Genomic DNA, 61,892 nt, shown 5'->3' with positions numbered 1-61,892 from the left:
GGCAGCCCGGCCCTCAGGAGGCTGGGGTTTGGGTGTGGGGCATACAGCAGGCATTAGGGGCTATAGCACATTTCTGCTAAGATTTGGGTGGACACAGGGGCTTGGACCCTGACCCCAGAGCCTGCAGAGCCTGCACACACTCACCCCCTATGAGGACACCTCCCTACAACCACACCCCACCCCCGGGGCAGAAAGTCGTCCAAATCCCTGCCCTGCATCTGCTGAGCCTCCCTGGCCCTAACCTGGGGTAGCTCATGGCTCCAATGCCCCAGGGCTCAAGTCTCAGCCCTGCCCCTTATCTACGCAGAGGTAAGAGAGCCAGCAGCAGAGGAGGAAGGGCCTCGCCCCACACCCAGGCCTGTGCTGTGTGCTCCTCACTGCTGTCCCTGTCCCTAACCCTAACACACACTTGGACCCAGGGCAGAGGTGCTGGCACCAGGGGCCTGAAGGCAAGGAACCGAGGGCAAGAGTAGGGGATGACCCCACATGGCTGGGGTGAAGGGCGGTTGGCAGCCCATGGGTCTCCAAGTCACTGCCAGAGCAGCCTCCCAGCCCCCCGGAGCCACCAGGAGCCAGTTGTGGACAGGCATGTCTGCTGATAGACTCAGGCACCGGCTGGGAAGAGTCCAGGGAGGGTGGGCAGGCGGGTGCAGGAGTGCGCAGTGGCCCGGGCAGGTGGTGAGAGTGGGCAAGCCAGGGCCTGGGCTGGGAGACTGTGGGCCTGGAGTCTGGCTGCCCCTTACTTGGTGCTGTTCTGGGGCATCCGAGGCCATGGCATCACTAGAACCTTGAGGCCTCACACCACCTGGGCTTGGAGGAGGGCCTGGGTTGGCTTCTCAGCCACGTGGCCCGAGTGGAGCGAGCTGGCTACCCTGGGAGCACTTGTGGGGAACTGGGAGAGCATGGGCGAGTCCCATCTGTGTGCTGGGAAGACCCCAGTGCTGCAAGGACAGGGGTGGGCAGCCCTAACCCTAGCCTGGCTGGGAGGAAGAACTGCAGGTCAGCAAACAGGCCCCACACCCACCCCGAGCTCTCCCCACCGCACACACCAGGACCCTCCCAGTCCCTCCTCCATGAGCAAGTGCTCAGAAAAGCAGGCCACGAAGCACTGCCGGCTACTTAGACTCTTCTGGACTGGGACCCCTACTCGGTTCCCACAGGGCGACACCCAGTCAAGGCTCGCAGGGCCTTGTTGATCCTTTCGGAAGAGGAGGGGAGACCAGTCAGCCAGGTCAGTCTCCAACATAGCCTGACAAGGCTGGACTCGCTCAACAGAGAACTTGGTGTCAGGCAGGGCCCTGGTTTGGCACCTGACGGGAGGCAGCAATGACAGTTGGGGTGGCCGAGCAGGCAGCGTCCCCCGACCCTCCACACCTATGGAAACGGCTGGCCTGAGGGAGAGCCCAGCCTGGCCTTGGTCTCCACCTCCCAGGACCCTCTCAACTCCCTGTGCTACCGGGCTGCGGAGCCAAGGCCAGTCCTCGAGGCTCCCACTGTCCTGAGGGTAACACAGGACACCAGAGAGCACATGGAGAGTTCAGAACATTTCATTCAAAACCAGCCCAGCGGGATCCTTCTGTAGCAGGGCTGTGGGCCACAGGGTGCCTGAGGGCTTGGTGGAGGGCCCCCCATGCCAGCAGCTGGACTGGAGCCACCCCAGGGCTCAGAGTATTGCTTCCAGGCCTGCCTGGCCTCAGGGCTTGGCCCCTCATCTGCTTGGGGAGACTAGTAATGCCCAGGCTTTCTGGGCTATGCCTCAGGATCCCCTGTGGACGGGCTGGGCCGGGGCTGAGGTAGGTCAGCCGCCACAGGCTCACATTACAGCCTCCATATGCAGCATCCTCAGGGCCTCGGAGATCTGCGCGCTGGGGTCCATCTGGCCATACATGCCCACCAGGAAGGCCCGGTGCAGCAGTACAGCCGCGTGCTCTGTGGGGGAGATGGGGCCCCGCACGTCACACTGGCCGTAGTGACCAGACCTTGGGACTTCCAAGAACCAGCTCTCAGGAGACTCTGCGGACTCCCCGAGGGCTGCCAGGGCCCTGGGTGGGGGACTAGTCCTTACCTTGGCACAGGAGGGTGTACTCAGGCAGGTTCCTGAGGGCTGTCTGCACCACCTCAAAATCCTGGCTGCCCAAGCAGTACATGAACGTGGGCAGGAAATCAGCTGCGATGCTGAAAGAGCCAGGCACTTCAGTGGGCACCTCCACCCTGTGCCCACGTCAGGTCCCCACCCAACAGGAAGCCGCCTGGAAGCCTGGCCTGGCCATAGGCGAGTCAACCTGTCACCTGGGTTAGCAGGGCCTGGAGGGTGCTGGGACAGAGGCCGGCGGTGGCGGCAGGGCTGGCCTCACCTGGGGCTGTTCTGGATGGAGCGAAGGGCCAGGCTGAAGGCCAGGTTGCGGCAAGACTCCTCGGCCGAGCTCATCAGCCGCTGCAGGTTGGTCTGACAGGGGGAAAGGTGGGAAGTATGTGACTGGGGGGCCCAGCCCTCATCGAGGCCTCTTCATCACTTGGTCTCTTGGTCTCAGGATGGTTGACAGCAATGGCAGGGGACTCTAAGCTCCCAACCAGAGGGCAGGACACATGCACCACTGAGCAGTCCCAGCCTGGGGCCCCACCCGAAGCCCAGCCTTAGAGGACTCGCTGGGGCTTAGAGCAGGCACCGTGTGGGGGTGGCGGCCCTGCTGGGGTTCTCCAAGGGAGCGGCTCCTCCCAGCTCTCCCTCAGCCCCACCCAGCTTACTGAGAAGAAGCCCAGGATCTCAGGTCTCCGCCGGGACATCTCATCTATGTCACTCAGAACCTCCAGCAGATCTAACACAGAGAGAGGGCCAGGTCAGAGCTGCAGGGCCCAGGCGGACGTCTGCCCACCCCACCCCAGCCACTCAGAGGGGGCAAGGCCCCAAGCACCACAGGATGGAAAGCACTGGCAAACATGAGGCCAGTGACGCCCTCAGTGGTCACCCTCGCCCAAGCTCTGCAGATGCCCGTCACTGCTCCCACCAAGTGGCCTCTAAGGAGAGCGGCTGACCCCTCATGGTGACCCTCACATCCAGGGTGCTCTGAGTACCAAGTGTCCCTGCCACCCAACCCTATCCAGGCTGCCCAGCCCTGGCTCTTCTCTGAAGGTGGCCACTGGTCCTGCCCACCTGCCTGGCCTCTTCCCGTTGTGCCCCCACCACCTCAGGGGGCTCCTCTGCTTTTTACTGTGGAGCAGAGCAGCCCCCTCCAGCTCCCCTGGGCCCTTGAGTGTCTAAGGCCCTCTCTGGGGGTGCCCCCCACTGTGAGGAATGGCCCACCCACCCATAGCCCAGTGTGGGCCATGCTTACACCAAAATCAGCGCCTAGACAGCTGCCGCCTACAGCCCCAGGGGACCCAAGGTGCCGATCAGGCACTGATCTCGAGTGGGCGAAGCAGGGCCCCAACTCACCCTCCACTGTCTGGCCCCGGGAAAGCCGCTTCATGTAGGGGGCCATTTCGGCCGTGGTCAGAGGGGTGAACAGGGAGACGCTGACCAGGGGCAAGGAGCCGGCAGAGCTCTCCTCTGGAAGACAGTGTCAGTGCTTCGGGAGGGCGGGAGCGGCAGGACGGGCCACACTGAAGCACCAGGGCCTGCCCTCCCCAGAGCACAGTGGCCACCACCCAGGCTCCCAGGATGCGTGTACACAGCAGTGCTCCATAACCGGGATGGAGCCATGGGCTGGAAGCTGCCTTTGGATTGGGCGCAGGCACCTTTGGGAGTCTCCCTGCTGGGCTTCTCGAAATGCAGGCCACAACCCCCTGGGCACAAGGCAGGATGGTCCCTTGGGCCCTGGACCTGGCGTTCTTCCAGCAGCATGGGAGAGACCTGCTGTGGCACTGTATCATCTTCAGGTGGGAGACAGAGACCTAATGCGGCATCCTGTCTCCCTCAGGAGGGGAAAGAGATCAGCTGTGATCTCGTGTCATCGTCAGGCAGGGAAGGACAGGTGTGAAGAGCCAAGGACAAGCCCAGCTCAGCAAAACCAGGGGAGGCTTCCTGGGGAGGGACACCTGGGATAAGCGCTGGTGGGCAGGGGATGTGCCGTGGAGGTGGGGTGATGTGCCTGGGAGGCAAGGTAATGTGCCGGGGAGGCGGGGTGATGTGCTGTGGTGGAGGGTATGGGAGGGTGAGGGATATGCCAGGGCCTGCGGGGTATATGCTGTGGGGAGGGTGGGCGAGGGATCTTCCAGGGGCAGGGCTGGTGTGGCAGGAAAGGGCAATGTGCTGGGATGGGTGTGCTGATGCTCAGTCAGCGCTTAGCCCATGTGAGGTGGGCCAGGGGCCAGCTAGCAAGGTCCCAGGCTCACAAAGCCCCCATTGGGAGCCTCGGATGGCCAGGTCTGACTTTGCAGTCAGGAAAACCAGGCCCTGCAGGACTGTTCCACAGCTGCTTCCGGCAGCCCCCACCAGCCCCCACCAGCTCCACTCACCCTCGCCCTCCTCATCCAGGCCTTGGTCGGCCCTCCCGTCTCTGCTGGGCAGGCTGAGCCCTGCGAGGAGGGACTTCAGCATGACCAAGTCACTGTTGTCAAAAGATAGGTCACTGCGGGGAGAAGATACTTTCACTTGGGAGGAAGACTCTAGCAGGCCGAACTAGGGTGGCATGGAAGGGCATGGACCCAGGTGCACAGCAGAGGCTGGGATGCTCACAGGGAGGGCCAGACAGGGAGGGCCTGTGTGTATGGAATGGGCAGAGAGCTGTAGGGATCGGTTGGGACAGCTCTGGCACAGGAGGGGCAGCCTCTGCACCCTGGGATGAACACCACACTCAGCAGCCCTCCCTGGCCTCAGGAGCTGCAGATCTGACCCAACACAGCCTTGCCGGGAGTGCCCCCCAGAGCCTGGCTGAACCCTTGCTCGAGGCCCGAGGCTTTCCTGGAGCCTGTGGGCACTCACTGGAGTGGGTCGGCATGCTTCTGCAGGAAGGAGACAGCTGCGGGGGCGTTGCAGGTGATGTACTTGTGGATGAACTGCACAAACTTGTTGATGAAAGCAGCCAGGTGGCGGGAGGACTTCCTGTAATTCTGCAAAGGAAAAGCTGTGCCCTGGAGCTGCTCTGCCCTGAGGGGCCAAAACAGAGCCTATGCTCCCATCCTGCTCCCAGAGCCTCAGGCCACAGACCCCACAGCCAACGAGCCCCCTCTGCCAACCACCATGGATGGTGGTCATGGACCTGAGGGTGGCCCAGCGTGGCCTGTCAGGGTGTGGACACGGCTGTCTGGGGCACATGCCCAGATAAATGAGGGGCTTGAGGTGGCACAAGGGACATGCAGAAAGCAGCATGGAGGGTCTGGGCTAGGTTTCTCCAGCATGTGGGCCCTCCAGGCACATGACAGGCAGTGGGCAGGGGCTTCCCAGTGTGGGAGCTGGTCCCCAGGGCAGGGGGCCTGGCCTGGGCCCTGGCCGCAGGGGTCTTCCCACTCCCGGGTAGATGATGAGGGCCCAGGCCAGGGCCAAGGGAGTAAAAGGGAGCGTGAGGGCAGACGGCGGGAGCACGCACCAGCAGCAGGCGGATGAAGGACAGCAGGCAGTCCCACAGCGCCCCCTGGTGCTCGCTGCGGAACACGTGCGGCTGCAGCAGCTCCAGCAGGCCCAGCACGTGCAGGAAGCAGCTCAGGTGATTCTGCTGCCGGAACTCCTGGAAGTTGAGGTGGGTGCGGCCATGCAGGAGCGCTGCGATCATGGGCAGGTGCCTGCGGGCGGGTGAGGGCCCAGTCAGCCCTGGCCAGCCGGCTCACATGGCACACATCCCCAGGAGGGCCCCACTGCCTGTGCCCTGGGGGCCAGACTGTGTGCTGCCCCCCTCCACCTGCTCTAGGAAGTGGGGATGAATCACTCCTCTCTGGGGCCCACCCAGGTCCTCCTGCCTGACGCCCAGCCCAGGGCTCTGACCCCTCAGTCAACCTCAACTGCAAACCCTTTGCTATGTGTGTGTTTTTGTTTTTTAATTATTTTTCTTTTTTGTTTCTTCATGGATGGAATGTTTTTGTAATTTTGAAAGGGAGTTTTGCTCTAGTTGCCCAGGTTAGAGAGCCTCAGGCCCCTGGTTAAACCAAAGTCTGGCAAGGGCAGGTTTTCTGGGGCAGTACCTGAGCAGCAGCAGCGGGTGAGCCACTGCCAGCTTCCGGCAGGCCATGCTGGCGTCCGCCCCTCGGTTCTCTGACGCCCGGGTGTCACTGGTGTCCGCAAAGAGCGTGATGAAGCGGTGAATGAGGCCATCCAGCTGCAGGGAAGGGCGCTGTGAGGCCAGGGCCTGCAGGCTCCCCTTGCCTGCCTGCCCACACTCAGCCTGGCTGCCAGCTACGGCCAAGATCCACCTCATGCCATGCCATGAGCAGAGGAACTGGTTCCTCCATGGCTTCCATGGGCACCTTGGGAGGGCAGGCTGGCTATCCCACAAAGTATAAAAGCAAAGCTCAGCACCAAATGAGGCACTGAACGGGAAACAAGCCAAAACTGCACATCAGCCAAGCACGATGGCTCACACCTGTGATCCCAGCACTTTAAGAGGCCGAGACAGGAAGATCACCAGAGCCCAGGAGTTCAAGACCAGCTTGGGCAACATGGTGAGACCCCCATATCTATTTTAAAAATACAAAAAGATTAACTGGGTGTGGTAGTGCATGCCTGTGGTCCCAGCTACTCAGGAGGCTAAGGTGGGAGGATCACTTGAGCACGGGAGGTTGAAACTGCAGTGAGCTACGATGGTGCCATTACACTCCAGCCTAGGCAACAGACACCCCACCTCAAAACCACCTCCACAAACCTGCTCGTAGAGGGTGATTTCAATGAGTAAAACAACATATAAGTGAAAAATCACAAGCAGAAATGACTAGAAAGTCAGCTGCTCTCTGTGGTACCAGCAGAAGACAGGCTGTAGGTTCCAGCCAGCAAAGGGGGAGCTGGGATGGAAAGCCCAGCCTTCCCCCCAGGGTCACTGTAGAGGAGCAGACCCAGCTGTCCACCAAGACCTGTGCACAAGGCCCCAGCAGCTGTGACTGCTCCAAACTGGACATGACCCCACGTCTACCAGCAGGTGAACGAATAAATTAATGGTGAATCCACACGATGGCAGGCTGCTCGGTGCTCGTGATACCACGAGTCTCCAGGCTGTGCTGGACGGCACCCAGCGAACAGACCACCCGAAGGCTCCCTCGGTAGCAAACTCAATGCAAATAAACCCACAGGGCTGCAGGGCAGCACAGACCGGGAAGGGGCAGGAGGGTTTGTGGCCTCTGCCCTCCCTCCCTGCCCAGCCAGGGCTCCTGGGAGTGCAGCGGGGAGCAGTGGAGTGGTGCCCTCACCTTGCAGATGCTGCTGCCAGTGGCCCCTTCACTGTGCAGCAGGACCTCGGGCACAGGCACCCGAAGCTCTGGCCGCTGCAGGTAGAGCTGCAGGAGGAGGTCTCGGCAGCACCTGCCCAGCACACTGGAAGACAGAGGGGATTCGCTGAGCGGATGGGGCCAGGTGTGACAGCACCCCACCCGGGACTGGGCCTCGACTCTCCTGAGGGCTCACTCCCAGGCAGCATCCAGGGCTGGGGGGCCTGAGCACCTGTCTCCCCGCTGCTGGATGCAGCCTGTCAGGTGGTCCGTCACCTTCCTGACGCTCTCGTCGTCCCCGTGGCAGCAGCTGAGCAGCAAGGGCAGCCGGGACTGGATGAGGCTGCAGGCGGCTGCATCCCCGTCCTGGCTCCGCGTCTCAGCCTCAGCCAGGATCAGCTCCACCAGGCTGATGAGTTCTGGGCCCTGGACTCGCAGCACCAGCTCCTCCCGACGCTTCTGCAATGGGCACCTGCATCAGCCCTGGAGCACCACCCCCTCTCAGGGACGGGCCACCCTTCCAAGACCTGCCTGCGGGGTACGCTGGTCCCGCCCCTGCCAGATGCGAGGAACGTGGATGCAGGCCCAGAGGAAGTCCAGAGAGGCGGAAGGGTCGAACCTGAGGGGAGGCATGGGTTCCACTGAGCATTCAGTGTCTCATCTCTGCATGGGAGACACCCGTCAGAGCTGGCGCTGGGAGAGTTCTGGTGAAGGCCAGTGCACACACAGCCCAGTCGGGGACGAGGAGGTGCCCACCTTTGCTCCCGGCTCTTGCCCAGCAGGACACGGATGCACTGGTGTAGTGTGGGCCAGCTGGACTGGTGTGTGAAGAGGGCCAGGAGGTAGGGGCGGAAAGAGAGTACCTGGGCCTGACCTTTGCCCTGTGGAGGAAGGAAGAAGGCCGGATGGCCTCACCTGGGCCTGTTGAACAGTCACTGTTGAACAGTGTTGACAGACTCAGCTTCCCTGTGGAGCCACTCAGAGCAGAGGCTCGGGGCACTGCTGGTGACACCAGGCCCCATCGTGTGGTGCCGGAGGGTCTCTCCTGGTGCCTGCATAGTGCTTCCCCACCTCTTCCACAGGAGCCATGCCACAGGGCAGAGATGCCCGGGGCTCTGTGCAGCCCTTCTGGTGAAGCTATCCCTCCCCTTTGGGGGATCTGGGGAAACTTGTACCTACCCTCCCTTCTGCCAGCCATAGCCCCATTCCCTTCGGGAAGATGGAGGCCGGAATGATCTACAGGGTTTGGTGGGGCTGACCCACCTGTCCACCCACCCCATCCCATATCTGGCTGGTCACAGTGCTGGTCCACAGGTGACCATGACCCTGGCCTGGGTTCTGCTGGAGCCAATGGGGGACCCTGCTTTTCCTCTGGGCTGCTACAGGGACACATGGGCTCAGAGCAGGGGGAGCTGCTGGAGCCCTGCAAGGCTCGCCCAGGCCAAGGCTGCGGCACTCTGGGTTCGGAAGAGCCCTTTGCCCTGGGTGGGTCCTGTGCTGAAGCTGGTGCTGCCCACCTTCCTCTGGGAGAAGAGCAGTCTGTGCTGAAGGTCAGGGCAGCTGCTGACCACCTCAGGGTCCAGCATCTCCAGCCAGTCCACCAGGAGGCCCGATGAGGGCCCCAGCCGCACGGCCTCCAGGCTACAGAAGAAAGGAGGCTCAGGGAGGGGCCCATGCTACCCGACCACCTGCCCCAGCCATGTGCAGTGCCCCAGCTCACCTGCCACTGTCGGCGCCTGGCTTCCCTGTAGCCAGGGGCTCCTCCTCCTGCAGCAGCAGGGAACTCACCACCACCACGGGCTTGGAGGCCGGAAACGGGGCAGCAGCATCCGGGGTGGCAGAAAAGAGTGCTCTCAGCAGCTCCTCCAGATGCGGGGACTGCACCTCGATCAGCCCCCGGAGGACTGCACGAGGGACAGAGGGACAGGCAGGTCACTCCCAGGTTGGGGAGGTGCCACCAAGTGGGCGTGGGCCGGTCGGGGGGAGATGTGGGGTGAGTGTGTGTGGGACCCAACAGTGGGGCCCAGCTGGGGCTAGAGAGTGTAGCCAGGACCAGGGCTCACTTTGCTGGGTGCACCAGTGATCGGCGGCACCCCAAGGAGAAAGCTCCAACTCATTCTCAAGAGGCCCCACCCTGGGGCATCTGGGAGGGGACCTCTGTGGGCACTTTCTGGGAACAGTGTTGAACAGTCACTGTCTGTCCCCACTGGGCAGCAAGAAGGAGCCTCAGGCTTGGGTCTTCCTAGGGCCCCTGTGGCCCAAGGGGACTGGGCCAGGAAGGTACCTTTGCTGATAAGCTCTGGCTCCACGCTGCACTGCTCCCCAGACCTTAGGGTGGCGATGACCGCACGGATGGTGGAGCTGATCACCTCTGGGTCCTGATGGAAGGCCAGGGCCTCCGCCAGGCGCAGGAGCCCCCCTCGCACTGTAGGAAGACTCTGTCAGCGCCCCGAGGCTCCAGCACTCACCCCTCTCAGTGTGCCCCATCCTGGGAGGCCCAAGGTGGCCATGCCTCATGCCACTCCCCAGGCCTTGGGGGGCCAGGCCACTTGGCCACTCCATGTGCCTCCGTCTAATGCCCCTGGCAACCTGCCAGCCAGGCAGGGTACTCACCATCACTGAGCCTGCACCCGGCTGAGGCCTGACTGGCAAGCAGCCTGAGCTGTGCCCGCAGGGGCCCATCCTCCACACCGGGGCTGTCCAGCCACTGCAGCATCTGCAGGAGCACCTTCAAGAAGAGTGAGGAGAAGCCAGTGTCCTGTGGCACACAGCACTGTGGGGACAAAGCGGCACGTGGCTACCCTGGCAGACGACAGCTGACCCCTGCCACTCACCATCCTCAGAGGACATGGGGACCCAGCACTTAAGGCCCAGAGCAGGGGCAACGAGGCTGCTGGGACCTGCCATGACCAGCACCTGCGGCTCAGGCCAACCTCATCCCTCCTGCTGCCTGAAATGGTGCCTCCCCTGCATGGGCCCAGACAACCTCGAAAAGACCCTTTCGAAACCCCCCAGCTGGTGAGGGCTCCCATATGGCTCAGGAGAAGAAATTAACACAGACAAACAAGTAAAACAGTCCCAAGCAGACACCAACAGATGGGGAAAGCAAGGAAGGAGCAGCAAGCCTGGGTGGTGGCATGTGAACAGGCAGAAGCTGTGCCACCCCCACCTCCCGATCTGGGGGAATGCTCACTGAAAAAAAGTGGACCATGCCCCCGCTCCCTGGGGCCCTGTCCTTTTTCACTTAGAAATTGAGACCCGAGACCCACAGAGAAGCAGTCGCAGAACATCCAGGCCATCCTGCAGGAGGCCGAGTCCTCACCGACCTCCCTCCTTTCACCTCCCACCCGAGGGGCTCTGGGTACCTGGTACTGGGAAAGCTGGCGCATCAGCGGGCAGGCCAGGAAGTGGCTGTGGTGCATGGACATCACCAGGGCACCACCGTGTGGGGAGCTGAGCAAGGTGGCGAGGGCCTGCAGGACTCGCACCGTGATGCCCGGCACCTCAGGGTTGCCCTGGACAACTTGGGCCAGCTCCTGACCCAGGGCCTGCTGCAGGGCGAGCACCATGGGGCGGGGACTGGAGCTCTGCCACCGAGGGTCTGGGCCGAGTGGGAAGATCTGGAACAGGAGAGGGTGGTGTCAAGGGGAGGCAGAAGGGGGGGGGGGAGAGGGAGTGGGCAGAGATGCTAAGTGCCTGATGCAGCTCCATGCCAGAACACCATCCCATTGTGTCCCTGTTCATTTGTGGCCCCCACCTTGTGGCCTGAGGAGCACAGGGCCATTAAGACCTGTGATGGGGAATGGTAAGGGACCCCAACACCCAGGAGCTGCCCCATAGGATGAAGGTATCCAGAGCATGCCCAGGGCCCACCAGGCTCCATCAGGATCCCCAGCTACAGCAGCAAGACCTCGGGCAAGCCCTGCAACCTCAGCTTCTGCATCAAACCGGGTGCCCCACAGAGGGATGTGCAAGGATGGCAGGGAGGGTGTGGGGTGACCCCCTTCCCCAATGTTGGCCTGAGCCTCCCTCTGAGAGCACGGGGGTAATACGTAAAGCAGTGTGCCAGTGTCTGGCAGTCCCCCGTGTAAAGGCCACTGTGCGTGCAAGACAACAGGGGAGGCTGCACCCAGGAAGAGGGGCTGCAGATGGAGACCTAGGAGCAGCGGCATCACTACCTGGAGGAACATGCCAGCCAGGTCGTCCTCAGGGCCCAGCACGCGGAGCTGGGTCCCTGCCCGAATCCGGCCCTGGCCCGAGGGCTGCTCGGGGCTGCTCTTTGGTTTGGGTGCCTCTGTGCTCTCTGCAGAGACAGGAGAACCGTCAGTGGCTGGACACTTTCTGACCGGATTTCAGTGGTGGGAGCTTCGCAAGCCATGGCCAGCCCTGCCCAGGGACCGTTACCCAGACCTGGGGGCTGTGCTCCCCAAGGACCCTGGGTCTCGCTCAGGACCACAGGGATCTCAGACTCTGAATTGGAACTCACCAGCTGGCCAGAGACAAACGCTGACCAAAGATGGGCTGAGAACCTCTGTGGAAGCCCATCAGGTTGGTATCCGCAAGTGAGCACTGCCCCCTCCCCAGGCTGGGTCTCTGTGCAGGCCCCACCCCTCCCCAGTACCTCGGCGGGGCGGCAAGGAGGCTGTGAGCAGGGAGTGGAAAGTCTGGCCTCCGGAGGCGCCTCGCTCATGCTGGACCTCCACCAGGTGGGCCATGTAATCTGCAGACAGCAGCAGGGTCACGCCTGGGCATGGCCAGGGGCCAGGGAGCAAGTCCTTCCCCCTCCACAGAAACCAGAGCTGGGGATGCCCCCACTAACACTTCCCAAGGACTTCTGAAGCTGAGAGGACTCAGTCGGCCTTGAGAGCCCCAAAATCTCCCTCTAAGCTCCAAACAGCCCGAGTGGGTGCCTGGCCTGGGGTTGGGGCAGGCCCAGGGCTTGGCTCTCTCCTGACTATGCCAGCCTCATCAACCTACCACTCTAAGCCTGCCCATGTGTACCATCCATGCCCACCTGACCTCGGATCACCCACCCTGCTCTGGGCCCACCCAGGCCCTAAAGCACCTGGCCAGGCTGAGGCTGGCACCAGGTGTGCAACCCCACCCCGCAGGTCCCCGGCATCTTACTCTTGTCCATGATGTTCTGCTCCAGCGTCTGGGGGTCATGGGCCACTGCCTGGTCCAGGAACTGGAGGAGTTTGCTCATGCTGGACACGGGGATGCCGAAGGACTGCACAAACAGCAGCAGCTGCTGCGGCTCCAGGTCCTGCAGGGCTGAGGGTACACGTGCTCAGTGATGCCACCCAAGACCCTGGGCCACATGGGCTTGGTTGCCCCAGCTAGGGCTGCATGCACCTGGTGGCCCCACTCAAGACCTGGGGCATTGTATACTTGGTGGCCCCACCCAACACCTGGGGCCGCAGAAGGGGGCAGCAGCTTGGGACCACCTTGGGCCCTGAATGGCAGCTCGGGGGTGGGGTGGACGCTTAGGAGGGTGTATGGTGGCATGGAGCAGCGCACCTCCCTGCTGCACGCAGGCTACTGTGGCTGTCTCCTCTCTAGGCATACAGGAGCCTAGACCCCTTGGCGGTCGTGGGCCTCCTGAGCCAGCCCCACTCACTCACCAAGCCATCCACCATGTCCCCTCACTGTGCCTAGGCACCAGCCCTACTGACCTGTGCCGGCCCAGGCCCCTTGCTCAGCCCTTGCTGGGACCCCCTTCAAGGACCAACTCAGAGGCCCCACCACTTCCCCTCCTCCCCTCCAACCCCAGACCACTTTCTCTTCTTTCCGTCGACGACCTGTTTCTCACTCCAGGTCCCTGAGCCTGACAGTAGGCCCTATCGGACGAGCAAGCACAGGCCGCCTTAGGTCTCCCAGGGCCCAGCACAGCCCTGTGTGGCCAGGACATATGATCTGCAGGATCCCGAGGCCACCCAGCTGACCCCTTCCTCTGCTATGGCTGGAGGTCGCTCCACGAGGAGCAGGCAAGGCGCCTAGGACCCCCGAGTCAGCAGCCCCCGCCCGAGCCCAGCCTGGCCATACTGGTATCCACCAGGTGGGGAACCTCAGAGCGTAGGAGCAGGTGAGAGGCCTGGGACCCCTAAGTCAGCAGCCCCCACCCGAGCCCAGCCTGGCCGTACCGGCGTCCACCAGGCGGAGCACCTCAGAGCGGATCATGCGCAGCTTCAGCCAGTCAGGCAGCAGCAGCGCCTCCTCTGAGGTGTCCACCAGGAAGGCGGTGGGTAGTGGCTTCTTCTCCGGAAACCAGATGTCCAGCAGTGCCTGGAACTCGCTGTCGTCAGCTTCAGGAAAGGCAACAGGTGAGCAGCCTTCAGACCCACCAGGAGCCCAGCCCCAAGCACAGCTAGTGCCAAGGCTAGAAGCACCTCCTCTCCCAAGGGGGACTCTGAGGCTTGGGAGGAGCAGGGGAGGCTCCCGTGCTAGGTGAGCACTTGCTACATGCAGATGTTTTGTGTTAAGAGAACACAGACGCTACAAGAGGGCAGGTGGCGTCACTGCCATTTTGTCTTGGCCAAGTGACATGTGTGTGTCCCTGCCCAGCCCCTGCCCTTGGAGCTCTACTTGGCTGAACTAGGTCCTGTCCAGCTGTCTGGCTCCACAAAACCAATGGAAAACCCCACAGGCCCAGGGACCACCTTCCCCTGCTGCCCTTCCCAAGGGTGATGCCTGTGACCATATCTGCCTTCCAACAGGGGTCACCACACTGGCACAGCCCATCCACGTCCACCTGACTCCCAGCAAGGGGGTTCCAGCCCCTCACCCCACTGGCAGACACAATGGGGTGATGTGGGAGCAGTTCCTGGTGTCATCCAGGAGCAAAGGGAAGGCTACATCCGCAGAGGGCATGGCCAGTGGGAGCCAGTTTCCAAACACTGTGCTGGCCGGAGCATCCTCAGGGCCACATGCCTGGGCCCTGTGGAGAGGACCCGCGTGCCTGGCAGCCTCATGTTGCACCTCCACCCAGTGAAACCCTGAGTTTGCACCTCCTGGGCACCATAGGCCTGCACAGCTGGGCTGGGGCAGTGAGGACTCTGGCCCCCGACTGCACCAGGCCCTTCAGCTCAGGGCTCTACAGGCCGGGAGGTCCCGCCACAGGGGGCTCTCCTGAGCTTCCACCAAGTGCTCTGACACGAGGGACAGACTGCAACATCCACTTTAGGAGAGAAGACGGGCACAGGGTCCCTAGGGGGCTTCCCACCCAGAAGCAAAGCAAGGAGGCAGAAGCTGCTGGGTGTGGTCAGGGCCGTGGCCTGCCTGGCATGAAGCTGCCCCTCCCAGCACCCATGCAGCTCACCTCGCGGCGGGCCCAGCGTCAGCAGGATGACCATGGCGTGGACCACGAGGATGTGCATGGTGGCCGTCTCCCCGCTGCTCCAGCGCAGAAAGACCTGGTCCTGAGACTCTGACTGTGGGAAAGGAGGGGGAGTCGGGGCCATAAGGTTCGGGGGCCCTGGGCTGGCGCTGAGGGCACCAAGCTGGCACCAAAAGCCCTGTGCAGCCTCACCCAGCTGTAGACCTCCTCGCCCTCCTTGCTCTGGCGCATGCGCCTCACATAGCGAGAGAAGATGGACAGCAGGGCGCTCAGCACGGCGTCCGAGGCAGCACTTGGGGAGAGCTTCGAGAAGAGGTGGGACATGATGGTGGAACGCTCCACGACCAGCCGGGCCACGTCCTGGTGTGTGGACAGGGGGGCTGTCAGAGGCTCTGAGACAGCTCTGCTCTCCGGCCAGCCAGGGCAGCCTCATTGCTGGCATGCCCCCTCTGGGATCCTAAGCAGGGCCCCGGCACCGCAGACCCCCGCTCAGCCACAGGCTGCCAGAGAAGATGACCAGAGACCCTCACTCAGCTGCAGGCCGCTAGGAAAGATGACCAGGGCTTGGTCAGACTCTCCAGGGAGGACGCGGCTCTCACGGCCAGGACAGTGACTGGGCCCTGAAAGCAGACGCAGCCACCGTCTATTCACCCATTGCTCATGCCGCAAGGACTCGGGCCACGAACTTTCACTAGATCACAGCGCAGGTTGGGGACAAGACGACAGTAGTGCAAAGTGAGAAGCACAGTGAAGGACAGCACCCAGGAGAGAAGACTGGAAGCTGTGGGTTCACATGGCCCTCAGTGCCGTGTGTGAGGCAGAGATGTTGACAGCAGGCGGGTGCCCAGCCACCTGAGCCCATAGCTCAAACCCTCCTGGCACGGGGAGGGGACTGATGGCTCAGACTCCACCCGGCTATGACCAAGGCACCCTCACTCCCATGGCTTCGCACCCTGAGGGTCTGGGGAGAAAGACTCCAGGGAGAAAGGCTCCAGGGAGTGAGTGGTGACTAAAGAAGGGGCACAGGTGGCCACAGGGGCACAGAGGCCCCAGCACAGCAGTCATGACAGCCCTCCCACCTTCAACACCTCCCTGTGGCCCAAGAAGCTGCCAGCCCAGGGCACCGCACTGCTGTCCCTGCCCCCTTCCCCAGGATGGGGTCTCTGTGCTGTCCCTGCCCCTTCCCCAGGGTAGGGTCTCTGTGCTGCCCCTGTCCCCTCCCTAGGGCTGGGTGGCTGTGCTGGCGCTGTCTGCTCCCCAGGGCCACACTGCTGGCTAGTCCCATCCCCTCCCCAGGGCCGCAATGCTGGCTGGCCCCACCGCCTCACCAGAGCCAGGTCACTGTGCTGGGCCTGCTCCTCCACAGGCGTGTGCTGGGACAGGTAGATCAGATAAGCACTGATGGTCTGGGGGTCAGTCTCCATGTGGATTGCCTGGAGGGAAGAGCAGTCTGAGCGGTGCCAGGACAGGGCCATGACCCTCTCGTTCCTCCCCACTCCCCGTTGGCCCCCAGCCGGTGCTCTCTTGTTCCTCCGCCCGAGGCCTCTCACCTGCTGCAGGGCCAGGGCTGTGGTGCTCCTGACGCTATCAAACAGAGGCAGGCGGGGCAGGTCACGCAGCAGCCACTGGTAGCCCTGCAGCACATCAGTTTCCCCCAAGTCCTCCTCCATGGGGGGCTCCTTCTCCTCCCCATCCCGCAGGCTGCCTTCCGAAAGCACCAGCGACAAACCCTGCAGTAGACACACGTGAGCTGGGCTGGTTTGCTGCAGAACGGGCAAGGTCTTATCCAAGCCCAGGAGCACATGTGTGGTGTCCTCAGAGCCCCAAGGAGAAGGTGGCGCTTGCTTCCTAGGGGATAGGCCACAGGTAAAAGGGAAAAAGGAGACCAGGCTCTTTCTGTAAAACGTTCTGTTCAAGTTCATGAAGTCACTCTGGACCCTCTTCTGTCACCAGCAGGAAAGCACGGGGCAGGCGGCAGCGCCCCCTTCACATTTCACTAGTGCATCCCTCCTATATGGGGAAACTACTTAGAATACAGTCGGCTGCACTGAACACTCATTTTCACTTTATTTTATTTTTCAAGACAGGGTCTCACTCTGTCGCCCAGGCTAGAGTGCAGTGGTTTGATCACAGTTCCCTGCAGCCTCAACCTCCTGGGCTCAAGGGATTCTCCCACCTCAGCCTCCCAAGTGGCTGGGACCACACTTGGAACACCAGGTTCATGCTGCCACACCTGGCTAATTTTTTTCATCTTTTATTTTTTGTAGAGATGGAGTATCATTATGTTGCCCAGGCTGGTCTCAAACTCTTGGGCTCAAGTGATCCTCTGACCTCAGCTTCCCCAGTAGCTGGGACCACAGGCACACACTATCACACCCAGCTAATTTTTAGTTTTTGTAGAGATGGGGGTCTCCCTTTGTTGCCCAGGCTGGTCTCAAACTCCTGGATTCAAGTGATCCTCCCACCTTGGCCTCTCAAAGTGATGGGAGGACAGCAGCAAACCACTGCACCTGGCCTACTCAATTTATTTTATTTATTTATTTAGAGATGGAGTTTTGCTCTTGTTGCCCAGGCTGGAGTGCAATGGCGCTATCTCAGCTCACTGCAACCTCCACCTCCTGGGTACAAGCAAGTCTCGTGCCTCAGCCTCCCGAGTAGCTGGGCCCAAGGCCACCATGCCCGGCTAATTTTCGTATTTTCAGTAAAGATGGGGTTTCACCATGTTAGCCAGGCTGATCTTGAACTCCCGACCTCAGGCAATCCACCTGCCTCAGCCTCCCAAAGTGCTGGGAATATAGGTGTGAGCCCCCACACCTGGCCCCAGTCCACTCATTTTAGACATGAAGAGTGTGCTCAGGGGGCCCCACCGCAGCCTCACCTTCATGGCCAGCACACGGGAGGCCACCTGGGAGGAGCCAAGGCGCCTCAGGAAGTAGTCCAGCACCTCACATGTGGTCTGCTCGTCGGCCTTCGGGCCCAAGAGCAGGTCCTGCAGGCGGCCCAGCAGCTGCCGCTGCTTCTGCTGCCTCTGTGGGTATAAAGGGACTCTCAGGAGTGCAGGTGGCAGGAAGGGCAGGTGGGATGAGTGGTGTGGGGTGGTGGGCAGCCCTGACCTGCCGCTTCTTGGCCTTCTGCTCCTTGCTCTCACTCTCGTCGTCCTCCTCCCCAGAGGCAGCATCATCCACAGCGTCATGCAACAGGAATTCACACAGGCATTGCACGGGCAGCACGTCCAGGGAGCCCTCGCTGGACTGCACCAGGTCGGCCAGCCAGGGCATGGACTGCGAGGAGGCCTGGGCAGGCAATGGTGACCCCCGCTCAGCACCTTCTGGACCCAACACCTGCTGCCAGGCCCCCTGGTAACTGTGCAGCTGGGGAGGGTCACAGGCAGCAGCCAGCTCATGGACCCCACACCCAGGTGTGCCCTGCCCCCTTCCGGCCACCAAGGCCTCTGGAAGGTTCCAGGCCTCCCGAGACCACCATCTCTACCTCCCAGAGCCGTAGCTCTCACCTGCCGCTGGATGATATGGAGGAGGAAGTCTGGGTTTCGGCTCCGGCACAAGAGGTGCCCGAGGCGGAGGGACTGGTTGAGGCTTTTCACTTGATCCAGGATGTGAGGCGGAGGCCTCCGGGGTGGTCCCCTGAAGGTCACAGAGGATGTGATACATCAGCACACCCAGAGCAGATCACCTCCCAGGAACCACAGCAAAGGTAGCACTCCTTCCTCCCACCCCTGCTTCTGAGGGGCAGCTGACAGCCCACAATGGGCAACCAGTCCTGACCTCACCTCAATGTGCCCAAGGCCTGGCCCAACAGCAGTAAGCCAGGGACATGGGGAAGGGGATCCATGGGCCTTTTAGAGTCTGCCGGTCTGCTCTGCCAGCTTCTTCAGCCTCTGTCCCACCCACACCAACCACCCACCGGTCCTGACGGCAGGCGTGGGGAGGGGGCTGCTCGGGCTTCATACTGGGGGTCCAGGCTGGTGAGCTGCGACAGGAGGAGGCTGCTGCTCTCAGTGATGGTCTGCTTGGTGGATGCGGCTGCCAGGTGCCCCTCGAAGGCCAGGATCTCCTGCTTTTCCCGCTGAGCGGTCTGCAGCTCACGGTTCATCATCTCTGTCCGGGTCTCCTCATCCGTCAGGGTGCAAGGCGGGTAGGAGTAGTTGCTGCGGCCAGACGGGGTAGTGTGTCACCCTGCCCCATAAAAGGCTTGCTCCCAGTGGACCATGCTCAGGTCAAAGAGGGTCAAAACCGATATGGCCGCGGCTGCCTGGTGCACAGCACAGTCAGGAGCACAGGGCGCCCAGGCCATCTACAATGCTGTCAGAGCTGAGACCATGGAGAGAAGCCACACTGCTGCCCAGAGGCCCAGCCAGCGACTGCCTCATCATCCACAGGCAGCACGCCTGCCCTCACCAGAGCCACCAAGCCCAGAGGCGTCAGAGCCAGGCCTCCTCCCTTTCCATGCAACCCACGCTTGGAGCACAGCCCAGCATGACAGCCAGGCAGGCTCTGCCCACCCCATTCAGGGACAGACCTGCAGGGCAGACTCTGCCTCCAGAAGTACATGTGGCTTTCACATGTTCCAAAACCCAACTCCCCATGGCTGCTCTCATCTGAGCCCTGTTCCCAAGGCCCCAAAGTCAGCCTGCTCCTTCAGAGGTGGGAGGGGAGCAGCCAGGCCTCCCATCTCAGGACATACATACACCGCTCCCTGCAATGTACAGGCAGACATGCCCAGTCCCCACAATACCAGGGCCACACACACTCCCTGTCCCTACGATGTCACAGCCTCAGGTGCCACTTCACCTCAGTCACTGCCCTTGGTATGGTGCTGTCACTGGTGAGATAGGATGCTGGCCCCAGAGCTCATCGGCCCTCGCCCTCTCTGAACACCAATGCTGCCATGGTGGTGAGCCCTGGGCATCTCCTAGGCAGGCTGTGCTAACTCTCATCCCACCTGCACTGAACTGTTCCTGAGGCTCACCTACTGCTGATCCCACACAGGGTCACACTGGGTCCTGTTAAAGCCCCCTGGCCCACTAGGCCTGGCTCCATCCTGTCCAGCCCATCTCTGGCCCAATTCTCTTGCCATGTCCTCCAGCATCACACCACCCCCGGCCTGCCCAGTCCCCACTCCAGTCGGCAGCATGCTCACTGCCCAGGAGGAGCTGGGATGGCCTGTGGACCTCCCTGCTGGCCTCTGTGACGCTGCCTCAATCCACACCCCCTCTCCCAGCAAGGGAAAGAGAAGAGAGCACAGTGCACCAGGCTTAGGTCCAGGAGCTCAGGTCCATGAGTTCAACAGAAGCCAGACGCAGCGTGGCCCAGGAGACAGCAGGGAACACAGAGCGAGGCAGGAGACAGCCCCAGCAGAACGAGACCAGGCCCTGGGCACCTGGCCCCGGTCCCACCAAGGAGACTGTGGACTCACTTGGTCATCACCATCTCCATGAGCATCTTCAGGGTCGGGTACTCCTCCCATGCAGCCAGGCCTAGGGAACCAGAGGGTGCACAGAGCTAGGCAGGCTCCCCTGGGCACCAGGTAGCCCCCCACCCCAGGCATGTGACCCCACCCTCTCCCAGCTCCTCCTCTTGTCCCCAGCTGGGCTCATCCCAAGTTCCAACAGACAAACAGCCCCAAAAGCAAAAGGACCAGCAGGGCCAAGGGCATGCAGACCAGCCAGCAGGGGCTCACCGATGTTCTCCGGGTTGAACGCGGCAACGACCAGCAGGAGGGGCCAGGCCTTCCAGTAGAGGGTGGAGATGGCGAGGTTTGGAGGCTGGTACCTGGAAGGCAGGAGCGCCCTGACTCAGGACCGGCACACCAAGCTCAGCACCAAGAATCAGCCAGGCCAGACGCTGGGGAGTGGGGGCAGGGATGGTGCTGCCTCCCAGCTCCTCCTGAGACTGCCCTCCAGTGACATCTGTCCAGGCACATGTGTGAGTCCAGCTCTGGGCTCCCTGCCCAGGCCCAGACTCCAGCTCCATCCTTACCTTTGTAAGTCTCAGTTTCTCAGCTATAAAACAGGAGCGGTAGTGATACATAATAAATGCTCATTATGTGTCAATGATTCTTGTCCTCTACTTGTCCTGGGGTAACTAGACACCACCCCTAGGAACCATTGAGATGGAATTGTAATGATATTATTAAGTGAAAGCACAGGTAGGTCTCTCAGGTGAGGAAACGGATCCTAGCTACCAGGAGGACACTGCCTGGAGCCACGTGCAGAAGCTCTCGATTGGGAAAGACCACCCCAGAAATCGGAGTGGGCAGCGGCTGCCGAAGGAGAGACAGGCAGAAGAAGCCCCCAACCGCGGCATCAGAGGGCACACAAGGCTCGGGTCCAGCACGGGATTACGAGGCTCATCCAATCAAAATTCCAAAACACTGCTGAAAGGGTGACAGCTTTGGATAAACGGAAACCTGCCAACGTGCACAGATCGCAGGGTATGGTCTTGCTGACATGGTGGCACTCCCCAGACTGACCCATGGATTCCACATTGTCCCCGCAACATCCCAGGCAGCTGTTTTGCAGACAGTGACAAGCTGACCCTGAAATTCACATGGAAATGCAAGACCCAGAACAGCCAAAACAATCTCGGCAAAGAACAAAGTTGGAAAACGCACTTCCCAATTTTAAAACTCAGCAGTTATAGATGACGGACACGCAGATGGACAGGATGGAGCTGAGTCGAGAGTCCACCCTCTCGCCTACACACAAGAGTCCATAGGTCAACCCTCACACTTAGGCACAAGAGACTACTGATAGGGCGCCAGGATAGCCCAAGAAGCAGGAAAGCCCTCTCAACAATGGTGCTGCGACAACCAGAAACAACACCAAACACAAAGTGGAGGACTGACTCCAGAGACAGCGAGCACCAAACTCTAACATTCCCAGGAGAAAGCAGTAGGAGGGCTTTGGGAGCCTAGACCAGCCAGCAGCATCCTAGGTACGACATCAAAGAACACACAGCAGCAGCAGCTTGAAGATTATCAGGCCTCCCGAAAGGTAAGCTCTGTGCTGCCCATGCGGGTCCACAGAATGGAAGTGAGGGTCCGGAACAACCCACATGGGTGTGACTTCTGACACGGATCCAAGAAAACCTCATCAGGGAAAGACAGGCTTTCAACATGGTGCCGGGACAGCTGGATGTCCACCCACGGATGAAGCTAGATCCCGGCCTCACACCATTAAAAAAACTTAACAATGGATCAAAGACCCTAATGTAAGAGCTAGGACTCTAAAACCCTCAATAGAAAACATAAAATTCAATCTCTGTGACCCTGGAATAGGTGATCCTAGCTACCAGAAAGACACTGCCTGGAGCCACATGCAGAAGCTGTCGATTAGGAAAAACCACCCCAGAAATCAGAGTGGGCAGCGGCTGCCGAAGGTGATGGTTTCTTAAATAGGACACAAAAGGACAGAAACCAAAGAAAAATAGATAAATTGCACTTGCTCAAAATTGAAAACTTCTGACCAGGGGCAGTGGCTCATCACACCTGTAACCCCAACACTTTAAGAGGCCAAGGCAGGAGGACTGCTTGAGCCCAGGGATTTGAAAACAATCTGGGCAATAAAGTGAGGTCCCATCTCTGCAAGTACTAAAAATATTAGCTGGGCGTAGGGGCATATGCCTGTAGTCCCAGCTACACAGGAGGCTGAGGCAGGAGGATCACTTGAGCCAGGGAGGTTGAGGCTGCAGTAAGCCATGACTGTGCCATGCACTCCAGTCTGGGTGACAGAGCGAGACTCCGTTCCTCACGAAAAAGAAAAATGCAAACCGAAACCAACATGTGATACCACCTCACCCCAGCAGGATGGCTCTGCTGAGAAACAGGGGCCATGAGTATGGGCAAGGATGGAGACCTGGAACCCTAGCACAGCACTGGGGATGTAAGCAGGGACTCATGGTGGGACAGTCACTGGGGAGGGTCTGACAGAGCCTCAGTTAAACACATGGCCCAGCAACCCCACTCCTAGCCACCTACTCAAGAGAACTGAAGACACGTCCACACTGACTTGGACACACACCCTCACAGCAGCACTGTCTGTCAGAAGGGGAGCAGGTGAAGTAGACGTGCTCTGTCCCCACAGCGGGGCACCCATGCTGCCTCACGCTACAGCACAGGTGACCCTAGAAACAGCATGCCCCGGGAAGGATGCAGGTCGCAGAAGACCATGCCCTGTAGGATGCTATTTACAGAAAACACCCACAAGGGCCACCCTACAGAATGTGACAGCAGGTGAGGCTGCTGTGGGTTGAGAGGGAGGAATGCAGAGTGACAACTGGTGGGAACAAGGTTTCTTTGGGACCAGATAAGCCTCGATAGTTAAATTACAATGACAGTTGTACAACCTGTGAACATCCTAAAAACACTGAATTACAGACTTTAGATGAAATACATATGAACTGTCTCTCAATAAAGCCGTGAAATACACAGTATAAACTCACTGTTGTGTAAAAAATAAAGCATGCTCATGTTAAACACGGGGGAAAAAAGTCTGACTGAGTTGGAGACACCGAGGAAGACAAGGGGAAACGGCTCACTCGAACCCAGGTAACAGTGGCCGAGCTGGTCAAGGCCCGCAATGGCCTCACTGGTCTCTGAGAACAGGCCACGAGCGGTCCTGTGGGGAGCCGGGTGTGGGCTTACCCGGGCGGGAGCTGGATGTTCTCAGGGTGATGGTAGGTGCACAGGTTCAGAACGGCGTCGATCAGCTGGGTCCTCCCCACCTTCAGCACCTCCACATCTAAGACCAAGAGCGACACAGGAGTTCTGGGACCACTCACAGACCATCAGGCACAGGCAGTGAGGGGACACGGCCCTGCCTAGGCAGTGTCAGGGTGGGGCAGGGGATGCCTTGGGATGGGGCCTGAGCAGCAGAGCTGGGGGAAGCACAGCTTCTCATTGGGAAATGGGGCACTTTGCTCTCGGGGGCACTTGAGCTGGGTTTAGAGAGCAGGCAGATGGCCAAGGGAGACTAGGGAGGTGAAGAGGGGGGGACCTGCAAGGCCTCAGGGCAGAGTGTGACCCACAGACACAGGCATGCTGAGTTTACAATCACTCTACTGGGCTCCTAAAGGGCGGGACAGACAGGAAATCCAGTCGTGGCCAAATCACACTGAGAATATGCCAGTTCTAGGACAAACTCCAAAAACAGGTAGTGACTGCATCACTGCCAAAGCCACGCTCGCCTCTGAATTCTCAACGGCCGGATGAGGAGAAGGCACAGGACCCAGCTGAAGTGTAGCTTTGCAGAACACCCGAGGTGTGGGCCAGTGCCAGGGTTCTGCAGGGGTGAGGGCAGCAGAGCCCAGCGCAGGCACCAACCCCTAGAGAAGCCTTACCGTCCGCCTGCACGGCAGCGGCCCGCTTCACCAGGTGGTCGGCGAGCTCCATGGCATCTGCGGGCCCGAGTGGGAGCTCCCGGGACAGCCCAATGACCAGGATGCGCATGAGTGTGTCTTCCAGGATGGGCACCTCCGAGCAGAGGCGCAGGAAGAAGCTGTGGGGTGGTGGAGGCGTGACTTGGTGCAGGCTGCCCACACCTACAAGACCCGAGGGGCCGAGGACAGGCCAGCCTTTCCCCCACAGAGCCCACGGGCTGGCAGCAGAGGGCTGCTGCTGCCTCCCATGAGCCTGTCGCCTTCACTCTCAGCCACCCTTGGCAGGACAGGAGCCCTGGCTCTAGGTCTTGCCTAGGCAGGGAGAGAAGGGGAGGCCACCCCCGCCTTAGACCTTCTGGCCTACACACAGTCACTGGTTCCTACAGCTACCACAGGGGAGGCTCTGCCACCCCACAGAGGCCTCAAGATGGTTCTTGCCCTCAAGGAGCTGGGAGCCAGGTGGCAGACATGGAGCCTACACCTGCAAAACCTAACTGAGAAGGTTGCAGCGAAGGTGAGCAGAGTGCCCAGGGCATGATGGGTGGAATGGACCAACAGGAGTCCCAAGCGGGGGTGGAAAGGAGCGTGGGCCAAGAACCTGTGGGGTCACCCATGAGGCTTTAAGGGGGTCAGAGCCATGAGGCCAGCTGGCTGAGGAAGGACAGTGTGAGGCTGTCTGGAGGGAAACAGGGGCAGATGGTGCATTTGGGACCGTGTGGAGGGTGGGGTGCCTATGGATACCCTGAGAGGAATTTGGGAGAGGCTGCGGCCGGGGCCTGGAGTCCTGTGAACACATGTGGCAGTGGAATCCCTGGAGGGGCGCAGGGACACCAGCATGGGAGTGGGAGAAGGGTGGTACCCAGGGTTGTGGAGGAGGGACAGGATGGTAATTTGAGTATGAGAACAGCAGTCCACCACTCACTGGCTCTTCCTGCTGCAGCTAGCCCAGCCCCACCCAGCAACCCCCCCAGTGCAGCCCTCCTGGAGCCCCCCCAGCCTGCCCAGCACTCATGCCAGCCCTCCCAGCATGCAGGAGCCCCAGGCGCACTCACTTTCGGTCACTCTCAGGTGGCCAGTTGTCCCACTTGTAGTAGGTCTCCGGCTGCTCTGTGAAGAGCACCTTGTGCAGGCTGGGGCAGGTAGAGAAGAGTCATCAGTCACGACATGGGTGCTCAGGGATGAAAGGGACCCCTCTCCCACAGGCCCAAGTGGTCAGAGGCTGGGCTGCCTGGTGCCCAAAGTCAGCACCTCTTCATGGCACCACCAGAGAACCCAGGGATCATTCACAGGACTGCCAGGCTGGACAGTGACAAAATCCTTTACAAAATCGCTGCAGAAAAATGCGGCCCCAGCCTGATAGCCCTACCCTCACCAAGGCAAAGGCCCCACAGGAGGTTTTAATGCACACAGGCTGCTGCTGTCCACAGGAATGGGACAGGCTTCTGTGAGGGGCCCTGGCTGATCCCAGCTCAGTGGGCTGTGGGGGCCCGGGCCGCACCAGTGCACGTAGTCTTTGGGGGCGAGCTTGCTGATGGAGGGGACCACAGTGTGGAGCCACCAGACAGCGTCCCGCTGGATGGCGGCGATCTGGTTCTGGAACGAGCGCAGCACTTCCAGATCTGAAACAGACACACAGCTTAGGGCCGAAGACGTGGGCTGTGAGGGGCTACAGACACCCCTCGGGGTCCAGTTCAAGACTGGCACGAGGGAGGGGGTAACTCGGGGCATCCCCAGCTTCTGCACCATTCCCGGCTGGAGTAACACCCTGATGAGCGCATGGAGTGACCCTGATGAGCGCATGGGTGACTAGAATCCTCCTGTCTCGAGTGACTTGCTCCAGTCAATGTCTTAGAGGGCTTCTGTGGCCCAGCCTTATGGCAAAACCAGGATCAAACACCTGGGCTGTCCTCAACACCACCTCCCCTCTCCCCTCCCACACTTGGCTGGGGCCACAATGCCTACAATGCCCCCACACTGGGCCAGAACTGGAGCACACAAAAAATGTGCTCGGGGTGAACAAGGCCTGAGCCTGCAGCTGGGTCACCCCAGATGGACAGAAACAGGGACAGCAGCTTCCAGGCTCTGCGTCCCTGGGTGGCTGTGCTGTGAGACCACTCCTCCTGGGCGCTCAGAGGACGGTGCAACCATGGAGGGCCACCAGCTGCCAGCCTGGACCCGAGACCCCCACGAAGCAGGGCTGGGCCACCCCCACGTCCTTACTTCTCTTTTCTCCTTTGTCCCAGGCAATGCCGGCCTCCTTCACCTGAGCTGTGATGCCCAGCATCATGGATACGGCCAGTATGTCGGTGATGTGCACCACGAAGCGCTCCTGCAGGGCAGCACAGGGTCTGCATCCAGAAGAGGACACCAGGAGCCCCACTTCACACACACAGGGGCAGCACGGGGTCTGTATCCGGATGGGCCCACCCGGGAGCCCCACTTCACATCCACATGGTGCATATACACATATACACACACACATAAGCAGGGATCCAGAGAGGGAGCCCAGGACCAGCTGGGAGAGGGGCCTGGCAGGAGGTTTTGGGCACCAGGCCTGGTAGGCCATAGGTCCTAGTCTGGCCATGGGAGGGAGATTCAGCCAATAGAGAACCAAAAAGCCCCGTTAGCACAACACACCACCCCCCATGGGCTGGCTACGAGTTAGCTGCAGAGACCTGGAATCTCTGTGATCTGCCCTTACTCTGCACCCCTCACACAGTCTCCAACCCAGCCAGGCAGCCCGAGCCCCCCTCCCGCCGCCTCCCTACTCATTCCTGCTGCAAACTATCCCATCCAGCTCAGGGGTTGCCAGTTCCCCCACGCTTGGTAAGTCCTCCTGGGTCTTCACACAGGATGGAACCCATGCTGCCCTCTGGGACGAGTCGCCCCAAACAGGCTCACTCATCCCCGTACCCACTGCTCAGTCAGAGCATTTGAAGGGGTGGAATGAGCATGTGACCCAGGATGAGGGGGCTGGCAACACGTGAGGGAAAGGCGGCCCAGTGGCCGGGCTGGGCACCTTGAACTCCATGTCCAGGTACTGCGGTTCCTTGCGCTCTTGCATAAGCCCCAGGCAGAAGGCTTGGAAGTTGATCTCGTGCTTGGTCTGCTTGATGATCTCCCGAAGCAGGGCCCGAGACGCCCGCAGGTAATCATCCTTGTTGGTCAGCAGGTCCTGAAACACCATGGCCAGAAACTGGGGCAGAGAGAGGCCACGTTGGAGGCTGCCCAGGGGTGCTGTCCCCATCACAGGCCTGTTCCAGGAGCACGCGCCCTGGCTCCCTCCCGCAGTACAACTGGGTATGGTGCCCAAGGGCGCCACAATGGATCTCAGACAGTGCAGGGCACAGGGTGTCAGGCTCCTTGCTCCACTGGCTGCTAGCCCCAACTCGAGAGGCCACATTAAGGAGTCCCCTCTTGACAAACAGCACATGGGGAGTTGGTTCTCGTGAAATAAGGGAAAGAATTAATTGACATGCTGGGGGTATGGGACACTGGCAGCAGAGCCATAGAAGTGTGTGTGACATCTGAGCCTGTTCCCACCAAAGGCTGAATAGAAACCAAGACCACCACCCAGGATCTGAAAGGCTGCAGTCTTGTCTCAAAACGCCGGGCTGTGAGGACAGCTGAGCCTGCAGCTAAGAGCCAGCTGCGCCTCCCTCATGTTTCACAGGTCAAGGAGCCCACTGGGAAGCCTAATGTGCTGGTGGTGATGGGAGCTTTCCCCCGCCCCCTTCAAAGGAGACACGGGAATCTGAGGGTCCCTACCGCCAGGACCCAGAGGCCAGTCCCCAGGGCTACAGGGACCCCTGCTTAACCGGGTGATCCACTATTCAGGAGGCGGGTCTGAGCCAGGCCCAGGGACTCATGCCAGTCATCTTTGGGAAGCTGAGGCAGGAGGATTGCTTGAGCCCAGGAGTTTGAGGCCAGCCTGGGCAACATAATAAGACCCTGTCTCTACAAAAAGTTTTAAAACAAAATGCCTCATTATCCAAAGGCAGGAATGAGCTTGAAAAATTAAAAAAGAAGGCAGGTTTGAACTTGGAAACCTGGGTGGCTTTTTTAGACTCAGTGTGGCACCCTCCTAAACGGACCAAGTTTCATGCAGTTTCTGAGAAAAATGCTGGGACCTGTGGCTGCACCCACTCCAGAAATGGCTCAACGTCATGCCCAAGGGTTTTGAGAGCGTCTTCATGAGCCCTTGAAACTCAGGAAGCATTCTCCCACAAAACACCATCAACTGCTGGCTTCTCCAGACGCCACATGCCCCTCCAGCCCAGAGCCCCCCTTCCGGTGTGGAGGGCAAGGCCGGGGGCCCTGGGCCTACCTTGGGTGCCAGCTCCGAGCTGTGCTGCAGTGCCGTGTAGAGGACCTGCATGTTGTTCGGGTTCCGGGCACTCGAGAGCTCGTTGAAGATCACCAGCTTGATGGTAGTGCCCAAGTTGTCCTTGTGCGCACTTAGCAGCTCCCTGGGTGTGGAAACCGGGAGTGTGGTGAGGGTGCAGGCAGGGCAGGCCCTGTCCCCACTCCACCCATGCGCCCCGCTCTGCCTGCGCCCCTGCTGCGCCCACCCGCCTCGCACCTGATGCACAGCATGAAGTGGTTGAGGAGGACCTTGGGCTTGAGGCGGATCTTGATGAGGTGTGAGATGACATCCATGTCCTCGGAGCCGTGCGTGTTGCAGTTCATGCAGACAGACATCAGCAGGTCCTGGGCCGGCCGGGTAAGCTGCGGGGCCCAGGAGGGAGCTGTGGACTCACGGCCACCCTTGGTAGGAAGGCCACACTGTGACCCACACAGAGCCCGCCCTGCCCCACCCCAGACGACCCCGCACCTTGGGGTTCTGCAACCACATCTCCAGTTTCTGCACAGCCAGTAGCCGCACCTCCTTGTAGCCACAGGTGGAGGTGAGGAGCCGCAGGAGGTTCCTTGAGACGTTGTCGATGGGCTGGCGCCGATTCAGCTGGTCCCGCAGCATGTCCAGGACGTACTCCTCCACGCTCTCCGCGAGCTCTTCATACCTAGACCAGAGTGGGGAGCGGGGAGGGAGGAAGGTGGCCCCAAGGCACCCACCCCCACCATGCCCGGGCCCAGATGGGCATACAACTACCTGGGCATGAGCTGGCCCTCCTGCTCGGGGCTCAGCTTCTCCTCCGCGATCAGCAACTCTGTCTGGCTGTCCTCCTCCTCCGTGAGGGAGGGGTGCGGGCTGCTCCCTGCAGACCATAGAGAGTGCCCCATGCATCGCCTTCCATCCCTCCCCTGCTGTGGGATTGGACGCTTGCCCTCTCCAGCCAGCCATGTTTCTTACCTGCGCCCAGGTCGCCCGCACCTCGGCCTGCCTCCCCCTGCAGCAGCACGCTCCTGGGGGGCATCCTGGTGTTGAAGGCCGTCTGGATGTTGTCCACAAATGTCTTACAATGAGGGCTGTCCACCCAGATCCGCTCCCCCAGGGAATCCTCGATGTACACCTGTGCAGGAGCCATGCCCTCAGCCCTGAGCCCAGCCGGACAACCAGGCTGGGGAAGGCCTGCCTGCTGCCCAGGGACGGGGTGCCCAGGCTGCCCTCTCCAGCTTCTGTGTGCAGTAGGACCACACCATGACCCGCCAGGACTGTCAGACACAGACCTCTGGAGAGAACACACTTCTTCTGCCTTTCTTCCACCCCTGCCCCATCCCATGGTGCTCTGTTCTCTTCACTACCAGAGCTGCAACCTCACTAGCCCTGGGAGAGGCCACTCACCTTGACAAAGATCTCAGGCCAGTTCTCGTCTTCCTCATAGGCAGCCATGAGGAGGTTACAGGCCAGCACAGACACCAGGCTATTCCCCTTGGCCTTGAAGTTGATGGAGGCGTCCCGCCGCAGGAGACTACAAAGAGCCTGGCAGGGAAGGCGAATGTCATGTGGGATCCTTGCTGGCCCCAGAGGCAAAGTTGGCATGGGACGGGCGGGGACACTTAAGAGGGAAGTGAGGAGGAATGCTGAGCAAACCGGTCCTGCCTGCCTCCCACCAGGGGCCCAGTTCAAACCTCGATGACGCCCTCGGTGGCAAAGATATTGGGCTTGATCTTGGCCAGGTACATGAGGCTCAGGTAGAGGGTGCTGTCGGGCTTGGCCCGGGTGACCTTCAGCTGCTTCACAGCCCCGCACAGCACGCCCTCGATCCTGTCGTCATTGCCCTCCAGCTCGGCTGCCTCGATCTCATCCAGCAGTACCGTGGGCAGCACTGGCCAGAGCAGGCGGCACGGTCAGAGCGGGGCCAGGGCAGGGCTGCCCCAAAGCCATGCAACACCAGGTAGACCACAGGGAACCCAGGGTGCTTAGGGTCAGCCCCACCAGGGACAGAAAGAGCTCCCACAGGAAACAAGGATCCCCACCCCTGAGGGCGCAGAGCAGATGGTCTCCTCAACACAAAGACAGGCTGCCTCAAAGGCCTCGGCACTAGCCCGCCAGCCGCTCCAGCCTGGCTCCACAGAGGCCCGCATGACTACCCCAGAGGCCACAGACAGACATTTCTCAGTAAGGTGGTCCACTGCAGCCTCGCTTTTTGCAAAACACAGCTCCGCCTGGTGGCTCCTTTCTCACTGTGGACTGCGGCACAGCCGCCCACTCCTCCACACCCACCCTGGCTCCGGGCTCCAGCATGCCCTTCTTCCTACTTTTCCTCCCTCTTTCCATGGGGGCTTAGCTCACGACCTCCCTCCAGACAAGCACCTACCCCTCCCTCACCCTCTGAGAAGCACCAGGGCCAGTACATACCTTTCCTAACGTCATCCTCCTCTGTTTAATTGGAGGAGGTTTTCTAATTTTCATTCTGATTCTTCTTTGACCCAAGAGTTTTTCAGTACTGTGTTTTTAAAATATCCACACATGCCCAGGTGAGGTGGCTCACGCCTGTAATCCCAGCACTTTGGGAGGCTGAGGTGGGAGGATCACCTGAGGTCAGGAGTTCAAGCCCAGCCTGGCCAACTTATAGTAAAACCCTGTCTCTACTAAAAATAAAAAAATTAGCCAGGCATGGTGGTACAGGCCAGTACTTCCAGCTACTTGGGAGACTGAGGCAGGAGAATCACCTGAACCCAGGAGGCGCAGGTTGAAGTGAGCCCAGATCGTACCATTGCACTCCCGCCTGGGTGACACAGTGAGACTCTGTTTCAAAAAAATAAAAAACTAGGCCAGGTGCGGTGGCTCACACCTGTAATCCCAGCACTTTGGGAGGCTGAGGCAGGTGGATTGTCTGAGGCCCAGAGTTCGAGACCAGCCTGACCAACATGGATAAACCTCTACTAAAAAAGAACTACAAAGTTAGCCAGGCATGGTGGCGCAGGCCTGTAATCCCAGCTGCTCAGAAGGCTGAGGCAGAATTGTTTGTACCCAGGAGGCAGAGGTTGCAGTGAGCCATTGTGCCACTGCACTCCAGCCAAGGCAACAAGAGAGATACTTTGTCTCAAAATAAATACGCGCGCGCACACACACACACACACACACACACACACACACACACGCGGACAGGTGTTCTGATCCACCTTAACTCCACCTGGGGCTAAGACCTTGAGGAAAAATCCTGACACACTGAGATAAGCAGGTGGGACAGGGGGACGGCCTAGGAGGGGATCCAAATACAGATACCACAAATGGCTGGATGCAGCTGTCTCTCCGTTTTGCTGAGAATACTTAATATTGTAGTGATCTACCACTCAGAATATGCTTTTCATAACCATATCTTCTTTCAACTTCAAAATCTCCTTTCTACAGGAAGTGGTCCAGGAAAGAAAAGAACAGAACAGAACTGAGCAGCCGGGGCCGAGAACCCAGGCCAGGGTGAAGCCTATGGTCTCTGTCTTCACTTTCAATCCTCACCAGCACCTGGAGAGCTGCCCAGGGACAGGCCTCACATGGGAGGTCTGAGGCTTGACCTCCTAAAGCAGTTCTTCATCTGTGCCCTCCTGGGCCATTTGCCCCCAGGGCTCCCTGATGCCAAATGAATCCAGCACAAACACTGTCTGTAGTGCCCAGCCTCGGCTCTCACTAGTGTGTTCTGCCCAAGCCAGGCCAGGCCTCCATCCCCTGGGCACATTCCTCTCTCTGCTTGGCACCTCCCTTTCCTGCCTGCCCCAGTTTCATCACCCTGCCCGTGTTTCCTGGCCCAAGTTCACACCACAACTCCCTGCCAGGCCTCCTCCCCCCAGGCCCTCAGGGATTCCATATTTTGAGCCTTCACTGGACTCACTCACAGGTTTGCACTGTAGCACCCAGGTCCCTCCCTGAGGGCAAGGCCACAGCCCAGAAGTCCCCTGGGCCCTGCCTAGCACAAAACTCAGTAATCAGGGGTGGCGTAGCTTGAACAGACACCTCACTACCAAAGTCACCAGGATGCTTATTCTTTTTGCTACAAAAGAAATTATCCAAAATAAATGCTCCTATAAAAACAGAACACTGCAGACAAGGCTTGCTGGGGTGGTGTGACAGCTGCCAGTGAGACTCCCCGGGGAGTCATGGTGCCTTTAAAAACGGTCGTTGGGAAAATGGCGCAGAGAAGCAAGGGTGATTCTAGACACACAGTTAAAGGTGTTTCTGAGAGCAACGGGATCATGGTGAAGTTTACCTTTCCCCTTGACATCTACTGTTCTGCTGCTTTTCAACTGCAAGCAGGGAGGGGATCAACTCTTCCCTGTTGGTAACCAGGAGGGAAGGAGAAACAAAGTGCAATCACCTCCGCTCAGGATGAGAGAGGAACACACCAGGATGCGCATCCTTAAGAACACACACCTGGGCTGTCACAGCGCACAGTTTACCCCCTAGGCTCAGACAGTGTCTGTCACAAAGTAGGTGCCCAACAGATACATGAGACCATAAGACAAACAAGTGAAGAGGTTGTGACCGGCTTCTCAAAGGGCAGCCACCAGCAGCCCAGGACACAGAACACACTTGGGGTAAAGGCAACTACGTGACAGCACTTCCAAGAACAAGTCACACACATCCACTCTCCCAGGGGACCCTGGCCATATGGGTGGCGCTGGGCCTGGAGGTGGCCTTCCATGAACACCTGATGGACGGACATGGTGAGGGGCAAAGTCCAGAGACTCATTACCTTCAATTGGCACCACAGATGGTTCTTTAATCGACGGAGAAATGGCTCGTTTTTCTGCCACTGCAGCCTCAGCCAGGCGCCCCAGGGCACTCAGCGGGGGTGTAGAGGAGAGTTTGGGGCGTTTGGTGAGGCCGGTAAGGGCCGAGGCACCAGACAACGCAGCTGCCGCATCCCGCTTGCGCTCGGAAGGTAGGCCAGAAGGGGCTGGCTTCAGCAGGGTGGATGCCGTTTTCGATTCATTGGCCTGACCCTTTGAGCCCAGAGCAATGAAGTCTCCGGGGGGAGGGTGCCCTGCAGGGAAGGGAAAGAGAAAACCTGGTGCGTTCACAACACCCAAGGTGGAAAAAGCCTGACTCCACCCTCCTGTCATCTCAGAGGGGATTAAACAAGGGTTAGAGGAGGCAAGGAAGAAGCCAGAGGTCACTCAGCAGCCAACAGCAGAGGTGCCACCAGCAGGATGGGAACAGGTGGCAGTGTACAGTTACCCAGTGCTAAACACAAGCCCGGCCATCTCTAGCCTATTCCAGTCAGTGTGCTGAGTGCCGCCTGAGTTTCTGCAATAGGTGCGATTACTCTTACTTTACAGGGGAGAAAGGACACAGAGAGGTTAAGCGATGTGCCCAGCGTCACACAGCAGGTGAGTGTCAAAGCCCGGAGGATCTGAGCCGACAGTCTGGCTGCAAACCCCTTGCTCTTAACGCTATGCTATGCTGCCTGCTGCCTCCTGCCTCCTGCCTCCCGCCTGGGGAACCCCTTCCACGACACCCTTCCACTACTGTCGGCAGCCTTGCAACTCAGCCTGAAACGAGATCACTAGAATCCCGGAGAAAGTCGCCGCTGTCCCGAGCCTCGCAGGGACTCCCAGAGCCGCTGAGGACCGAGGGTAGTGTTTCCAGACCCAATTCCCGGGAACAGCCGCGGCTGCGGAACACCCTGGCGAAAGGCCGGCTTCACGGCAGCTGAGAGCCCCAAAGACCCGCGGCTGCAGAGCCGGTAGGGCGACGCACCTGAGGGTTTGGCCGCGGCGCTGGGCCGGCGCACCGTGGTGGGCTTGGCCCGGTTCATCCTGCCCCGTCCCTCGCGGTTCCCGTTGGCTGCGGCGTCACCTGAGGAGGAGCCAGCACGCGGTCATTCATTCATTCATTCATTCGCTCGCTCGCTCGCTCATTTGCTTCCCTACCGCATGGGGCCTGCGCCTGGGCCTGGGCCTGAGCCCCAGAGACAGTGGTCCCGTGCCCGCCCGGCGGGGCGATGCTGCAGGGACCCCGCCTCCCAGCCGCCCGGGAGCGGTTCAGTCAGGCCGCAGCAGGCGGCGCAGACACTGGGCTGGGGCGGCAGAACCAGGAGGGACAGCCCCGAGGCCGGGAAGGGGATCCGAGAGAACCAGGTGCTCGCCCCGCAATGAGGGAGCGCCCAGGCCGCAGCCCACTTACTTCAGACCCATAGCGACCGGAGGCCCACCACCACCACCCCGCTACCCCGGAACCGGAAACTGATCTCGCCGCACTTGAGGACCCGACTTTCGGAACAACCGGAAGCAAAACAGCGCGGCGGGAAACCGGACCAGGGGACTGGCGCGAGACTCCCGGCGCCGGCCTGGTGCCTCGAGCACCCCCTGGTGGCGGGAGGCGGGCTGGCCGGCTCTGCGTGCACGTGGTCCGGTCCAGGTGGGTCCGCGGCGCGGGGCGGGCGCCGGCCTCCTCCCCATGTGCAGTTGGGGCTGGCCTTGGGAAGGGACACACTCGAAGACCCACAGCGGGAGGTGTGGCGTCAGGGATCCGCGGAGGTGTCAAGTGGAAAGTTCTGCACGCCCCAGGGGGCAGGGACGGTGGCAGTCGGGGCGCAGGCACTGGGGAGGGGGCGCAGCCCAGGGGGGCCCCCGGGAAGAGGCTCCGTCTCAAATAATAATAATAATAGCTTTATTGAGATAGAATTCTTTTCCACAAAATTCATCCTTTCTCTCTTTTTTTTTTTTTAAAAAAGGGGTTTCACCATATTGGTCAAGCTGGTCTTGAACTTCCGACCTCAGGTGATCCACCCGCCTTGGCCTCCAAAGTGTTTGGATTACCGGCGTGAGCCACCACGCCCGACCTTTTTTTTTTTTTTTTTTTTTTTTTTTGAGACAGAGTCTTGCTCTGTCGCCCAGGCTGGAGTGCAGGGGCGGGATCTCGGCTCGCTGGAACTTCCACCTCCCAGGTTCAAGCGATTCTCCTCCCTCAGCCTCCCGAGTAGCTGGGATTATAGGGGCCGGCCACCACGCCCCGCTAATTTTTTTGTATTTTCAGTAGAGACTGTTTCCCCGTGTTAGCCAGCCTGGTCTCGAACTTCTGACCGCAGGTGATCCGCCTTCCTCTATCTCCCTAAGTGCTGGGATTATAGGCATGAGCCACCGCGCTTGCTCCCCACCTTTTAATTTTTTTAAATAGATGAAACACTGATGGGAGCAAAAATCAAAAGACACAAAAGATCATACACTTGCCGGGTGCGGTGCTCACTCCTGTAATCTCAGCACTTTGGGAGGCCAAGCTTGGCAGGAGGATCACTTGAGTTCAAGACCAGCCTGGGCAACATAGAAAGACCCCATCTCTACAAAATAAAAATAAAAATTAGCTGAGCATGGTGGTGTGAACCTCTTAATCCCAGTCCTTTGGGAGGCCAAAGTGGAAGGACCACTTGAACCTAGGAGTCAAAGACCAGCATGGGCAACATAGTGAGACCTTATCTCTACAAAAAAATCAAAAATAAATTAGCCAGGCATGCTGGTGCACACCTATGGTCCCAGCTACTCAGGAGGCTGAGGTAGTAGGATCTCTTCAGCCTGGTAGGTCAGGGCTGCAGTGAACTATGTTGGTGCTACTACACTCCAGCCTGGGCAACAGAGCCAGACCCCATCTTAAAAAAAAAAACAGGATCACCCAAAGGGTCAAAGGTCTCCCTGATCCCCTGAGCCGCCAGTCCGTCCCCTGTTCTGATTTGTGCCCATCTTCCCATACGCGTTCAGACAGCCCCCACCCGTGTGCCTCCCTCTGCCTCATCACCCTGCAATTAGCAAGCACATGGCTCCTCTTTTCTGCACTTGGCTTTTTCCACTTCACCACATCTCGGAGCTCTGTTCCCAGCAGGGCACTGACTGGAACCCTGCCCTGCCACAGAGGGAGGCCTAGGCGTCCCTTGCCCGGCGTCCCCAAACTCATCCAGATATGGCAAGGAGGAGATGGTATCCTTGCGCTCCTAAAGTTGGGCGTGGCCATTCAGATGTGGCCTCAGGCTCGTGGCCCCAGGCTGCAGCCTGAGAGCAGCTGTGTGACCAGCCAAGGTCTCTTCACACTGCTGCAGGCCTCAGCTGGGTCCCTACAAGACCCCAAGGGCTCCAGGGCCCTGTGTGGGCAGCCAGGCCGGAAGGAAATGACCATGGTGCCCATGGGAGAATAGGCCGGTCAGACAAGGATCCCTGTGGCCCCAGCCGGGGGCTGTGCAACTTCATCCGTCCGCCATGTCTCCATCTGTCCCTCAGGGTAACTCTCTAAGGTGGAGCGGAGATCCGATGAGGTCACGCTTCCTCCTCCTCTCTCCTGAACAGGAGCAGCCTGAGCAGAACTTCCTCCGTCCACCTGCCTCCCCTCACCTCTGACCAGCATCCCTGCCCCTACATGTGGGGCCTGTGCCTCCGGCAAATGCCCTCACCCGGGCCCAGGCCGGAACCTCAGGGTCAACCTTGACGACCTCCTCTCCCTCCCCCTCTTCCCCCTACCTCTCCTCCCCATCCCCTTCACTTCTCATTTCCCCTCTCCTCCCTCCCTCCCCCTCCTCCCCTCCTCTCCCTCCTCCCCTTTCTCCCTCCCCTCTCTCTACCTCCACCTCCTCTTCCTTTTTCTCAAAAAACTCAGGAGTCAACCTTGACCACTTCCTCTCCCTTCTCTTCCTCCTCTTCTTCCTCTTCCTCTTTCTCTACAAACTCAGGGGTCAATCTTGACCACCTCCTCCCCCTTCTCTTCCTCCTCCTCCTCCTCCCCATCCTTCTTTCTCTACAAACTCAGAAGTCAACCTTGACCACCGCTTCTCCCTTCTCTTTCTCCTTCTCTTTCTCCTTCTCTTTCCCCTCTTCTTCCTCCTCCCGCTCCCCCACCTCTTCTTGAAAACGGCTTATTTGAGTTATAGTTGATGTCTGATACACTGCAGATGTGTAAAAGGTGCATGCTGATGCGTGTTGACATTCGCACGCACCTGTGGCCCCATCTCTTCCAACCACAACACGAACGTTCCCAAACCACCCCTGCCTTGTCCCTAGGCAACCAGAGGTCCACATTCTGTCCCTGGAGAGGTGCAGTTCGCTCTTCTGGAGTTTGTGTGAATGGAAGCACACAGCCCTGGCGGGCTGCACTCTGCGTAATGATTCTCTGACTCACTGCAGTGCTGCCTGCACTGGAGGCTTCTGTCTGTTGCTGAGTGGAGCCTGCTGGGTGGATTCCAGATTCCAGCAGTGTCTCCTCCTCGGATGGCCTGGGCAGGACAGCGGGTGGTCCGTCATCCTGGGAGTGTACATGGTCCACCTTGCATCTTTGTCGGCAGCTCCCCGATACGTGATGATAGGCATTTTCTCATCTGTCTTTTGGCCATATGTATATCTGCATTATTGGTGTCTGTTCAAATTGTTTGCTCACTTTTTAAAAAATTTTTTTAGATTTTTTTTTTTTTTACACATTTGGTCCCCTCCCCCATTTGCTCACTTTTTAAAAATATTTTTTGTTAGAAATTTAATTTTTAGGCTGGGCGCAGTGGCTAATGCCTGTAATCCCAGCACTTTGGGAGGCTGAGGTGGGCAGATCACCTGAGGTCAGGAGTTTGAGACCAGCTTTGCCAACATGGTAAACCCCATGTCTTCTAAAATTACAAAAATTAGCTGGGCATGGTGGCGGGCACCTGTAGTCCCAGCTACTTCGGAGGCTGAGGTAGGAGAATCACTTGAACCCGGGAGGTGGAGGTAGCAGTGAGCCAAGATCATGCCACTGCACTCCAGCCTGGGCGATAGAGGGAGACTGCCTCAAAACAACAACAATAACAACAAGAAATCATCAGATGTTCCTCCCCCACTCAGAATTCTCCAAATACTGTGTATCACCTGAAAAGTGAAATAAACACCTGTGGTTGTTTCCCATAACAGCTCTTACACAGCACCACACACTTGGTGGCTTAAAGCCACAGGAATGTCCTCTCTGGCAGATCGGAAGCCTGAAGTCACAGCTGTGCTCACTCCAAGGGCTCTAGGGGAGAACCTTTCCTACCCCGACTGGCTCCTGGGGGCTCCAGGGGTCTTTGGCTCGTGGCCACATCCCTCCAGCCTCCACCGCTGTCTCCATGTGGCCGTTTTCTCTCTGTGTCTCTGTGCCTCGTGAGGACACCTGCTGAGGGATTTGAGGCCCACCCACATCCAGGGTGAGCTCATCTCAAGATCTTGACCTTTATTAGGGCTGCATAGTAGTGGCTCACGCCTATAATCCCAGCACTTTGGAAGGCTGATGGGGGCAGATCACTTGAGGTCAGAAGTTCAAGACTAGCCTGCCCAAACATGGTGAAACTCCATCTCAACTAAAAGTACAAAATTAGCCAAGCATGGTGGTGTGCACCTGTAATCCCAGCTACTCGGGAAGCTGAGGCAGGAGAAGGCTGGGAGGAATCTGGGAGAAGGCTGCAGTGAGCTGAGATTGCACCACTGCACTCCAACCTGGGTGACAGAGACTCCATCTCAAAAAAAAAAAACGTCTTTACCTTCATTATATCTGCAAAGTCTCCCCAATGCCACCCCACCCCACCCCACCCCTCAGCCTTCTCACCATTTCTGGAAGGTGCCTGCCTTTCCACATGCTATTCCCTGTGCCCAGAATCTCCCCAGCTGGTCCTGGGGCTCCCTGTCCACCCCATCCTGGCCTTCACTGGAGTGGCCTCCTTCCCTGGATCAATAACTGATGCCCCAGCCCCCACCACCTGGATGTCACCTTCATGTCTTTTTGTTTTTGAGATGGAGTCCGGCTCTGTTGCCCAGGCTGGAGTACAGTGGCGCGATCTCAGGTCACTGCCTCCACCTCCTGGGTTCAAGCAATTCTCCTGCCCTGGCCCCTTAGTAGCTGGGATTACAGGCAGCTGCCATCACACCCGGCTAACTTTTTTTTGAGATAGAGTCTTGCTCTGTTGCCCAGGCTGGAGTGCAGTGGCGTGATCTGCCCACTGCAACCTCCACTTCCTGGGTTCAAGCAATTATTCCACCTCAGCCCCCAGCAGTAGCTCAGATTACAGGCATGCACCACTAAGCCCAGCTAATTTTTGTATTTTTAGTAGAGACAGGGTCTTGCCATGTTGTTCAGGCTGGTCTCAAACTCCTGTCCTCAGGTGATCCACACGTTGGCCTCCCAAAGTGCTGGGATTACAGGTGTGAGCCACCGTGCCCAGTTCTTCCTTCATGTCCTTCCTTCCTTCCTTCCTTCCTTCCTTCCTTCCTTCCTTCCTTCCTTCCTTCCTTCCTTTTCTCTCTCTTTCTTTCCCTCTCTCCCTCCCTTCCTTCCTTCCTAGATGGAGTCTTGCTCTATTGCTAGGCTGGAGTGCAGTGGTGTGATCTTGGTTCACTGCAACCTTCGCCTCCAAGGTTCAAGCGACTGTCCTGCCTCAGCCTCCTGAGTAGCTGGGACTACAGGCATGCGCCACCACACCCAGCTAATTTTGTATTTTTAGTAGAGTAAGGGTTTCACCACGTTGGCCAGGATGGTCTCAACCTATTGACCTTGTGATCCACCTTCCTCAGCCTCCCAAAGTGGCTGGGATTACAGGTGTGAGCCACCCCACCCAGCCCTTTCTTCATGTCTTTAAAAAAAATGTTTTAGAAACAGGGTCTTGCTCTGTTACCCAGGCTGGAATGCAGTGGTGTGATCATGGCTCACTGCAACTTCAAACTCCTGGGCTCAAGTGATCCTCCCACCGCAGCCTCCTGAGTAGCGGGGACCAGAAGTGCATGCCCACCCCTGGATGGTCTTTTCCCTGTCTCCCTGCCTGACAGAGTCACCAGCTGAGCCTGGTCTACCTGGTCCCTGCTGGGTCCAGGGCGGCTCGCCATATACACTGAGTGCCATTGGGCAGGTGAGCTATGCCTGTGATCTCCGTGGCGGGAGGAAGCCACGGCTCTTAGGAGAGCTGAGCCTCAGCCCGGAGGGTCACGGTCGGGCGGGCCAGCCCAAGCCTCTGACTCCCACTTTCCTGGGATCCTCTTCCACCTGGACAGGTGACCTTGTCCCAGCAGGACCTGATCTTGTGACCTGGCTGGTGTGGCAGGTTTGGCCTCCACGGCCCCCCCATGACCCACCAGCACCAGGGACTGGGGCGGCTGGCAGGGTTGGGATGGGGGGAGGGGAGCAGAAGCCCGAGTCAGGCCCAAGAGGAGATGGGCACGGCGGGCAGCCTACAGCTGCGTGTGGCTAAACTGCCCCATGCCAGGAAGCAGCTGCTGCTCTCTCTACAGCCCAGGCCTAGACTAGGAGCTCCAGCCTCCCCTCCTGGGCCAAGTGTCCTCAGCGCAGAGTCGGCCTGGTCTTCCGGTTACACACAGGAGTCCTCTCGGGGAGCTTGCTGTTGTTCCCACGTGACCCGCATCCTGGGGCCCCAGCCTTGGCCCCTTCCTGAACCTCCCCGAAGCCTTCCTTCCCCATCCACCCCAGGCTAGCCCTTCCGAGGAACCTGGGCTCCCACTTTCCCTTCCACTCCCTGGCTGGAACCCCTAGCCTTGTATGGGGCTCCCATAGAGTGCAGTCCCAAAGACAGAGCCACATCAAGAATCCCACCTCACCTGGGGGTCAGTCAGGCCACTTCACCACACTGAGATTCGGGACAGCTGGCCCACTGCAAGAGCTCAGCCTTCACTGGCCACCACCTCAAGCCTCCAATGGCTGGGAGAGCTTGGACCTCACTGGCCACTGCGCCGAGACTCGGGATACCTGTCTCCTGGGGCAGAGCTCAGATCCTTTGGCTTCCAAGAGCAGGGCCCAATCCCGGTTCCACCCCCAGGATGCTCGGGAGAGAGGTGAACTGCCAGAGAATCGGGAGCCATGAGGAAGGGGAAGAACTTTGGGAGGCCCAGGCCCTAAAATGTCTGCCGTGGCCTGCTTTGGATCTCAGGCTCTCCCCTCTTCTCCTCTCCTCCCTCGGTGGAAGTCGCCCCTCCTGTGTCTGCCAGCCCTGTCCTTTAGACCCACCCCTCAAACCTCCAGGTTCCATTGTCCCTTCCCAGGCCGGTGCGCTCATGGCCCCTTCTTTGTGAGCTCCCTCCCAGGGCCCCTCAGGCCAGCTCCAGGGCCTCCTATAACACAAACATGCCCCTCTGTGCCTCAATTTCCCTCCTGCATCCAAGCCCCCTAACCGCCCCACTTTGAGTCCCAGAGCCCCAAGCCTTATCTCCGCAACTCCACTTCCCCACTGTCCACCTGCCTCTCTTCTCACTCCAGCCCCAGGCATTTTCCTGAAACAGGCAGTGCTCTGAGGACACCAGTGGCTCCCCGGTGTCCCGTGGCCATACTGAGTACCTGTGCTTTGTGCCGTTGCGCTCTGTGACATGTCTGTCCTGATTCTCTTTTTTTAAATTTAGAGACAGGGTCTGGCTCTGTGGTCCAGGCTGGAGTGCAGTGACATGATCACTGCTCACTGCAGCTTCGGCCTCCTGGGCTCACATGATCTTTCCACCCCTGCCTCCTGAGCAGCTGTGGCCATAGGCACGTACCACCATGCCTGGCTAATCTTGATCTTTTTTGGTAGAGTCAAGCTGTCACTATGTTGCCCAGGCTGGTCTTGAACTCCTGGGCTTAAGCAATCCACCTGCCTTGGTCTCCCAGAGTGCTGGGATGACAGGAGTGAGCCACTGCACCCGGCCCAGGTATTATTCCTGTCTTTTTGAGACAGGGTGGCTGGAGTGCAGTGGTACAATCTCGGCTCACTGCAACCTCTGCCTTCCAGGTTCAAGTGATTCTCCTGCCTCAACCTCCTGAGTAACTGGGATTACAGGTGTGCGCCACCACACCTGGCTAATCTTTGTAATTTTAATAGAGAAGGGTTTTGCCATGTTGGTCAGGCTGGTCTCAAACTCCTGGCCTCAAGTGATCCATCTGACTCAGCCTCCCAGAATTCTGGGATTACAGACGTGAGCCACCGCGCCCAGCCTCATTCTTTACAGGAAAACGAGTGAGGAGGGTGGGATGGGGCAGGAAGAAGCCAGACAAAGGTGTGCTCCATGGATGCCTCCACTTGACCAGGAGCTCTCTCCTGCCTGAGGCTGGGGGCTGCCCTGGGAGCATGTGTCAGGCGCTGGCAGGGTGGTGCCCACCCCCAGCCCAGACCATTCTCTGGAGAAGAGGCAGCCCGAGGCTGTTCACTGACGCTGGCTGCAGCTGTGGGGCCTGTGTGCCACCTGCTCAGGGAGTCTGCTCGCCCACAGTATCCACTGCATGCACTATTTTGTTTTGTTTTGTTTTTACATTTTGCAGGTGAGGAAATTTAGAGAACTATGGAGGGAGAACGGCTGTGCCCCAAACCCAGGATGGCTCTGGCCTCCAGGGCCTCAGGCACCATGGCAAAAAAAGGCCCAGGGAGATTGTTTGTTTGAGACGGAGTTTTGCTCTTATTGCTCAGGCTGGAGTGCAGTATATGATCTCGGCTCACTGCAACCTCCACCTCCCAGGTTCAAGTGATTCTCCTGCCTCAGCCTCCTGAGTAGCTGGGGTTACAGGCATGCACCACCATGCCCAGCTAATTTTGTATTTTTAGTAGAGATTTTCTCCATGTTGGCCAGGCTGGTCTTGACCTCCTGATCTCAGGTGATCCGCCCGCCTTGGCCTCCCAAAGTGCTGGGATTACAGGCATGAACCACCACACCCAGCCCGCTCAGGGAGATGTATCCGGTGTTGAGTTCTGGCGCCTGGCTCACTGGCTGCGTGGTGTTGGGGAGATTATCTCTTTGTGCCTCAGTTCACCCACCAGGAAAATGGGCACGGCAGATGTCCCCCTCTCCTGGGGCCTCGGAGGGGCCTCAGTGAGAACTGGCGGGGTCGGCGGCTGCCACAGTCACTGGGAGTAGGTGCTGAGGGCCAGGAATGGATTGAGAGAGTTCGAGTTCCTCTGAATGACAAATGACCACAGGGTGCCTGGGGGGCTGGCTGCCTCCCAGCCACCCTGCCCACTAAATTTAGAAACTGCCTCATCCACACTGGAAGCTCCTGAGCCCAGTGACAAGTGTCAAAGCTGTGAGTCAGCAGTTACGAGGACGTCGATGCCCGTGGGGGCAGCTCGGAGCCCATCAACATGCCAGCGGAGGTTGTGTTCTCCGTTAAAGAACTTTCTTCTATGGAGGTTTCAGGCTGGATTCTGCCAAGAAGATCCCTTGCAGCAGGACCCTCTGGCAGCTCAGGAGGTGACAGGTGGCCCCTTGTGGGCTGGCGTCCAGCCGAGCTGATGCCTGGGTATCCCAGGCCAGAAACCAACCCTTTGGGGGCTGGCGTTCAAGAACCCACTGGGCACGAGCCTCCCAACCTATGCAGACCCCAGCCAGCAAGCAGAAGATCCGGGGGTGGGGAGGGCAGCTTCTGGCTGGAGACGGGGAAATGCTTTCCAACAATTGTCTGAAAATAGCACGGCCGGCTCACGAGGAAATGAGTCCTCGTCATGGGGAGGGGGAGGCTGGAGCAGGAAGACTGTGGGACAGGGAGGGTGCCCAAGGCCTCTGACCCCAAGGGACCCAAGTCCTTCCGCTTCTCACCCCTGACATCCCCGACGTCCAGGAGAACTCGGCGTAGAATGCCGCCCTGGGCTGCAGGTGCTCACTCTCAAATTCACTGCCAGGAGGAAAAGTTGATGCTGCTGAGGGCACTTCCTCCCACGCTTGGAGGTGCTGGGCAAAGAAGTGGCTGGGGCAGGAGACATGGCAGTTCCATCTGGCACCTGCGCACTTCTCTTCAGGGCTACCCTTCCCTAAGCCTCAGTTTCCCTTTCTGTTCAATGAGAGGTAAGCTGCTCTGGAAGGCCCACCACACACTGATGACCCGGGATTCCGCAGCCCCCACTCTGAAGACCCCCAGAGTGAGCTCCCACCCCTCCAGGATTCAAGCTTCTTGCTGCCTTTGGCCAGGTCTGTAACTGAGTTCAGGCTGCTGGACTATGGGCTCTGGAGGCAGAGACAAATGCACTCAACATTTTTCTAACTGTGGTTTAGAAAAGTTTTCTGGCTGTGGTTTCCCCATCTTTGAAAAATCGTAAATAGCAGATGCAGTGGCTCACACCTGTCATCCCAGCACTTTGGGAGGCTGAGGCAGGAGGATTCCTTGAGCCCAGGAGTTTGAGACCAGCCTGGGCAACATGGCAAAACCCCATCTCTACAAAACACAAAAACAAAAATGAGCTGGGCGTGATGGCGTGCACCTGTAGTCCCAACTACTACTAGCAAGGCTGAGGTGGGTGGATCGCTTGAGCCTGGGAGGTTGAGGCTGCAGCAAGCTGAGATTGTGCCATGGCACTCCAGCCTGGGCAATAGTATGAGATCCTGTCTCCAAAAAGAAAAGAAAGAAAAATCATGATGATGCCAAATGTTCTTGTCAGTCATGAAGTGTAGGGCAGACGGAAGCTGCGTGCCCTTGGAGTATGGGGAGGGGCCTGGAATCCCTGCTGGGCTCAGCGACAGGGAACTCACTGGGTTCTGGGGAATGAAGTTTGAGAACCAGTGCAATGGCGGGAGGGAATTGAGGAGCAGGGACTTGCATGGGCCCAGCCAGCTCCTCACCTTCCTTGTACTGTCTCCCTGGAGAGACTAAGGCCCTGGAGGGGTGTTGAGGCTTTTTTATTTTTAAATATAATTTTTGTTTTGGGGATAGAGTCTTGCTCTTGTCACCAAGGCTGGAGTGCAGTGGTGCGATTTCAGCTCACTGCAACCTCCACCTCCTGGGTTTAAATGATTCTCCTGCCTTCTGAGTAGCTGGGATTACAGGCACGTGCCACCATGCCCGGCTAATTCTTGTATTTTTAGTAGAGACGGGGTTTTACCATGTTGGCCGGGCTGGTCTCGAACTTTTGACCTCAAGTGATCTGCCCACCTTGACCTCCCAAAGTGCTGGGATTACAGGCGTGAGCCACCCTGCCTGGCATAATATAAAAATTTTAAAAAACTGGAGACAGTGTTTACCATGTTGCCTTTTCTGGTCTGGAACTGTGGGCTCTGGGTTTGAGCGATCCGCCCACCTCAGCCTCCCCAAGTGTGGGGATTACAGGCATGAGTCATGGTGCCATCCTAGGCTTTTTATTTATTTGTTTGTTTCTGCCATTTGGTGATGGAAGCTTCTGGAGGCACCTTGTGAGCAGTGGTGGAGAGAGGAGGGCAGAGGTCAACAGCGTGGGCTGGGAGAGCTGAAGGTCACAGCCGACATCCATTGGGGCTGTGTGGGGAGGCTCCCCTGGAGGGCAGTGACCAACAGCCTGAGCTCCAGCCCCTGTGCCCCTGTCTCCTCCCCTCTCCCTTCCTAGGCTGAGTGGAGCCAGGTGGGCGGCACCTGAGCCATGAACTCATCCCGCTGGCCCTTTCAAAAATCAGGGCAGTCCTGATTTTTGATCTTGTGTCCCACTGTCCCCATAAACCGCGAAAATCTCCCCAACACTGCGGGGAGTTGCACAGGATTTGTTTCCTCATTTGGACTTGTCCAAGTTTTCTGCAATGAGCTGATACATTATATTTGAAATTAGAAAAATAACCTCATGAACTTTTCTTAAAAAAATGTCCCAGACATTCCAACCCATGTCCTAATCGCAGTTCCCAGATGGCTTTTTTTTTGAGTTATGCCACAACAAACTCACACCAGATCATGTGTCCTGACTTTTGGCTCAGAAATTACAGTCCGGGACAGAGCTTCCCAGGTTGGGTTGCTGTAATGTGACATTCCCAGGCTGGGGAACCACCAGGGTAGGGAGAAGAGTCCTGGCTCTCCAGGAATTCAGACTCCAAGTGCAAATCAGCATTTGTTATCATAAGGTTTATTTACAATGGCCATTGGCCACGACCTCTCAGACCTCTCATGGTTCTGGCTTGACTGGATGAGCCTGAGCCGCATGGTTCTTACCCCGGGGGCGCTTCCGTCCTGCGGCTGCAGAGGACACAGCTGGGGCTTGCGTACATCATGACTTCCTGCCTCACACATTCCTGCTTAGTACCGGCTGCAGGCTGGGACCTGACAGGAGGGTCTAGAGGTGGCGTGGACGTCCTCACACGGTGCTCTTGCTTCCAAGGGAAGAGGCCCTGGGAACAGTGAATATCTTCGTATTGCTGTGTTATCACACAGTATAACAAAAAAATGCAAGCCAGGTGCAGTGGTTTGTACCTGTAACCCCAGCATTTTGGGAGGCCATTGTGGGGGAATCACTTGAGCCCAGGAGTTTGAGACCAGCCTGGCCAGCATAGCAAGACCCCATCTCTATTAAAAAATTATTTTTATAGATAGGTAAGGTTTTGTTCTGGGCTGCCGGCATAAGGAATTTCCTGAGTGGCAGGAATGTCTTTTGTTATAACAAGCCACCTATCTGAGTTTCTGCTAATGAGGTGACTTAAGGTGGGGTCCTAGATAGCTCCAGGCTGGGGGCTGCTCACCAGAGGAACCAATCGTATGATTATTGTTCTTATTTTAAATAGAGACAAGGTCTGGCTTTGTCGCCCAAGATGCATAATCATGGCTCACTGCAACTCCTGGACTCAAAAACAGTGCATTCCCGCCCCAGCCTCCCAAGTAGCTGGGACCACAGGTGTGCACAGCCACACTTGCCTGTTTTATTTATTTATTAGATGGAGTTTCACTGTTGTCACCCAGACTGGTAGCATGATCTCAGCTCACTGCAACCTCTGCCACCCTGGATTTAAGAGATTCTCTTGCCTCAGCCTTCCAAGTAGCTGGGATTACAGGTGCCCACCACCATGCCTGGCTAATTTTTGTGTTTTTAGCAGAGACAGGGTTTCGCCATGTTGGCGTGTGAGCCACCATCCCTCACTCCTAATGGTTTTTTTTTTTAATTTAAATTTTTTGTAGAGATGGAGTCTTGCTAGGTTGCCTTGGCTGGTCTCTAAGGGCCTGAAGCAATGCTCCTGCTTGGGCCTCCCAAAGTGCTAGGATTGCAGGTGAGAGCCATCGCACCTGGTCGCCATGTGATTCTTGAGTTGGAACCTTCACCTCACTCCAGCTACCCACTCCCAAAGGAGCTGGGGATAGAGTTAAATCACACCGGCCAGTGGTTTAACAAATCATAGGTATGTCATGAGACCTAGATACTGAACTCAGAACTACAGGGCTCAGGGCTCAGGGAGCTTCTTTTCATTCCTTTTTTTTTTAAGATGGAGTCTTGCTCTGTCACCGAGGCTGGAGTATGGTGGTGCGATCTCAGCTCACTGCAACCTCTACTACCCAGGTTCGAGTAATTCTTATGGCTAAATGTCCAGAGTAGCTGAGACTACAGGTGCACACCGCCACACCTGGCTAATTTTTGTATTCTTTGTAGAGATGAGGTTTCACTACATCACCCAGGCTAGCCTTCTGGGTGCACAGTGCTCCTGGGTTCAAGTGCTCCGCCTGCCTCAGCCTCCCAAAGTGCTGGGGTTACAGGTGTGAGCCACCATGCCCAGCCACGGGGAGCTTCTGAGCTGTGTCGTGGTGCTGGTAGGCAAAGCTCCTGGAGAGGGCATGGGGGCCTGTGTAGCCCACTTCCCTGCCTTATGTGGTAAGTCCACGTGGCTTGTCCTGAGTTGTACCCCTTATAATAAACTCTAATCATCAGGAAACCATGAATTGTTCTATGAGAGTGAATTATCACACCGGATAATGAGTGGGAGGTCATGGGAAGCCCCATGTTTGTTGTCAGCCGAACAAAGGCCCTCAGCCCCATCCCGAAGCTACCTGGGGGTCACACCTTAAGTAGCCTGGGACCCCATGTGTGGCTGGCAGCTAAAGTGAGGACGGTGTTGGGGGACCGAGTGCTTAACCTGTGGGTTCCATATTAACTCCAGGTAGTGACTTGCAGCACACCAGTTGGTGTTGGCTGTCATGGTTAATTTTACATCAGCTTGATGGGGCTAAGGGATACCAGACAGATGGTATAACAGTCTTTTTTTTTTTTTTTTTTTTTTTTAGATAAGGTCTTGCTCTGTTACCTAGGCAACAGAGATTACAGGGATGCAATCATAGCTTACTGCAGCCTCGACCTCCTGGGCTCAAGCGATCCTCCCACTTTGCCCTCTTGAGTAGATAGCTAGGACCACAGGCATGCACCACTATACCCAGCTAATTTCTTGATACATTTTTTTTTTGGATGGAGTCTCAATGTGTCCACTCAGGCTGGAGTGCTATGGCTTGATCTCGGCTCACTGCAGCCTCCGCCTCCCCAGTTCAAGCAATTCTCCTGCCTCAGCCTCCTGAGTAGCTGGGATTACAAGCATGTACCACCATGCCAGGCTAAATTTTGTATTTTTAGTAGAGATGGGGTTTCACCATGTTGGCCAGGCTGGTCCTGAACTACTGACTTCAAGTAATCCACCCTCCTTGGCCTCCCAAATGCTGGGATTACAGGCATGAGCCACTTCACCCAGCGATTTTTTGATCTTTTTAAGAGATGGGGTCTCTTTATGTTGCCCAAGCTGGTCTTAACCTCCCGGGCTCAAGCAGTTCTCCTGCCTCAGCCTCCCAAAGTGCTGGGATTACAGGTGCTAGCCACTGTATCCAGCCTAAAACATTCTTTCCTGATGTGTCCATGAGGGTATCTCCGGGGAAATCAGCACTGGATCAGTGGATCCAGGAGCCCCCTCCCCAGTGAGAGCAGGCACCATCCAATCCACAGAGGGTCTAACTGGAAAAAAAGGCAGAGGAAGGCTGAATTTTCTCTCCCTCCTTTCTTCTCCCCTTCTCCTGCCCTTGGACATTAGAGCTGCTGGTTCTTGGGCCTCTGGATCTGGAACTGTCTCCAGTTCCCCCTCGGGCCTTCATCCTCAGACTGAGATTTCCACTATTGCCTCCCCTGGCTCCCAGGCCTTTGGGTGCAGGTGAATTTCATCAGCAGTGTTCTGGGATCTCTGGATTGCAGATGGACTACGTGAGACAATTCCTCATAATACATCTCCTGACATCCCTCTCTCTACGTCCTATTGGTTCTGTTTTTCTGGAGACCTCTGACTAATGCAGTTGGCATTTGGAAAAATCAAGCAATTGCCTTTCATGACCCACGTCCCATGACATCATCTCCATTGTCCTTTGCTGGCCAAGGCTGTCGTAAGCCAGACCAGGTTCACGGAGAGAGGGCCTGACTTGGCCTCTTGCTGGAAGAGTGGTGAAGTCACCATAATGAGAACACGAGGGACGGGAGAGATTGCTACAGCCCTCTCTGGAAGATGCCACGTGTGACATCATGAAAGATGACTTGGCTGTGGACAACTGCGAAAGTCTGGGAATGAGGCACCTCTCCCTGGTGATGGACACCTGGGTGGTTTCAGTTTGGGGCGATGATGAACAAGGCTAGGACAAGCCCGATTTCACCTGCACACATTTCTGGGGGCCATGTTCCTGGCTCTCTGGTCCTCCTGGGAGAATTCAAAGCTGATGTACTGGTCCATTCTCACACGGCTAATAAAGACATACCTTGGCTGGGCACAGTAGCTCATCCTGTAATCCCAGAACTTTGGGAGGCCAAGGTGGGTGGATCACTTGAGGTCAGAAGTTGGAGACCAGTATGGCCAACATGGAGAAACCCTGTCTCTACTAAAAACACAAAAAGATATGGTGATGGGCACCCACTACTGTAACCCCCACTACTCAGGAGGCTGATGCAGGAGAATCGCTTGAACCTGGGAGGCAGGCATTGCAGTGAGCTGAGATCATGCTATTGCACTCTAGCCAGGGCAACAAGAGTGAAACTCTGTCTTAAAAATAAATAAATAAACAAACAAACAAATAAATAAAATAAATTAGCCAGTCATGGTTAGTCCCAGTTACTCAGGAGGCTTAGGCAGGAGAATCACTTGAACCCACGAGGTCGAGGCTGCAGTGAGCCATGATTGTGCCACTGCACTTTACCCTGGTCAACAGAATGAGACCCTGTCCTTCTAAATAAAAAATAAAAAAAATTAGGCAGTCCTGGTGGCGAGCATCTGTAGTCCCAGTTACACAGGAGGCTGAGTGGGAGGATCACTTGAGCCAAGGAGGTTGAAGCTGCCATGAGCTGTGATCATGCCACAGCACTCCCGTGCACTCCAGCCTGGGTGACAGAGCAAGAATCTCACTCAAAAAAAGAAACCCAAAACAAACAAAACCAAAATATTTTAACCTGGGTAGTTTATAAGCTACAGAAATCTAATGCACACAGGTCTGGAGGTTGGGAAGTCCAAGACCAAGGTACCAGCAGATTTGGTGCTCAGCAAGGGCACAGTCCTCATGGAAGGAGGGCGCCTTCCTGCTGTGTCCTCACAGGGCAGAACAGGGAAGCAGTTTCCCCAAGACTCTCCACCCAGACCAGTCTCTCCAGTCCATTCATGAAGGTGGAGGCCTCATGATCTGACCACCTCACAGACGCCCCACAACTTAATACCACATTGGAGACAGGCTTTCAACATGTGAACTTATAAGGGGCCAGGTGTGGTGGTACACACCTGTAATCCCTGCTACTTGGGAGGCTGATGCACAAGAATTGTTTGAACCCAGGAGGCAGAGGTTGCAGTGAGCAGAGATCACACCACTACACTGCAGCCTGGGCAACAGAGTGAGATTCTGTCTCAATTAATAACTAAATAAGGCCAGGCGTGGTGGCTCAGGCCTATAGTCCCAGCTAGTTGGGAGGCTGAGGCACAAGAATTGTTTGAACCCAGAATGCAGAGGTTGCAGTGAGCCGTGATTGTGCCATTGCACTCCAACCTGGGTGACAGAGCAAGACTCTGTCTCAAGAAAAAAAAAAAAACTTGAATTTTGGGGAACACATTCAGACCACAGCAATGGGCAAGGAGGAGCCCATTCGACACTGAGAAGGAGGGGCTCTGGCTAAACTGCATTAGCGGGATTCTTGCTAAAACCTGACAACGCGGAGCTGAATCAGGAAGCCCAAAAGTCAGGACCCAGTTGAGAAAGCCAGAGGCTGGGTGAGGTGGCTCACACCTGTAATCCCAGCACTTTGGGAGGCTGAGGCAGGTGGATCACCTGACTGATGTCAGGAGTTCGAGACCAGCCTGGCCAACACAGCAAAACCCTGTCTCTATTAAAAATATGAAAAATAAGGCCAAGATCAGTGGCTCACAACTGTAATCCCAGCACTTTGGGAGGCCAAGGCAGCGGATCACAAGGTCAAGAGATCAAGACCATCCTGGCCAATGTGGTGAAACCCCGTCTCTACTAAAAAATACAAAAAAAAAATTAGCCGGGTGTGGTGGTGTGCGCCTGTAGTTCCAGCTACTCGGGAGGCTGAGGCAGGAGAATCGCTTGAACCCAAGAAGTGGAGGTTGCAGTGAACGGAGATTGCATCACTGCACTCCAGCCTAGGTGACAGAGTAATAATCCGTAAAAAAAGAGAGACGGGAAGGGAAGGGAAAGGGAAAGGGAAAGAGGGAAAGGACGGAGAGAGAGAAGGAAAGAAAGAAGGAAAAAAGAAAGGGAGGCCGGGTGAGGGGGCTCACACCCATAATTCCAGCACTTTGGGAGGCTGAGGCGGGCAGATCACCTGAGTTCAGGAGTTCGAGACCAGCCTGGCCAACATGGCAAAACCCTATCTCTACTAAAAACACAAAATTAGCCAGTCATGGTGGCCCATGCCTGTACTCAGGAGGCTGAGGCACAAGAATTATTTAAACCTGGGAGGAGGCAACTGGGGAGGCTGAGGCAGGAGAATTGCTTGAACCTGGGAGGTGGAGGTTGCAGTGAGCAGAGATGGCATCACTGCACTCCGGGAGAGAGAACTGTGGTCACCTCTCCCACCACTGGTTTCCGTGACAGCCAAGGATGCAGGAAGCTGCCCCCAGAGGCCAAGTCACCACTGGGTGGGAACTACTGTTTTTTTGTTTGGTTTGAGGTTTTTTGTTTTTTTTTTGGAGACAGGGTCTCGTTCTGTCACCGAGGCTGGAGTGCAATGGCGCCATCCCAGCTCACTGCAGCCTTAACTTCATGTGATCCTGTGATCCTCCCACCTGTCTCCTGAGTAGCTGGGATTTCAGGCGTGCACCACCACATCCAGCTAACTTTTGTATTTTTAGTAGAGACGGGGTTTTGCCACATTGATCAGGCTAGTCTTGAACTCCCGACCTCAGGTGATGTGCCTGCCTTGGCCTCCCACAGTGCTAGGTGTGAGCCACCATGCCCGGCCAGTCTTTTCATTTGAGAACACTTGCAGTTTACAAAGAACCTCCCCATGTCTGGCCCTCAAGTGGATCCTGTTCCTATTTTAGGGATGAGGAGGAGGCTCAGGGGTGGCTGCCATGCCCCCAGGCCTTGCAGCAAGGCACGTGGAGAAGCACTGGGAAGTTAGATCCTGCCTCTTCCCTCTCTGGGGCCCTTTGCACCTCTTCCAGATTTGACATGCACGGGGACCCTTCTTCCCTCTGCTCCCCTCACAGGCAGAGGTCCTCAGCCATCCTGACAGCCCAGCCTATCGCTGCTTTCTGGGAGGAGTCTGACTGCTGGGACCCAGCGGGGCTCCCACACTCCTGGGAGGGCCTTCGGTCAGGTGGAACCTTCCAAGGGCACAGCACTGACTCAGCCGCACCCAGGATGGCCCTGAGTGCCCAGGTGTGCCAGGTCAAGGTGCTGCCCTGCCTCTGTGGAGAGAGTCCCTGAGGTTCGAGCAGGTCACATCTTCTCTCCTCCTCATGGTGGGCAGGGAGTGCTGGACATGGATGGGCCCCACTGAGCCCTGCAGTCGTGCAGAGAAGCGTGTGCCATGCCTGTGGCAATCAGCAAGCATCCGCCTGTAGAGCCTGCCCCTTCCTGAGGCATTGGGTGCAGACACTGGACCCCCTTCAGTTCCCAGGGAGCACACTGGACTTCCCGAGCTGAGGGTGGGATGTGGCAGGGGACCCTGAAGCCCAGCCTGTTCCAGGCTCCAGTCCCTGCTTTTCTGGGGTCTGAGTCCCGGGGAGAGAGTCTGTGGGGATGCTGAGGGTAGAACTGCTGGGGACCACCTCCCACCCTTCACGCCCAGGGCTCCTGCCTGTCTCCTCCCCTCAGCAGAATTGATCCTGGTGGCCTCTCTGTCCCTCCCGTTCCCCAACTTCAGTTGGGACCACCCGAGTCCCCCTGGTTACCCTCCATGCCTCCAACTCTCAGGAATCTCAGGAAGAAGTGGGGGTAGGAGAGACCCCACCCCTCCCAGGGCATCCCGGGCTCTTGGTACGATTGGACTCATCTCCCTGGGAGCAATGAGACCTCAACCTCCCAAGCAGCTGGGACTATAAGTGCGTGCCACTATGCCTGGCTAATTTTTAAATATTTTATAGATATGAGTCTTGCCACATCTCTCTGCACCTCCAGGGTCCCAGGGCAGGCTCTGCTCTATATTCTAGTCCCAGCACCCCGACGGTTACACGGCTCTTTCCAGGACAAACAGGGACAGTCTGGGCATAACCAAAACTGCCTCTCACATAAAGCCGTAATAACAGGGACATTCACCAAGGCACAGGGCAAAGGTCTGCACAGCCCCTCAGAACCTCAACCCACACAACCACTTTGTGTTCCTTCCGCTTTTTCACTTTACATTTAATTGTATAGTTTCGAACAGGTGAGATACGTGGCCTGACAGCAGCCAAAAGTGCAAAAAACGAGTTTTCCAAAGAACACTGGCCTCACCCTGCCCCACCCACCCTGCCAAACGCCCCTGTTTCTACTGGCTTTTCTTTTTATTTTTTTAGAGGCAGGGTCTCGCTCTGTTGTGCAGGATGGAGTGTAATGGCACAGTCTTAGCTCACTGCAGCCTCTAACTCCTGGGGTCAAGTGATCCTCCCGCCTCAGCCTCCTAAGTAGGTGGGACTACAGGTGTGCACCATAGCACCCCACTATTATTTTATTTATTTTTTGAGATGGAGTTTTGCTCTTGTTGCCCAGGCTGGAGTATAATGGCATGATCTTGGCTCACTGCAACCCCTACCTCCCGGGTTCCAGCGATTCTCCTGCCTCAGCCTCCCAAGTAGCTAGGATTACAGGCATGTGCCACCACACCTGGCTAACTTTGTATTTTTAGTAGAGATGGGGTTTCTCCATGTTGATCAGGCTGGTCTTGAACTCCCGACCTCAGGTGACCCGCCCATCTCAGCCTCCCAAAGTGCTGGGATTACAGGCATGAGCCATTGCACCTGGCAAGTTATTTTTTATTTTTTAAGTTGTTAAAGATGGAGTCTTACTCTATTGCCCAGGCCGGAGTGCAATGGTGCAATTTATGCTCACTACAACCTCCACCTCCCGGGTTCAAGTGATTCTCCTGCCTCAGCCTCCTGAGTAGCTGGAATTACAGGTGGGCACCACCAAGGCTGGATAATTTTTTATATTTTTAGTAGACATTTCACCATGTTGGCCAGGCTGGTCTTGAACCCCTGAGATCAAGTGATCTGCCTGCCTTAGCCTCCCAAAGTGCTGGGATTACAGGCGTGAGCCACTGTGCCTAGCTATTTAATATTTTGTAGAGATGGAGTCTTGCTCTGTTGCCCAGGCTGGTCTTGAACTCCTAGGCTCAGGCGATTCTCATACCTCAGACTCCCAAGCAGCTAGGACTACCAGCACATGCCACTATGCCTCACTAATTTTAAAATTGTTTGTAGATATGGGGTCTTGCCACGTTGCCTAATCTGGTCTTGAACTCCTCCTGCCTTGGCCTCCCAAAGTGCTGGGATTACAGGTATGAGCCACCACATCTGGTCTCTACTAGCTTCTGGTTTATCCTTCCAGGCTTCCTTGTAGTGGTCCAAGTATGATTCTACGTTTTTCTCTCCTGTCCTTCCTTACACTTGAGGTTGTAGGGTCCAGACCTACAGGGTCCCATGAGTCCCTCTCTACTGGTGCAGAGACAAGAAACTGTGGAAATAAAAGACAGAAGACACTGAGAAGAAGACAGAGTTTGAGCCCAGGGGTCTGCTGCCAACCAAAGCTCAAAGTCCGGCAGTGGCCCCGAGTGCCTGGACACGCTGACTTTTATTGAGTACAAAGCAAGGCTCAGGGAAGGTAGGGCAAGGTAATGGTGGTCAGTGATAGGGTCAGGTAACTCGTGTGTCTTGGAGATAGGGGCCCAAGTCTTTCACGAAGCTGAGGCGAGGAGAAAACGTAATGCGTCAGCACTTTTTCATATTTGTCAAGAAAGAACAAAGCCATTAAGGTCTATGTTACTGATTTTATCTTTTAAGAAAAGGAGGGACCAGGTGCAGAAGCGTAACGTGAAAGTGACATGGAAGGTGACCACTGAAGCGCAGCATCACATAGAGACAGTTAAGCCCCCGGATGTCTGTGGATCTCCCTGACAACTGTCTGGCCTTACCACAAGACCTTGGAGGAACGGAGTTTTCTCCTCACTCCCCCAAGGAAGGAGATGGCTCAGACGTTTTGGATGTCTCCTTCCCTAGCTGCCTAAACGTCAGGCTCTTTCCCAGTCAACAGAGGCGCCCTCCAGTAGCCCTTATGCGGGCGTGACAGAGGGCTTAGAGCATCTTGCCTTAGGGTCACTTTGTTCACGATGTCACCTCAGTTCCATGCTTCATAACCAGATAATCATTAGTAAAAGATTATATTGAATACATGTATTCCTGTGATTGCATATGAATAACTATATGATTATTCATGATTATATATAGGAATAACTATGTAACTATATCTCTAATTCTTTTCTAGTTCTGTATTCATATAGGAACAGGCCGAGGCTTCAGACCCTTGCTTGGCACTGTGGGGTCTCCCACGGGGTCTTCCACCCACACAAGGTAGCATATTATACACCGGTTCTGCATTTTACTTTTTCATTCACAGTGTACCCCGGAATTCCTTCCGACTCAGCATGCAGAGGTCTTCTGCTTTCTTCTTCATGGCTGCATAGAACTCCACCATGTGGCTGTGCTAAGTGACTCAGCTAGTCCCTCAACAATGACAACTTGGCTGTTTTCAGTGGGCCGCAATGACCGTCACCATGGTGATCCTTGCACATGTCCCTTTCACACGTGAACAAGTGGATCCACGGCACAGATTTTAGAAGTGGGATTTCTGAGTGCTGTGGCTCACACCTGTAATCCCAGCACTTTGGGAGGCCAAGGTGGGAGGACTGTTTGAGCCCAGGAGTTCAAGACCAGTCTGGGCAACATAGCGAGACTCTGTCTCTGTAAAAACTATATATAAAAATTAGCTGGATGTGGTGGCACGCACCTGTGGCCCCAGCGACTCAGGTGGCTGAGGTGAGAGGATCACTTGAGCCTGGAGGTTCAAGACTGCAGTGAGCTAGGATTGCACCACCGTACTCCAGCCTGAGCAGAAAAGAAGAGGAGGAAAAAGGAGGAGGAGGAGGAGGAGAAGGGGAGGAGGAGGAGGAGAAGGGGGAAAGGGAAGGGGAGGGGAACGAGGAGTTAAAGGAAAAGGATGAGGAGATGGGGGGAGGATGAGGGGGAGGGGATGAGGAGGAGAAGAAGAAGGAGGAGGGGGGAGAAAGGGGAAGGGGAGGGAAAGAGGAGTTAAAGGAAAAGGAGGAGGAAGAGGGGAGGAGAAGGAGAAGAGGAAGGGGAGGAGAAAGAAGAAAAAGGAAGGAAGAGCAGGAAAATGAAGATGGAGAAGAAGAAAAAAGAGGAGAAGAAAAAGGAGAAATAAGAAGAAGAGGGGGAAGAAGAACAAGAAAAGGAGAAGAAAGAGGAGGGGAGGGGAGGAGGGGGAGAAAGAAAAACAGAATAAGGAGGAGGAGGAGAAAGAAAAAGAGGAGGAAGAGGAACAGTCAGAAGAATGAAGAGGGGGAGGAGGAGAAAGAGGAGGAAGAGGAGGAAGAAGAAGAACAGGAGGAATAAAGAGGAGGAGGAGAAGAAGGAGAAGGAGGAGGAGAAAGAAGAAAAAGAGGAAGAAAAGAAGAAGGAGGAGGAGGAGAAGCAGAATGAAGTAGTGGGCTTTCTGGGTTCTGGCACAAATCGGAGCCATGGTCCCATGGACAATGTGGCCAGACTGCTGCCCTGGGGCTCTGCTGCCTTGCACTGCCACCAGCAGTGTGTCCGAGGGCACTTTCCCTGAACTGTGCCACTGGGGCATGTGGTCTGATCTGGTGATTCCCATGGATGAGAAGCAGAACTGCAATGTCATTCTCTGATGTGCATTTCTCTGATGATGAACACCTTCACATGTGTTTGTTCTGTGGATGATCTATTCATTAATGTGCTTTGCCTTCTTTCATTGGTTGTTTTCTTTCACACGTTTAGGAGTCCTGCCCCTGGTAGATCTGGGTTGTGAGTATTTTTCCTAGTGTGTGCTTTGTGTTGTGATGTTGCTTGCGAGGATTTTTTTTTTTTTTTTTTTTTTTGAGACGGAGTTTCACTCTTGTTACCCAGGCTGGAGTGCAGTGGTGCAATCTCGGCTCACCGCAACCTCTGCCTCCTGGGTTTAAGCAATTCCCCTGCCTCAGCCTCCCGAGTAGCAGGGACTACAGGCGTGCGCCCCCACGCCCAGCCAATTTTTGTATTTTTAGTAGAGACGGGGTTTTACCTTGTTGACCAGGATGATCTCGATCTCTTGACCTTGTGATCCACCCACCTCGGCCTCCCAAAGTGCTGGGATTATAGGCATGAGCCACCGCACCTGGCCGCTTTTGAGGATTTTTTTGCCTTGAATCTGTTTTATGGTATTTAGATTTTTAATCAAGATTAGAGGAACCTTTTCCCACTCTAAGTATTAAAGAAAGTTACACGTTTTCTTCAAGGCTGAGCACAGTGGTGTATGTCTGTAATCTCAGCTCTTTGGGAGGCTGAGGCAGATGGATCCCTTAAGCCCAAGAGTCCAAGAACAGCCTGGGCAACATAGTGAGACCCTGTCTCTATTTAAAAATATAAAAATTGGCTGGGCCAGGTGGCTTACAACTGTAATCCCAGCACTTTGGGAGGCCGAGGGGTGTGGATCACAAGGTCAGGAGTTTGAGACCAGCCTGGCCAACATGATGAAATTCTGTCTCTACTAAAAATACAAAAAAATTAGCCTGGCGTGGTGGCACACACCTGTAATCCCAGCTACTCTGAAGGCTGAGGCAGACAACTGCTTGAATCCGGGAGGCGGAGGTTGCAGTGAGCTGAGATTGCCCCAGTGCACTCCAGCCTGGGTGACAGAGTGAGACTCCATCTCAATAATAATAATAATAATATGAAAATTAGGTAGGCACGGTGGTGCATGCCTGTAGTCCTAGCTACTTGGGAGGCTGAGGCAGGAGAATCGCTTGAGCCCAGGAGGTCAGGGCTGCAGTGAGTCAGGATTGCACCATGACACTCCAGCTTGGGTGGCAGAATGAGATCCTGTTTCAAAACAAACAAACACACAAAAGTGTTTTCTTTAAGTACTTTAATGATTTCTTTTAAGAAATTGTTTTTGTTTTTAGAGAGTTGCACTCTGTCACCCATGCTGGAGGGCAAGGGTGCCGTCATGGGACCAAAGGCATGCACCACCATGTCCTGCTAATTTTCTGTATTTTTAGTAGAGATGGGGTTTCACCATGTTGGTCAGGCTGGTCTCGAACTCCTGAGCTCAAGTGATCCACTTGCCTCCGCCTCCCAAAGTGCTGGGATTGCAGGTGTGAGCCACCACACCCAGCCAGTCTCTATTCTCATCAGCTCCTTGAAAACAGGAATGAGATGGTAGAATCAGGCAGAAATTGAGAAGGCAGCTCCCACTAGGCATAATTTTTTGCAGGAGTCAGGTCAGGGGTGAGATATCCAGGGGGTGTCTCTTCATTTCACTTCTCTGAGTCTTAGTTTCTTCACTGCTAAAACGGGCTTAATACAGCATTGTGAGAATGGACTTTTTAATAAATGATATTGGGACACCTTAATAATTATTTAGAAAAAGGAAAAGTTGGGTCCACACTTATCTACAACATATGGCAGTATACATTTTAAATGGATCCAGAACTTAACTTTTTTTTTTTTTTGAGATGGAGTTTTGCTCTCGTTGCCTAGGCTGGAGTCCAATGGCGTGATCTTGGCTCACCACAGCCTCCACCTCCCGGCTTCAAGCAATTCTCCTGTCTCAGCCTCCCGAGTAGCTGGAATTACAGGCATGAGCCACCACGCCTAGAAAATTTTGTATTTTTAGTAGAGATGGGATTTCTCCATGTTGGTCTGGCTGGTCTCAAACTCCCGACCTCAAGTGATCCACCTGCCTTGGCCTCCCAAAGTGCTGAGATTACAGGTATGAGCCACTGCACCTGGCCAGAACTTAACTTTTTTTTTTTTTTTTTTTTTTTTTTTTACAAAAGGTACCACTAAATGATGAAAAACTTACAGAGACAGATGGCGGGATGTTTGCACAGCAACGTGAATGTACTTAATGCCACCAAACTGTACACTTAAAAATGGTTATGTTGGCCTAGTGTGGTGGCCACCATGCCCAGCCTAATCACACCTGTGATCCTAGCACTTTGGGAGGCTGAGGCAGGAGGATTGCTTGAAGCCAGAAGTTCAAGACCAGCCTAGTCAACATAGTAAGACCCTATCTCTGAAAATACATATTTTTTTAAGTTAGAAAAAAAATGGTTCAATTCTATTGTTGAAACCAAAAAAAAAAAGGCTAAAATTGTAAATTATATGTGATGTATATTTTACCCCAGTAAAAAATAAACTTTGGGCACAGTGGCTCATGTGTGTAATCCCAAAACTTTGAGAGGACGAGGTGGGAGGATCTCTTGAGCCCAGGAGTTCAGGACCAGCCTGGGCAACAGAGTGAGACTCCCTCTCTAAAAACAACAGAAAATTAGCTGGATGAGGTAGCACCAGCCCATAGTCCCAACTGCTCAGGCGGCTGAGATGGGAAGATCACTCGAGCCTGGGAGGTAGAGGCTGCAGTGAACTGTGATTGTACCACTGCACTCCAGTCTGGACACAAAACAAACAAATAAACAAATCAAAATTTAAAAATTATGCTAGGTATGGTGGCTCACACCTGTAACCCCAGCACTTTGGGAGGCCAAGGCAGGTGGATCACCTAAGGTCAGGAGTTCAAGACCAGCCTGGCCAACATGGTGAAACCCCGTCTCTACTAAAAATACACAAATTAGCTGGTGTGGTGGCACATGCCTGTAATCCCAGCACTTTGGGAGGCTGAAGTGGGTGGATCATTTGAGGTCAGGAGTTCGAGACCAGCCTCACCACCTGGCGAAATCCCGTCTGTATTAAAAACACAGAAATTAGCCAGGTATGGTGGTGGGTGCCTGTGATCCTAGCTACTCGGGAGGCTGAGGTGGGAGAATCACTTGAACCCAGGAGGCAGAGGCTGCAGTGAGCTGAGATGGCACCACTGCACTCCAGCCTGAACAACAGAGCAAGACTCTGTCTCAAAAATAAATAAATAAAATTAAAAAGATAATAATAAAAGTGTGTGATTAGTAACAAAAGCTTAGTATGGAAAGAATGCAGTTGAGTTAGAGGAACAACACCATGAGAAACGTAGAGACTCCTGGAGACCCCCACAGCTTCTCAGGAGGCTCACGCAGCATCAGAGGACCCCTAGTGCAGTATGTGGGCTGGGACAAGGGAAGTACCTTTCCTATCCCTGGGGATGTCTTTCTGCAAACATCCTGGGGGTGTGGGGCATTGTTGCTACTGTTGTTGTTGAATTGTTTCTTGGCAGCTATTTCTTCAGTCAGGTTGCAGGCGTCACTGTGGCTGGCTGCCCCAGAAGACCATGTAGGTCTCAGCAAAGAGGGGTCTCCCAGGTGGTCAGTGCAGGACTGGCATGTGGGGGTAAGAGATGGCCCAGGAAAGCTCCCCCTCACTCTACAGCAAGAGGCCACTGGGCTGCTGCCTAAATCCCCAGCCACGCGGTGGCAAGGATGACACTGGAAGACCTCCCTGCACTTGCTCCTGAGTCCCACCTGAGCTGAGAAAACAGGTTTCCCAGAACCTGAAGTGGGCAGATGCGGCGGGTGCCCTGGGGGACCCTAGGTTGCCCAGGCCTGAGACTCTTCCTGCAGCGCTCAGAGGAGGGTGGGGCTTAGGGACCCAGAAGCATGGCAAGGGACTCGCCCTCCCCTCCGAGGGACTCCAGACGGGTCTCCTCTCCAGCCTGTCCTCCACCTGTGGCAAGAAGCAGAGGCAGCTTCCCCAGGGGCCAGCCCCACCTAAGGATCCCTCACAGGACTCCTCCGGCCAATTGTGCTCTGACCCCATCCTGGGCACTCTTGCTGTGCTCCCCAGCAACCACCAGCTGGGGCTTTAGAAGGGGGCTGGGCCCACCCACAGAGGCTGTGGTCAGTAGCCACTCATCCCCATTTTTTTTCTTTTTTGAGACAGAGTCTTGCTCGTTGCCAGGCGCCAGGCTGGAGTGCAGAGGTGTGATCTCGGCTGACTGCAACCTCCACCTCCTGGGTTCAAGCAATACTCCTGCCTCAGCCTCGAGAATAGCTGGGACTACAGGCGCGCACCACCACGCCCAGCTAATTTTTGTATTTTTAGTAGAGATGGGGTTTCACCATGTTGACCAGGATGGTCTCGAGCTCTTGACCTCGTGA

At 56.8% G+C, this 61,892-nt stretch overlaps 1 protein-coding gene across 4 annotated transcripts; it reads right to left on the bottom strand.

Moving 5' to 3' along the window:
• Nucleotides 1-1,531: 1,531 nt before the first annotated feature.
• Nucleotides 1,532-34,664, bottom strand: INTS1 (integrator complex subunit 1). 4 transcript variants are annotated; one of them, XM_035289811.3, is made up of 49 exons: nucleotides 34,604-34,664; nucleotides 34,178-34,276; nucleotides 33,171-33,461; nucleotides 30,109-30,305; nucleotides 29,822-29,959; nucleotides 29,390-29,549; nucleotides 29,189-29,294; nucleotides 28,913-29,099; nucleotides 28,661-28,806; nucleotides 28,406-28,547; nucleotides 27,098-27,274; nucleotides 26,299-26,407; nucleotides 25,577-25,697; nucleotides 25,131-25,208; nucleotides 24,040-24,197; nucleotides 23,345-23,441; nucleotides 20,381-20,472; nucleotides 20,117-20,177; nucleotides 18,651-18,848; nucleotides 18,195-18,324; nucleotides 17,797-17,976; nucleotides 17,562-17,711; nucleotides 16,234-16,413; nucleotides 16,012-16,116; nucleotides 14,876-15,043; nucleotides 14,666-14,777; nucleotides 13,491-13,652; nucleotides 12,475-12,621; nucleotides 11,969-12,067; nucleotides 11,526-11,650; nucleotides 10,713-10,967; nucleotides 9,961-10,120; nucleotides 9,632-9,772; nucleotides 9,068-9,251; nucleotides 8,865-8,988; nucleotides 8,104-8,228; nucleotides 7,879-7,966; nucleotides 7,580-7,806; nucleotides 7,330-7,453; nucleotides 6,115-6,248; nucleotides 5,526-5,718; nucleotides 4,922-5,049; nucleotides 4,456-4,568; nucleotides 3,736-3,870; nucleotides 3,434-3,547; nucleotides 2,746-2,816; nucleotides 2,355-2,446; nucleotides 2,066-2,175; nucleotides 1,532-1,929 (listed from the first exon to the last, which is right to left on the bottom strand). In XM_035289811.3, exons 2-49 carry the CDS (start codon nucleotides 34,233-34,235, stop codon nucleotides 1,814-1,816), a joined length of 6,708 nt encoding a protein of 2,235 aa, XP_035145702.3. In that variant the 5' UTR covers nucleotides 34,236-34,276; nucleotides 34,604-34,664; the 3' UTR covers nucleotides 1,532-1,813. The 4 variants fall into 4 exon arrangements, with proteins under 4 accessions (XP_035145702.3, XP_035145703.3, XP_035145704.3 ...); XM_035289812.3 differs by having other exon boundaries at nucleotides 9,961-10,075; XM_035289813.3 differs by lacking the exon at nucleotides 3,736-3,870.
• Nucleotides 34,665-61,892: the final 27,228 nt, after the last annotated feature.

This window comes from Callithrix jacchus, chromosome 2 (assembly GCF_049354715.1).
Source record: "Callithrix jacchus isolate 240 chromosome 2, calJac240_pri, whole genome shotgun sequence".
NCBI lineage: Eukaryota > Metazoa > Chordata > Mammalia > Primates > Cebidae > Callithrix > Callithrix jacchus.
The sequence above is the reverse complement of the archived record's forward strand: the minus strand, read 5'-3'. Positions and strand labels throughout refer to the sequence as shown.

Bases quoted from the DNA above. Each gene is read 5' to 3' on its own strand.
- INTS1 (XM_035289811.3), bottom strand. From the start codon at position 34,235: ATGAACCGGGCCAAGCCCACCACGGTGCGCCGGCCCAGCGCCGCGGCC. The intron at 18,849-20,116 runs GTGAGTCCACAG...GTCTGGCCGCAG, and splicing joins ATGGAGATGGTGATGACCAA to CAACTACTCCTACCCGCCTT. The intron at 9,252-9,631 runs GTACCTTCCTGG...TCCCTCGTGCAG, and splicing joins GCCAGAGCTTATCAGCAAAG to TCCTCCGGGGGCTGATCGAG.